This window comes from Pleurodeles waltl, chromosome 6 (assembly GCF_031143425.1).
Source record: "Pleurodeles waltl isolate 20211129_DDA chromosome 6, aPleWal1.hap1.20221129, whole genome shotgun sequence".
Taxonomy (NCBI): domain Eukaryota; kingdom Metazoa; phylum Chordata; class Amphibia; order Caudata; family Salamandridae; genus Pleurodeles; species Pleurodeles waltl.
Genome location: NC_090445.1, coordinates 681510750 through 681582838, shown reverse-complemented (window position 1 = coordinate 681582838; position 72089 = coordinate 681510750). Strand labels below are relative to the sequence as shown.

Here is a 72089-nt window from a genome sequence, read left to right as displayed (position 1 = left end):
TGGCTCAAGAAGGGACTCCCTACTTGCTATAGGTAGAAAATAACTGACCAGATTCTCCTTCATCAAAACCTGAAGAAACTGACCAGCTGACCACTGTCCAGTGGTCATTTGTGTATTTGAGCCAGGTGCATTCTCGGAGTTGGAGTCCTAACCATAAAGGAGCAACTCAGAGCTTCTGGAACCGCGGTTTGAGCTGTGGACCGCTGAAGGACCCTCAGAGACCTTCTGGAAGAAGATCCAGAATTTTGGAGAAGATTAGAGTACTTCTGAAAAAAAGATCCATAAAGGGACCGACCCAATGTTGTGAGTCAAGTCGGCTTACATCGACTGCGACCTCCCTGACTTACAGGTTCATCCTGCTGAAAGGTTCTGGAGCCACAGACTTCCAGGATTTCACAGGGCGCTCCTGGAAAGGCAATCTGACTACATCCACTTGAAATCGGCTTGCTGTGGAGCATCGTCTAACATCAGAGAGAAAAAGCTCAAAAAAAGTCTGAATGTAAAAACTTGACCACGGTTTCCCGCGCAGTGTATCCGAGAAGGGCTCCAGGGACGTAGGATCCAAATTCAAGTTTGGCTGAGATAAAGATTTCTGTTACGAAAAATTAACTAAGTCCGAAGGTAGAATTCTTCACTGAGGCCTCTTCCATCGCCTATAGGGCCCTGAATAGGGCTTCAGGGATGTCGGATCCAATCTGCGACAACAGAGGAGCACGTCCTGAAAAAAAGACTAAGGTCCTCATTCTGACATTGGCGGGTGGCGGAGGCAGCCCGCCAATCTCAAACCGCAGGTAGACCATCATTGCGGTCTGAACACTGCCCGCCCTATTATGAGTTCACCATAGGGCATTTCCACCCGCCGGCCCTGCAGAGAACAGGGCCTTAACACTGACATTAACAATGTGGCGGTGCGGCGAGTGCAGCAGCACCCGTCGTGCTTTCCACTGCCCATAATTCGGACAGTGGAAAGCGTAACAGGCTGTCCATGGAGGCCCCCGGCACTCCCTTTCCGTCAGCCTTTTTCAATGGAGGGGCTATTGCCATGCAACGGCTGGTGGAAAGGGGGACTCATCATCCCCAGGGCAGCACTGCAAACAGCGCTTCCCGGGGGGATTGAGAAGCCGGAGACCACCAGGCTGCTGTCTGGCGGTGTCAGTGGTCCAACCGTGGCGGCTCCACCACAGTCGTAATGTCACAGTACGACCGCCACTTTGGCGGCGGTCCAACCGCAACCATGACCCTGGCGGTCTTGTGACTGCCAGGCCCATAATGAGGCCCTAAGCCAGAAGGTAAAACTTTGACCCAGGCCTCCCATTCACTGTAGCCTATTTTTTATTAATTGGAGTTGGATTTTTATTGTGTTTTATGTTTTACTTATGTACTGTTTTGTGATTTTTAAATGGTTTACATGCCTGTCTCCTAAGATAAGCCTAATTGATTGTGTCAAGCTACCAAGGGTAGTCTGCTATTAATTTATTGAGACCTGATTGGACCTAGTGGGGGTTAGTGGCATATTGCAAAGTGTAGGTACTTACCTTACCTGCAAACCCCAGTAGGATACATCTTGGGACTCGACTTCAGCCGAGTCCCACAAAAAAAGTGAAAAAAATAAAAGGGGCCAGAGTAGGGTCACCCTGATCCCCCAGTCTTGATCTAGGTGTCCCCTATGGACATCACCAAGGCTAAACAGCAACCACAGATCTGCCCTTTTTTTTAATTTTGCCCCCGGGTGGGCCAGGTCCTGGGGGCATTGGGAGCTTTAAAAAGGAGGGGGTCACGTGGGTCCCCTGTCCTAGGGCTTTTATTAGCCCTGGGGCCACCACCTTCCTGGGGTAATCAGACATAAAAATGAGAAAGGGTCACATGCACCCCCAGCACCGGCACCGCCACCTCCCCGGGGCAAATATTGAATGAAATGTGGAGAGGCCGTACAGCCCTCCTGAAGCCTCGGGAAATGCTACCTCCTGGGGAAGTATTGAATGGAATGTGGGGGAAATGTGGCTTCCCTACAGCACTGGGGACCCCCATCTCCCTAGGGCAAATATTGAATGAAATGCAGGTCGGGTGAAAAACTTCCCTTCAGCCCGAGGGGCCAACAACTCCCTGGGGCTCAAATAAAAGAATGAAGGGTGTCCATACTGGACCCCCAACCCCGGGGACTGCCACCTCCTTGGGGCAAATATTAAATGAAATGTGGGCAGCTGCTGGCCCCCCCTGCAGAAGAAGGGACCACCACCTCACCAGGGCTAAAATAAAAGAATGGAGGGAGTCTGTTGGGGACCTTCAGCCCTGGGGACCACCACCTTCCCAGGGCAAATATAACACTGGAGGCAGTGAAGCCATACAGGGCTGGCTCCTGCTATGTCCCAGGGTGCCCACCCCTGAGATGTAGCTGTTTGCTTTTGGTTGGAGGGAGAGTACAGCTCCCACCAAGCAAAAGTAAACATAACTCCGCTTTCTTCATGTGGGAGCTGTCAAACATCTCCTGCTTGCAAAATTGGAGTTTTCATTAGTTTCCCTTCCCACATTCAGATGAAAACCTTGCTCCTGTAAGTAGGGAGCTGCTATTTTTAAGCATCTCCCTGCTTGTGGGAGCATTGCAGGCTCTCGCAGAATGCGAGGAGCTGACTAGGACTGCGGTGATTTCCAGGCTTCCCCCACGTTCTTCTGTTTTCAGCAAGCATCTTGCTTGTGTGCCACTTTGAAGTTATTATATGGAAAGACCATTGCAATAGCAGTAGTCTCTCCATTACAGTTACTTGAAATAACTCTAACAATAACTGCTGAATTTCTAAGGTTTTGTGCAAGTAAGTTCAGAACCTAAATAGAACGCCCCTGTAACGTTTGGTTTTTTAAGTGAATTTCTGTGGTTTTTTAAATTCTATTTCCTAACTATAACGTCCCTGTAACCATAGTTGTTTTCAGTGAATTCTCATTGCACTCTGTGAATTCTTGCATTTTTTACTGCTAAACAAACGGCTCTGGGTTTGAGCATCGCAGGACAGTATCAGGATTTTGGCCTAGCGGGAGCTCTTTCCATGGTAAGTCCGTGTATGGGTTAATTGAATTGCTGTTACTTTGCCGAAACGCCATATATATAATTAACAGAAGTTACACAGTAACAAACAAACTTAGTATCACTGTGGCGGCGACCTCTTTTCAATGATTGGCACAATACTTAAAATTGCAACTGAGAAGAAATACTGTCGGATTTTAATGTTACTTTTCGACCAATGGAAGCTAGAAAGGCTAAACCAGCAGTGAAAGCAGCAACGCTTTTGACAGAGAAAAGTAAGGAGCGCAAAACACTGCCTCAGTCGACCCAAAGGGGACGGAGTGAAAGCACAAGTGTCTCCTTGAAATACTAATTTATGCAATTGGAAAAAATGTACACGAAGAAAATAAATAGAAACTGGGAAGTAATCTCATTGGAGAAGTATATAGAAGTGAACAGAGTACACATTTTTACAATACAAACACTTCCTGATATAAGACCAGAATTTTTCCAGGAATGAGGAGAAAATAACATGAAGTGGTCTTTAAATATGATGAGAATCCCTGGAAGACTTGCTAAATTAAACCTCAAGGAACTACATGAGACAATTAAGGAAACTGAAGAGAAATTGAAAAATCATCAAAATAAAAATGAACAATTAACTGTGAGAAAAGATATGGAAAGTCGTTTGGACAAATATGAAGATGAAAAACAGGGGCTCAAAAAGAGAAACTTTTTAAGGTATGAAAGAGACTATGAACAAGGGAGAAATTTGACTTTTGCCAAAAGATTTGATAACCTTAAAAAATATTTTATCTTGAATAAGGCAAATCCAGTTCCCACTCCTTAAACACTTTCAGTGAATCCTATGCAGATCTCAGTGATGGGAAGGGATCATCCCAATTTGAATCCACTACTAAGGTAACTTTTGTAGAGGAGATGAAACTTATGTACCTGGATCAAAAATCAATAGGAGGAAGAGGGAGAAGCAGAGGCTGCACTCGCAGTCAGGGCAGAGGCCAATTGTTGGAACCGAGAGAAGAGCAAAAAGAAAAGGAAAAAAGGCAATATCCTCTCAGGAGTTTGGAGAACAATATGGTGTTGAATTTACTGGGAAATCTTTCTGATTATAATCTTACACCAGTGGACCAATGAGTGTTGAACAAAGGACTTTCCTTGTGTTCAGAAATTCATTTCAACTATGTGGATACACACATAGTTATGTACAAGTTCATAAGGAATCTTAATATGGCTAAATTGTATGCAAATCATACTCATGAGCCCAGTATTAATAATACTGAATCGAATCAAACTGGATTTATTGAGTTGTGTATTTATTGAATTTCACCCATAAAAACAATGTTTGACATATCACAATTTACAAGATGAAGATCTAACAGAGCAGAAGCTCTGAAAGAGTTGAGACATCAAGGCAAAAGAGAGAATTTAACTTTAGATGAACATCAGGCATTAACAAATTTGGCAGGAAATGACAAAATGGTTATTGAACCAGCTGATAAAGGAGGCAACATGGTGATCTTTAACACACAAGACTACATGAAAGAAGCTTATAGACAATTGAATGTTGAATGAAATTACAGGAAATTACAAAAAATCCAATTAACCAAATGATTCATTCAGTAAACTCCAGGTTGACGGATTGGCATCAAGAGTTCCTTTTAAGTGATGACAAATACAAATTCTTGAAAATTGAAAATCCAACAATCCTAATGATATACTTTTTACCTAAAATATATAAATCAATGATCAATCCTCCGGGTAGGCCAATTGTTTCAGCATGTGAGTCGTTCTTTGAAAGAATTTCAGATTATGTAGGCTACTACTGAGCTCCTATTGTTAAGACATTGAGGTCCTATAATAAAGAATCAGGAGATGTCCTAAGAATTTTGGCTAATACTAACTGGAATTACGAGTACCTCCTGCCAACTATCGATGTACTATCTTTGTACACATCAATAAACCATGAAGGAGATTAGCAGCATGTGAATATTTTTTGAGACAATGGAGTATTGGTGAATTGGAGCATACCAAAACTCTGCTATCCATGGTAGAACTCTGGTGGTCATTACAACCATGGCGGTCGGTGTTAAAGTGTTGCTAAAACCGTAACAGGCTGGCAGTAAAAAAAATGGAATCCCGACCGTGGCGGAAACCCCCAACATAGACAGCCACTTTAACACTCCGACCGCCACAGCAGTACAAACAAACACTGCTGCGGTAACCGCCAACAGACAGGCGGAAGACAAGGTTCCGCCCACTGTATTACAACAGGCCAATCCGCCACCTTTTCTGGGGCGGATTCACCGCGAACAAAAACACGGCGGAAATAGGACTTGGAAGGGAAAACGCTCACCTCTAAACACCCCACGAGGAACTAGGATGCCATGGAACCCGAACTCCAGATTCTCCCAGCCTTTATATTCCTGCTCCTCTACCAGGAACTACTAAGACGGAGGCGAAGACCACGGTGAGTACTGCACCTACAACACAGGGGAGGGGGGAGGGAAAAAAGAGTGACACACACATGCAACATGCAGCACTCCCATCCCCACCCTCACCCACTACAACACACACACAAGTACATGTAGATACATTACATTTACAACCCCCAACCCCACCTGGAAGAATGCAAGGACAAAAGTTAATGAGTCGAACATTTGTAATCTTTTCAAATACAGTAATCAAAAATATATATATACATATTTACACTATAAACAAATATATACAACAAGAATACAAGTCCAAGGTATTCCACCATCATTGTCCGTGGACCACTGGGCCCAAAATGCATGGGCGAGGCCAACACTCAATACCCGATCAAAATGGAAAGAACACTGCTGGGGCATCAGATCGAAATAAAACAGGCACCTCAGGGGGAAGGGAATGGGGGGCACCTCAGCCGGATGAGTGCACAATGCCAGATCCACGAGGGGGCTCCATGCCCACTGCTGTATCTTGGGGACTGCAAAGCCACAGTCTCACAAGTCTTTACAGTGGGTAGGTTGCCCACTGCTGTATCCTGGGGAGTGCAAAACCACAGTCTCTCAAGTGGATAACAGTCTCCACTGGTTCTGGAGGGGGCCTTGTGCCCAGAGTGCTTCATCCTGCCAAGGACTGAGGTAGTGGATGTCTTTCTCCACTGGCTCTGGAGGGGGCTTTGTGCCCAGAGTAATTCATCCTGCCAAGGACAGAGGTAGTGGATGTCTTTCTCCACTGGTTCTGGAGGGGACTTTGTGCCCAGAGTGCTTCATCCTGCCAAGGACAGAGGTAGTGGATGTTAATCTCCACTGGTTCTGGAGGGGGCCTTGTGTCCAGAATGATTCATCCTGCCAAGGACTGAGGTAGTGGATGTCTCTCTCCACTGGTTCTGGAGGGGGCTTTGTGCCCAGATTGCTTCATCCTGCGAAGGACAGAGGTAGTGGATGTCTTTCTCCACTGGTTCTGGAGGGGGCTTTGTGCCCAGAGTGCTTCATCCTGCCAAGGACAGAGGTAGTGGATGTTAATCTCCACTGGTTCTGGAGGAGGCCTTGTGCCCAGAGTGCTTCATCCTGCCAAGGACAGAGGTAGTGGATGTCTTTCTCCACTGGTTCTGGAGGGGGCCTTGTGCCCAGAGTGATTGATCCTGCTCATGGCGGCCTCAGTATCATCTGAAGTTTTGGCACTCATTGGCCTGCGGTGCTGGTGGCGGCGGTGTCCTGTTCAGCGGTGCTTGTGGCGGCAGTGTCCTTGGCAGCGGTGCTTGGGGTGGAGGTGTCCTGTTCAGTGGTGCTTGTGGCGGCGCTGTCCTGTTCAGTGGTGCTTGTGGCGGCGCTGTCCTATTCAGCAGTGCTTGTGGCGGCACTGTCCTGTTCAGCGGTGCTTGTGGCGGCGGTGCCCTGTTCAGCGGTGCTGGTGGTGGTCTTGTCCGCCGTGCAGGTTTTCACCGACTTTCCTGCCTTTCTGTGCCCCATCCCCACCTTGGATGGTGGTGCAGCTGTCTTCCCACTCCCAACTGTACCCCTGGGAGAGGCTTTGTGGTAGATGTTTTGCCTCTCTCCCGCCGGGCACTGGCCAACTTTTTGTGCTTTTGAGGTGGGGGACTGTCCGTGGTCTGGCTCCTTGGCACACTGGCTGCCCTGCTGTTTGGCGCACTTCAGAAGCCGGTTACTACTGGCACCACTGTTCCTGCAGATGTTGTGGTTGAGGTGCTGGGTTGGGACCTTGAAAGGCGGGCCCAACGGACTGAAGGGGTGGGGGAGGTGAGGGGAAGATGTCAAGGTTGGACAGGAAAAGATTTTGGGACACACTGGGACAGGTAGATGGAGGGGGGTTGGGAGTGGAGGAAGAGGTAGTGGTTGTAGGAGGTGTACCTTTGCTGACTTTGGGTGAAGGTGCATGGGCTGGAGGCTGTCGTGAGGTGGATGGCTATTGGGTGGGTGTGTGGCTGCGTTTGTGTACCTCGGGAGGTGGGCTCACAGACACACTGGGAGAGGACACAGGGGATGGTAGTGGGGGTGGTGATTGCACGTGAGCGGGGTGTGGTAGTGGGTGTGCTGGTGATGGAGGTGGTGGCTGAAGATGTAGTGCATGCAGGTGTGAGTGGAGACGAGACTGGGAGGGAGGAGGGAGATGAGGAGGAGGGGGACACAGTGAAGGCAGTGGATGCTGGTATGTCTGCATGTGTATGATGCTTGCGTGAGTGCCTGTGGGATGTGTGGTGCTTATGTTTGCCTGAGCCTGACTAGGTGTAGTTGGCTCTGAACACAGGTGAGGTGGGGTGCCACAGGGCCTGCCTTAAGAATGGACCTTGCCTACTAAAATCGCACTGGCCTAGGGGAACCCACAGCCCACCTCCCCCACCCAGACACCTCCACTGTGCGCTGAATCAGCAGAATGAGAGTGTACTCACCCCCTTGTGGCTGCTGTGATGCCCTCAAGCACCCATCCAACTCCGGATACGCCACTGCCAGGATATGGAACATCAGGGGGGTCATGGTGCGACGGGCACCTCTCCCACATTTGGAGGCCATCCCCAGCTGGGCCTCCGCCGTCTTCTTGCTCCAACGGCGAATGTCCTCCCATCTTTTCCGGCAGTGGGTGCTCCGTCTGTGGTGGACCCCCAGGGTCCTGGCTTCCTTGGCGATGGCAAGCCAAATATCCTTCTTCTGGTGGGCGCTGACCTACAGGAATAGTACAGGGGAAAAGGAGAAGATATAACCGTCCGCACCGTCACAGTCATTGGCCCGCATCCCTACCCTTGCCATGACGCACATGCACTCACCTTCGTATCATGCACGCCTCATTCTCCCCCCCTATCTTTCATCAACACCACTCCACACAGGTATTGCCCATTCGGCATGCTCACAGTGTACTTACCTGTTTGTCTGGAGGACCGTAGAGTAGCGTGTACTGGGGGAGGACCCCGTCCACTAGTTTCTCCAACTCCTCCGTGCTGAAGGCAGGTGCCCTTTCCCCAGACACACGAGCCATTGTCTCTTCCAGACTGAGGTCACAGCAGCACTTGCAGTATAGGTCCTCTCCTGTCGAAGATCAGGTATCAAGTGACTGAACAGAGAGAAAATGGCGGTGACGTCTGCGGCGGTGCGTACCGTCACCGCCGGCGTACATCGTCATTGGCTCCTGGGACCCATATAGGGTCCAATGTTATCCAATGCAGGATTGCGCCACGGTCTTCGACCGCCTACCGCGCCGGTGTACAACGCCAGCGCAGTTACCGCATATCCCCTTGTCCCACATTACAGGTCAGGGGGCCACATGGCATTAATTTTGACTGCATCACACATATCTAGGCCTTGCTTAAACACTAATACAGCCATATATCGATTTTCACACATTTTGCTATAAAGTTGTGTTAACGTACCTCAGTGTTGGTTGACTCGCTGTTCTCCTCTATAGAGCACGTCCGCTGGGGCAGGTGATGAGATGGCGGCATCCTCCGGTGTACAGACCGCTGGTGGACCTGTCGACAATAGAGGAGCGACATGTAATTGTCACATACAGACTTGATCGTACCACAATCCTGAAACTGTGTGCCCAGTTGGAGCCAGACCTGATGTCAGCTATCCGCCATCCCACAGGAATCTCCCCCCTCTAGTGCAGGACCTGTCAGTACTCCATTTCCTGGCAAGTGAGTCTTTCAAACAACAGTGGCCATTGCATCAGGAATGTCCCAGCCTATGTTCTCCAACGTGTTGTCTAGAGTGTTGTCTGCCCTGCTGAAACACATGCGCAGATACATCGTGTTCCCTCAGGTGGAGGATTTACCTACAGTGAAAGGTGACTTCTATGCCCTGGGACATATCCCCAACATGATAGGTGCCATTGATGGGACACATGTGGCCTTGCTCCCCCCCCCGCAGGAGTGAACAGGTGTACAGAAACCGGAAGAGTTACCATTCTATGAATGTGCAGATGGTGTGTTCGGCCGACCAGTACATCTCCCATGCGAACACAAAGTTTCCTGGCTCAGTACACGATGCTTACATTCTGCGCAATAGCAGCTTCCCTTATTTGATAGGCCAACTCCAGAGGCACCGTGTGTGGCTATTAGGTGAGGACATGGACCCAATATAGTGTGACTAGGTGTCTGGGTCTGGGGATGTCCCTAAGAATTTGTGTGGGTCTAACAGTTGTCCCTCGCCATTTGCAGGTGACTCTGGCTACCCCAACCTGTCATGGCTACTGACCCCATTGAGGAATCCCAGGACAAGGGCAGAGGAACGCTACAATGAGGCACATGGGCGAAATAGGAGGATTATAGAGAGGACCTTCGGCCTCCTGATCCCAGGTTCCGGTGACTCCATATGACAGGTGGTTCCCTATTCTAGTCACCAAAGAAGGTGTGCCAGATCATCGTGGCCTGCTGTATGCTTCACACCTTGGCTTTGCGACAACAGGTGTCTTTTCTGCAGGAGGATAGTCCAGATAGAGGTGTTGTGGCAGCTGTGGAGCCTGTGGACAGTGAAGACGAGGAAGCAGAAGAAGAGGACATAAACAACAGGAACACAGTGATCCAGCAATACTTCCAGTGAGACACAGGTAAGAAGACATCACTGCCTCCTACATCTGATAAAATTGTTCGACCTCTCATCTGTCTGTCACTTTCACCCAGTGTATGGACCCTGATTTGTTACTTTCCCTTTCAATTTCACAGATGTGGGTCCCACTATGTGACATCTGCTTTGTTTCCTCATGGACTAGAGCTGTGTGAGATAGGTATGTTGACATTACATTGGATATAGCATTTTTCCACAGTTATTGCAAATGCACATTTTCAAAAGCACAGACTGACTCCAGATTGTGTTGTGATTTAAGGGTGTTTATTTAAGTGCAAAATAGTGGAGGGGGTTGTAAAATGGTCAGGGGTGATGGTGGAGAAATGTCCATGGCAGAGTCCAGTCTATTAGTCTCACAGGTGCATTGTCTAAAGGGGCATATGAAGTGGAGCTAGGGAAGTTTAAGTATGTACAGGGTGACAAAGTAGGACAGAAGGATGACAATCAGGGTGGTCTCATTTCTTGGCGGGGGTTTTGGCATTGTTCTCTGTCTTTGTCCTGGATCCCAGGGACCGCTTACGGGGTGGTTCTCCATCTGCAGGGGGTGGGGTGCTGGTGTCGTGGTCCTGTGGCGGTGCCTCCTGTCCACTAGCGCCGGCGGAGGTGGTGGGCAGTTCACCGTCCAGGTTAGTGTCAGGGGCCCCTTGTTGTGCCACAGTGCCCCTCCTGGTGTTGACGAGTTCCTTCAGCACCTCTACAATGGTGCCCAGGGTGGAATTGATAGATTTGAGTTCCTCCCTGAACCCCAAATACTGTTCCTCCTGCAGCCGCTGGTTCTCCTGAAACTTGGCCAGAACCGTTGCCATCATCTCCTGGGAATGGTGGTAGGCTCCTACGATGTTGGAGAGGGCCTTGTGGAGAGTGAGTTCCCTGGACCTGTCCTCCCCATGTCGCACAGCAGCCCTCCCAGTTCCCCTGTGTTCCTGGGCCTCTGTCCCCTGAACCATGTGCCCACTGCCACTGCCCCCAGGTCCCTGGTGTTGTTGGGTTGGTGGTTTAGCCTGGGTTCCCTGTAGTGGTGGACACACTGCTGCTTGACGTATCCTGGGGACAGAGGTATGGGTCCGCTGGGTGGGTGCTGTGCTGGTGTTTCCAGAGGGGTGATGCTCTGTAGTGGCCTGTGCCAGTGTGAGGGGAACCGACTGTCCCGAGTTCCCGGATGGGCTGGGCTGGTCATCTAGATCCAGTTAGACAGAGCTGCTGTCATCACTTTGGACCTCTTCTGTGGGTGGAGTGGACATGTCTGGACCCTCCTGTCCGGTGACGTTGGGTAGGAGTCCTGCACGGGTGTAAAGGCATGATTATTGCATCTGTGTGTGCCATGGTGTGCAATGGGTGGGTGACCCTGTACCCCAGTGCTTGCATTCTTCTGTGGGACCTTGTGTGATAATAGTTTAGGGGGGTGTATGGGCATGTGCAGTGGACATGCTTGGTGATGGGTGTCCATGCTTTGGTGTTGCATGCAGGGCTTGGGTTTGGGATGTGTGGTTTGTGATAGGGGACATGTGTGAGGAATTGGAGTGATGGGGGTGAGGGCAAGGGTGGGGGTATGTGTTAGCATGCAGGTAGGGTGGGGGATATGGTAGTTGAAGGTTTGACTTATCAGAGTCCATTCCTCCAGGTACTCCTGCAAGGCCCTCAGGATGCAGTACAGCCAAGACCTGCTCCTCCCATGTTGTTAGTTCTGGTGGAAGAGGTTGGGGTCCGTCGCCAGTCCTCTGAACCTCAATCTGGTGTCTTGAGACCACGGAACACACCTTCCCCCGTAGGTCGTTCCACCTCTTCCTGATGTCATCCCGTGTTCTTGGGTGCTGTCCCACGGCGTTGACCCTGTCCACGATTCTGCGCCATAGCTCCATCTTCCTAGCTATGGTGGTGTGCTGCACCTGTGATCCGAATAGCTGTGGCTCTACCCGGATGATTTCTTCCACCATGACCCTGAGCTCCTCCTCAGAAAACCTGGGGTGTCTTTGCGGTGCCATGGGGTGGTGTGGGTGATGTGTGGGGTGGTGTGTGTTGTGATGTGTGGGGTGATATTTAGAGGTGTGTTGTGTGAGGTGCGTGGATGTTGTGTGAGTGATGATGTTGAGTGCCTCTGTATGCTGGTGTTGTCTTTGCTGTGCTGTCTCCCTGGCCTTCGTCAAAATCTTTGGTCGTAGGGGTTTGTGGGTGATGTGGGTGTGTGTTTTATATTGGATTGGGTGTGTGGGAGTGGGTTGTGTATGTGTATCAGGTGTGTGTATTTTGAATTGTCCAATGTGGTAGTGTTTTGTAAATGTGTGTGTATTTTGAGCGCAGCGGTGTGTACCGCCAATGGAATACTGGGGTTGAAAGACCGCCGCGTGGATTCATGGGTCGTGATTGTGTGGGCGTATTCCTGCTGGCGTGACGGTGGAGGTTTTGTTATCGCCAGTTTATCTCTGACCTTTGGTGTGGCAGACTTGTGTGGGTGTCTAGATTTGGGTGGATTCCGAGCTGTGGGTAATAATAGCTGTGGTGGAATTCCTCTGCCGCGGCGGTGTGTTGGCGGTCTTCTGCACGGCTGTAGGCAGCTTTTACCGCTAATGTTGTAATGACCCCCTCTGTGTCTTAAAAAATATTTTTATTTTTAACCCCAAAAGCTTTCATGAAGTGTGTGGTGCAGCCCTGGGCATTTCTCTATCTCCAAACTATGTTAATTTAGTAATGGGCTGGTGGGAGAAGGAGATAGCATTGGGCCAAGAGAATGATACTTACCTAGCTAGAAAAAATTGCATTATGGGTAAGATACATAGATGACCTGTTCATAAAATGGCATGGCACAAAAGATGAATGTATGACATACTTTTCCATTCTCAATTCTAATAATTTAGGAGTACAATTCACGTATGAAGTAAGCCATGAGAGAATAAACTTTCTGGATCTCGAAGTCTACATTCAAAATGGCCAGATAGAGACTATAGTCTATCGGAAGGAAACAGCTACAAATAAAATACTGTATGGAGATAGTTTTCACCCGAGAGCATTATTAACCCGTTACCATATGGAGAGTTGATAAGAATGCGTAGGGATTTTTCAAATGATGGAGATGTACAAATTAAATATGATGAAACTATGTAAAGGTTCAAGGCGAGAGGGTACAAACAGAGCATTCTCAACAAAAGTATGGAAAGAATAAGGACCAAAAGCCGTAATGATGTGTTAATCCCAAAAGTGGAGAAGAAGAGAAAATATTATGAGAATTCTTTGAGGGTAATTACAACTTATAGTAAAGAAAGTGAGACAATAGAGAAGATTCTACAAAAACACTGGAGTTTGATTTATAAAGATCCTGATATTGGCCCCAAAGTTAGAAATACATCATCATTAACATATCGTAAAGTGCCTTCTTTAAAGGATATTGGTCAGAAGCCACTTCTCACAGAAACCAGTGAATAACTGGCTTTTTGAACAACAGAAGGGTTTTATAAAATGTAACCATTGCAAAGCTTGTAAAACTGGACGAACAACTAAATCATTTATGGCAGGCAGTAATACTGAAATTTTTATCTACTATAGAATAACTTGTGAGACCAAATTTACAGTATATGTTATTGAATGCCATTGTGATCTCAGATATATAGGAAGAACCCCATGCATGCTTAGGAAGAGGATCTTGGAGTACATCAGGGCAATCACACATAATGACCAGAGTGGCTAAACATTTATGAAACATGATATGAGTATTTGGAGAGTTGTTACTGTGCTGTTTGGAAATGCATTGGTGTGTGTGTTATAATGTGCGAGGGTGGGGGCGTTGCGTGTGTGTCCCTCTGACTTTTGCCTCCCCTATGTCGTAGGTGCAGTACTCACTGTTGTCTTCGCCGCCGCCGGCGCTAGTGTTCGTAGATGAGTAGGAAGACAAGGGCAGGGAGGATTTGTAATTCCGGCTCCATGGTGGCCTCCTTCCTCATGGGATGTGTAGAGGTGAGCGTTTTCCCAATGCAAAAGCTGTTTCCTCCGTTTTTTTCAACGGTGAATCCGCCCCGGAAAAGGTGGCGGATTGGCGGGTTGTGATACTGTGGGCGGTACATTGTCTTCCGCCTGTCTGTTGGCGGTGAGCGCCGCGCTGCTTGTCTGTTCCGCTGTGGCGGGCGGAGTGTTAAAGTGGCTGTCTATGTTGGCGGTTTCCACCATGGTCATAATTCCCTTTTTTTGTGCGCCGGCCTGTTTGTGGTATTACCGCACCTTTAACACAGTCCGCCAGGGTTATAATGACCACCTGTATTTGATAATCTTGGTGAGTGGGGCCATGTAGATGTTGAAAAGTGCTGGGCTGAGTGATGATCCTTGGGGGACTAAGCAACACGTTTCTTTGGGTTCTGATGTAAACAGTGGTAGTCTGACACTCGGAGTCCTTCCGGTGAGGAAGGATCTGGTCCACTCCAGTGCTTCATTGCAGATGTCGTTGTCATGGAGTCTGGTACAGAGGATGGAGTGGGAGATGGTGTTGAATGCGGCAGAAAGGTCGAGGAGGATGAGTGGGTCCATGTCTCTGTGTCTAGTATAAAGCGTATGTCATCGGTGGCTGCTAGGAATGCTGTTTGGGTGCTGTGGTTGCTTCTGAATCCAGATTGGGATGGGTCTATAATCTGGTGTGCCTCGGGGAATTCATGGAGTTGCTGGTTGATGGCCTTTTCTGTTACTTTGGCTGGGAAAGGAAGCAGAGAGATGGGTCTGTAGTTCTTCTGCTCCATTGGGTCAGCAGTGGGTTTCTGGAGTAGCGAATTGATCTCAGCGTGCTTACAAACGGATGGGAAGGTGGGGATCTCGAAGGATCGGTTGATAGTCCGGCAGTGTTCTCACCCCCTTGTGTCTGCTGTGATGCCCTCAAGCGCCCATCCAACTCCGGGTAGGCCACCGCCAGGATCCGGAACATCAGGGGGGTCATGGTGCGACGGGCACCCCTTCCACATTAGGAGGCCATCCCCAGCTGAGCCTCCGCCGTCTTCTTGCTCCAGCGGCGAATGTCCTCCCATCTTTTCCGGCAGTGGGTGCCCCGTCTCTTGTGGACTCCCAGGGTCCGGACTTCCTTGGCAATGGCACGCCAAATGTCCTTCTTCTGGTGGGCGCTGACCTACATGACATGCACAGGGGAAGAAGAGAAGTCATTAGCAACTGCACCGTCGATGTGAGTGGCCCCCATCCCTACCCTTGCCATGTGGCACATGCATTCACACTCCTTCATGTTCCCTGAACTCTGCCCCCTTCCCTCTTACAACCAGCCCTCTCCACCCAGCCATAACCCATACAACGTGCTCCCTGTGTACTTACCTGTTGGTCTGGAGGACCGTAGAGTAGCGTGTACTGGGGGAGGACCCCCTCTACTAGCTTCTCCAACTCCTGAGCAGTGAAGGCAGGGGCCCTTTCCCCAGACGCAGCAGCCATTGTGTCTTCCAGACCAAGGTCACAGCAGCACTTGCAGTGCAGGTCCTCTCCTGTCGAAGATCAGGTATCGAGTGATTGAACAGATAGAAAATGGCGGTCACGTCCGCGGCGGTGCGTATAATCACCGCCGGCGCACTTCGTCATTGGCTCCTGGGACCCATAGGGTCCAATGTTAACCAATGCAGCATTGCGCTGCGGTCTACTACCGCGTACCGCGACTGTGTACAACGCCAGCTCAGATACCTCACATTCCCATTGTCCCAGTTTAGAGGTCAGGCAACCGCCATTTCAGGGGCCCACATGGCGTCACACATAGCTAGGCCTACACTCAACACACATACAGGAAGAGTTTTGTGTTTGGTGTCGTGTTCTGTGCATGTGTGGGTACATACCTGGAAATTTGTTAACTCTGTGGTCGCTGTTGTCCTTCCAAGGCACCGTCAGCTGGGACATTTGAGAAGATGGCGGAATCCTCCGCTGTACCGACCGCTGGTGGACCTGTTGACAATGGAGGAGCGACATTTAATCATCACCTACAGGTCTGACCGTGCCACTATCCAGGAACTATGTACCCAGTTGGAGCCAGACTTGATGTCACCAATCCGCCATCCCACTGGAATCCCCCCTGACGTGCAGGTGCTGTCAGTGCTCATTTCCTTGCTAGTGGGTCTTTTCAGACAACAGTGGCCATGGCATCAGGGACGTCCCAGCCTATGTTTTCCAACGTGTTGTCCAGAGTGTTGGCTGCCCTGCTGAAACACTTAAGGAGATACATCGCTTTCCCTGAGGTGGAGGATTTGCCCACAGTGAAAGGTAACATCTATGCCCTTGGACATATCCCCAACATCATAGGTGCTATTAATGGGACCATGTAGCTCTGGTCCCCCCCCACAGGAGTGAACAGGTATACAGGAACCGGAAGAGTTATCATTCGATGAATGTACAGATGGTATGTTTGGCAGACCAGTACATCTCCCAGGTAAATGCTATGTTCCCTGGCTCAGTGCATGACGCCTACATCCTGCAGAACAGCAGCATCCCTTATATGATGGGTCAACTCCAGAGGCACTGTGTGTGGCTATTGGGGGACTCTGGTTACCCCAACCTTTCCTGGCTATTGACCCCAGTGAGGAATCCCAGGACCAGGGCAGAGGAACGCTAAAGTGAGGCCCATGGGCGGACTAGGAGGGTGATCGAACGCACCTTTGGCCTCGTGAAGGCCATTCAGGTGCCTCCATATGACAGGTGGTTCCCTATTCTACTCACCCAAGAAGGTGTGCCAGATCATCATCGCCTGCTCAATGCTTCACAATCTTGCTTTGCGACGCCTGGTGCCTTTTCTGCAGGAGGATGGTCCAGATGGCGGTGTTGCGGCAGCTGTGGAGCCTGTGGACAGTGATAAGGAGGAAGCTGAGGAAGAAGACATAGACAACAGGGAGTCAGTCATACAGCAATATTTCCAGTGACACACAGGTGAGAACATTTTTTTTTCACATTACATTCACTTTCACATTTCTACCTCTATCCTGTCTGTAATTTATTAGCAGTAGTTGGTCACTGAGTTGTACCTTTCCATTACGGTTTCACAGGTGTGGTTACCAATGTGTGTCATCTGCTTGCATCCTTCAAGGACTTGTGATGTGTGACATAGGTATGTTGGCTTTACAATTGGGAACGCATTTTGACACTGTCATTGATAATACAAATTTACCAAATCACAGACTGACTCCAGATTGTTGTGTGGTTCAAGGGTGTTTATTTAAGTGCTCAAAAATGGAGGGGGTTTGGAGAATGGTGATGGGGGACGGTGGAGGAATGTCCATGGCAGAGTCCAGTCTATTGGTCACACAGGTGCACTGCCCATATGGGCATAGGAAGTGGAGCTGGGGCAGTTTAAGTATGGACTGGGTAACAAAGTGGGACAGTGGGAGGACAATCAGGGTGGTCTCATTTCCTGGCGGGGGTCTTGCCATCTTGCTCTGTCCTGTTCCTGGCTCTCAGGGACCACTTGCGTGGTGGTTGTCCATCTGCAGGGGGTGGGGTGCTGGTGTGGTGGTCCTGTGGCGGGGCGTCCTGTCCACAAGCGCCGGCAGTTCATCGTCCAGGCTAGTGTCAGGGGCCCCTTGGATTGCCACGGTGTCCCCCATGGTTTTTTGTATGTCCTTCAGCACCCCTACGATGGTGCCCAGGGCGGAGCTGATGGTCCTGAGCTCCTCCCTGAACCCCAAATACTGCTCTTCCTGCAGGCGCTGGGTCTCCTGAAACTTGGCCAGGACCGTCGCCATCGTCTCCTGGGAGTGGTCGTATGCTCCCATGATGGAGGATAGGGCCTCGTGGAGAGTGGGTTCCCTTGGCCTGTCCGCCCCCTGTCGCACAGCAGCTCTCCCAGTTCCCCTGTGTTCCTGTGCCTCCGTCCCCTGGACCGTGTGCCCACTACCACTGCCCCCAGGTCCCTGTTGTTGTTGGGGTAGTGGGTTCTCCTGGGTTCCCTGTAGTGGTGGACACACCGCTGATTGACGTGTCCTGGGTACGGAGGTATGGGCCCGCTGGGTGGGTGCTGTGCTGGTGTAACCAGAGGGTGGAAGGTCAGTGTTGGGCTGTGCCTGTGCAAGGGGAACCGACTGTCCCGAGGCCCACGATGGTCCGGGCTGGTCATCAGGATTCAGTAGGGCAGAGCTGCTGTCGTCACTGTGGGCCTCTTCTGTGGGTGGAGTGGAGATGTCCGGACCCTCCTGTGTGGTGACGTTCCGTCGTGGTCATGCAGGGATATAAGAGCATGATTATTGCATGTGTGTGTGTAATGGTGTGCAATGGGTGGGTGTTTGTGTACCCCAGTGCAATCATTCCTGTGTGTGGGTTTGTGTGATGATGGTTAGGGGGTTGTTATGGGTATGTGCAGTGAGCATGCTTTGGTGAGGGGTGACCATGCTTAGTTGTGTCATGCAGGGCTTGGTGTTGGGATGTGTGGTTTGTGTTATTAGTACATTAGTGAGGAGTTGGAGTGATAGGGGAGGGGGTGAGGGTGGGGGGTGTGTGATGGCATGCAGGTAGGGTGGGGGATATGATAGTTAAGATTTGACTTACCAGTGTCCATTCCTCCACCGACTCCTCCGAGGCCCTCTGGATGCATGATGGTCAAGACTTTCTCCTCCCATGTTGTGAGTTGTGGGGGAGGAGGTGGGGGTCCGCTGCCAGTCCGCTGAACCGCAATGTTGTGCCTGGAGACCACTGAACGCACCTTCCCCCCTAGGTCGTTCCACCTCTTCCTGATGTCCTCCCGATTTCTTGGATGCTGTCCCACTGCGTTGACCCTGTCGACTATTCTGCGCCATAGCTCCATCTTCCTGGCTATGGATGTGTGCTGGACCTGTGAGCCAAATAGCTGTGGCTCTACCCGTAGGATTTCCTCCACCATGACCCGGAGCTCCTCCTCCGAAAACCGGGGGTGTCTTTGGCGTGACATGGGGTGGTTTGGGTAATGTGTGGGGTGGTGTCAGTGTTGATGTGTGTGGTAATGTGTAGTGGTGTGTGGTGTATTGTGCGTGTAATGTTGTATGGGTGATGGTGTTGTGTGCCTCTGTGTGGAGGGGTTCTCAGTTGCTGTGCTCTCTGTCTCTGTGGCCTTCGGTCGTGACTTGTGGTCGTAGGGGTTTGTGGGTGTGTGTTTTATATTGTAATGGGTGTGTGGGAGTGGTGTGGGTATGTGTATCAGGTGTGTGTATTTTGAATTGTCCAATGTGGCGGTGTTTTGGAGATGTGCGTGTATTTTGAGCGCGGCGGTGTATACCGCCAATGGAATACTGCGGTTGAAAGTCCGCCGTGTGGATTCGTGGGTCGTGATAGCATGGGCGTGTTTCTGTTGGCGTGACGGTGGAGGATTTGTTTTTGCCAGTTTTACACTGACCTTTGGTGTGGCGGACTTCTGTGGGTGTCTGAGTTTCGGCGGATTCCGAGATGTGTGTCATAATAGCGGTGGCGGAATTCCGCGGCCGCGGCGGTGTGTTGGCAGTCTTCTGCATGGCGGTAAGCGGCTTTTACCGCCAATGTTGTAATGACCCCCACAGTCTAAACACTGTCTCCAATGCCGACGATACCCAACTGATCCACTCCCTGACCGACAACCCAGTAAAGGCCAAGAGAAATTTCCACAATGGGATGAGAGTAGTCGCCATCTGGATGTAAGCCCCCTGACTCAAACTCAACTCGGACAAGACGGAGATCCTCGCAATCGCTTCCAACCCCTCTACCTGAAATGACTCCTGGTGGCCTGCCGCACTGGAAAACGCCCCTGTTCCCACCCACCACGCATGCAATCTGGGCATCATCCCGGACTCTTCTCTGTCCATGACCCACCAAGGCAACGCTGTCTCATCATCATGCTTCCACTCCCTTCTACTCCTTCAAAAGATCTTCAAGTGGATCCCCACCGAGACAAGGACAGTCACCCATGCACTCGTCAGTAGCAAACTGGACTACGGCAAAGCACTCTTGGCATCACCAAGAAACTGCAATCAAGACTACAAAGAATCCAGAATGCAGCAGCCAGGCTCATCCTGGCATCCCCTGACACAGCCACATCTCCTCCCACTTCAATTACCTACACTGGCTCAAGTTAACAAGAGCATCACCTATGAACTTCTCATACACACCTACAAGGCAACACACAACACAGGACCGGCCTACCTCAACCACCGCCTCACCTTCTACGTACCCAACAGACAACTCCGTTCTTCCCAGCTCGCCCTCACAGCCATTCCCAAGTTCAGAAAAAAGCACAGAAGGAGCAAGATCCTTCTCCTACCTCGCAACCCGGACATGGAACACACTGCCTCTCAAACTCAGACAGACTGCATCATTAAAGCAGTTCAGGAATGACCTCAAGACCTGGCTATCCGATTGAACATCACACTCACAAACAGCACCTTAAGACCCCATGGGTGATTAGTCATGCTATAGGAGTACTGATTGATTGGTTGATTGATTGAGTGATAATTCTGTGTGCAGGTGACACACACCAACTCACACACCCACACATCCACACACACACTCACACACCAACTCATACACTCACACACCCACTTACACAACCACACAACCACACACCCCCAGTCACACACCTATACAGCCACTCACACACCCACTCAGAGACCCACAGCATGAGGTTGGCTGCAATCAGGGAGATGGCCACTGGGCCTGGCCATCGGGCCTGGCCTGCGGCCAAGCCCCTGCCACACACGTCTGAAGGCTGTGCACGGCAGCGGTTGTGTTAACATGTGATAATTAAATGAATATTAATTAACTTTTTTTTTTAAACTAGAGAAAAAAACAAAGGTTACAGGGACGTTGTAGCTAGGAAAAAATAATTTTAAAAAACCTTAGAAATTCAATAAAGAACCAAAGCTTACAGAGATGTTATAGCTAGGTTCAGATTTTACACACAAAGCCATAGCAATTCAGCAGTTATAGTTATACTTATTTCAAGAAACTATAACTCGTGCCCTAGGGTAACTATAACTCTCATCCTCACCCTACACTGCTAATTGCCCCACATATGATATCAGTCATGACATCTTCTATGACATCATTGATAATATCACTGCAGGATTTGTAATACAAATATTGGTGAGAAAACTGTGTATAGTGGCGACACTAGTTATAGTTACCTTGGGGCACGGTGGTGTTCTTCTCCCTGCCTGCTCTGTCTGGGCAGGGGGCTGCATCTGGTGGTGGCTGTCCCCCTCTCCACAGATGTGGGTAAGGGGAGCGGGGACATGACCACCATCATGGGGGGGGGGAGCACAATGGTCTCTCCCTTCCTTTTTTATTGCTGGGGTCTGAGGGATGGGGTTGCAAGCTCCTTTCCTCCACTGTGGAGGCACTACAGGACCCCCCTTCCACTATTTTCAGTTGGGGCCAGGGATGTACTCTGTCCCAGGGATGGGGTAGCCAGGCCTGACAAAGTTCTGGGGAAGGGACCACACACACATCTCGAGCATTATTAATTTATATGCCTTGTATCGATCCCCGGGCACTGACTCACCTCAGGGTATTCTTCAAAGACACAGCTGAGCCCCCCGTGCTACGTTTCTCAAAGGGAGGGGACAAAGATCAACATTTTTAAATTTGAATATCTCTAGTCCCTTTGGGCCAATTTTAATGACCTTAGGCTCATTATACTCCGGGTGTTGAGCTCTAGCCACAAGAAGCACTTTGAGGAGGCCTCCTGGCCTACAAAAGGGGCACACTGAGGGGAGCTGGCTACACATGCTCCCTACACCAGCCTTCTCCTCTGCTGTGCCCTCCACAGACCCCATGGCCTCCTGGTCATCTTGCAGTGGATCTTGAGGCAGTGGAGGCCAAGTCCATCCCCAACTGGTCCTCATGGGGTGTAAGGTAGCCAGCCTCACTGGTCCTGGACAGACCCACTGATCCTGGGTTCAGCTGTGGGCAGAGTCATTAGTCCATCAGGGGGCTTGTCCTTCCAGCTCTCCATGGTGGTGTAGCTGTCGCCCAATTCCATTGTCCAACTTACTTTCTTTTCCTTACACAAGAGTTTTTGAATGTTCTAGAAACCAGGCACCCCTGGCCAATCATAGTGTGGCATCTCACCCCCCCAAACCCTTTCCCAACCCTCCCACACAACATGCTGGGACACTTCACCATGTTGATGCCAAGTGGTCACTGTTCAATTCTCCTCTGAGGACACATACTCTGCCCCTTGCTGACATCATCGCCATAAACGTTCCTACCAAATCTTCCATGGGAGCATCCCTCTTGTGTTGGCTCCAGAGTTGTGGGCTTCTCCTTTGTTCATTGGGCCTGGAGTGTCCCAACCTTGGTACAATGTGACAGTTAATTAACAGATGATGATTTTCGTCTCCATTTCTTTCTTCTCAGGCACACAGTGTAGCTCTGTAACTACTCTTTTTGCATGGGGAGGCCTTTGTTCCCTCTGCTAGGGATGAGTATAATTAGCTTAGCCCAGCAGAGGCACAAAAGCCTGGAATCTGCTCCTGAGCTAAGCCAGAGAAATATGACAATTCTAGATGACCCATAAAGTGTACATATTGGATCTTGGGAGCTGCATATTCAAACTTGGTGCACATGTTTCACCCAACTTTGCTACATTACTTAACTTTGCCAGCCTAAGGGAAGTGAAACTTCACTCTAAGGCAGTCATTCCTCCTATGAGCACAATTCACCAAGAGCTTCCCCAACCCTGGAGGAGGCTCCGCATTCAGGGCAGAATCTATGCACTGCACTTTCTCACGATTGTGAAGACTCTTTGTGAAACGGGTCCTATGTGTTTAGTACACCGATATTGCAGCTAAACCAGTAAACCCTACTGACCTTACCTATGAATGCCCCCTAAAATTATGTGGCCTATCCTAGGCCTCTGCCCCAGACTACCGGGGCGAAGTTACAGGGCTACTGTGATGGTAGTCTCACACATGCAGCCAGTAATTGTCACGACTTATGTGCTGCTTTACCCTGGAGGCCGCAGAGCGAGTGGAGTGGATCCTGTTCTTCAATGTTCGGCCTTGGCCGAAGTAGGGGCGACTCTTTCTGGTAGCCACGGTGCTGCAGGCAATGGGTACGCCAAGAGCAGGCCGTGTCCCTCAGAAGTAGTGCCAGAGGGAAAAAACCCCTGAAAGGGGAAAAAACCTCCAAAAAGATAGGTTCCTGCAACAGGAACAGAAAGAAGAGGTAACAGCAGGAGCAAATACAGGAAAATACACTGGAACTGACGAGAACCAGCACAGGAATACAAGGAAGCAGGAGCGAAGACACCATCCAAACAGAAAGTGTTGCAGCGCAAGGAGAGAAAGAATCACAGCCCTTAAATACCAACAAACAGGAAACGACCAACGGGAAGTAAAAGGACACCATCTTAGATAGGGAAAAGCACATAGAACAGAATGTACTAGGAACCATAGAGAGCAGGGAACAAGGAATGCTGGGAAGAGAAGGGTAATATGGGAAGGGGGGAAAACATAAAGGAAGGCACAACCAGATGTCCAGAGAAAAGAAGAAAAGAAAAGAACAGGTGAGTGGGGGGTCAGACCTGCCTAGACACGCAGTGCGCATCAAAAAGAACGAGGCCTCCATGCCCAATTAGGGGCCTCGTAAGGTACAGAGCAGGCTGGGGGCGTGGCGCCTCTGAAGACCGCATGCTGCGGCCCAAGACGAATGTTCGGCTTGTGCGAGGCGCAGCGGCGCGACAATAGGTCCCTTCCCCCGAAGGCCCAGGTTTGTGCGGAAACAAGCGGTGAAAATGACGAATCAGAAGAGGTGCGTGAACAGAAGATGCATCTTTCCAAGAGCATTCACTGAGAGGATAACCCTTCCAATGAATCAAATACTGAAGACGTTTGTGAAAGATACAAGAGTCACAAATCTCCTGGACCTCATATTCAGGTACATCACCCACAAACATAGGAGAAGGACAGGGAAACTGACGAGAGTAAGGATACATAGGGTTTGAGCTGAGAAACATGAAAGACCGGGTGAATCCTCCAGGTACGAGGCAAGTGAAGACAGACAGTGACAGGATTAATCAGCTGAAGGATACGGAAAGGACCATAGTAACGAGATGTGAACTTATTCTGAGAAAGGCGTAAAGGTAAAAATTGTGACGAAATCCAGACTTTATCCTGAAGGTGATATTCTGGAGCATCCCTCCGCTTCTTGTCTGCTATTCTCTTTATGTATCTCTTGGTGTTCAACAAGTTAGCTCGAATCAATCTATGGATCTGTAAAAGTCGTCTGGAGAATGAAGTAACAGCAGGAAGAGAAGAGGTAGACTGAGGAGTAGTAGGAAAAGAGATAGGATGATAGCCATAAGAACAGAAAAAAGGAGTGACCTTGGAGGCACTATGGACAGTGTTATTGTAAGAGAATTCAGCGATAGGGAGGTAAGTGTTCCAGTTGCTCTGAGTAGAATTACAAAAGCAGCGAAGGTACTGCTCCAATCCTTGGTTGAGACGCTCAGTCCGTCCATTGGTTTGAGGATGGAAACCCGATGATAGTGCTATGCTGATATTCAGTGTCCTACAAAAATGTTTCCAAAACCGGGAGATGTACGGAGGTCCCCTGTCAGATACAATGCTGTGTGGAAGTCCATGGAGACGGAAAATATGATGGATAAATATTTGACTTAGTTCTTGGGAATTAGGTAGTTTTTTCAGGGCAGTGAAGTGAGCCATTTTAGTAAAGATCTATGGTGACCATGATAACCCGGTTTCCTGCTGATGGAGGTAATGAACACATAAAATCAGTAGAAATGGTGTGCCAGGGTGCCGGTGGAACAGGTAATGGTTGTAGTAATCCTGCAGGTCTGGTACGGGGGATCTTTACTTGAGCACATATGGGACAAGCCTGAAAGTTTGCGAGAGTAATTCTTGTGTGGCCTTAATGCCTCTATGACCAGCGACCGGCGAATCATGGCACATTTGTAGTGCCTTTTCTGTGACTCCATTAGTAGGGAGAAACAACAAGTTCTTAAAATAATAATACCCTTGCATTTTACATAAGTTCAGTTTCTTTACTTCTTGATCAGTCAGGTTGGAATATTCCAGTTGTACCTCAGACAGGAAAGACTGAGCTACTCCGATAATTTTACTGGGCTCAAGTAAATACTGTGATGGGGTAGAAGTACAATCTGGATAACGGCGAGACAGAGCATCAGCCAGAATGTTTTGGGATCCAGGAATATAGGAGACATAAAAGTCATACTGAATGAAGAAAAAGGCCCAACGAGCCGGACGACTGTCCTGGCATAAAAAGTTCTGTAAACATTGTAGATTATGATGGTTTGTTCTCACCTCGAAGGGCTCTTTGGGACCCATAAGAAACTGTCTCCACACTAGGCAGGCTGTTTTCAGGGCTAAAAACTCCCTTTCAAGTACTGAGTAATGTTGTTCCGACGCAGAGGGTACATGGGACAAATAGAACACAGGATGTTCAAGACCGTCCTCTTCTTGTTGTTGGAGTAAGGAAGCTCCAATGGCTCTTTCGGAAGAATCAGTAACAACAATAAATTGTTTGTTGGCATCTGGGTGTCTCAATATCGGTGCTTGAGTGAAGGCCTTTTTTAGACTCTGAAAAGCTTGTTCAGCCGCCCTACTCCAGTCAAAGCCTTTCTTTAGATTTTCCTTTTTTAATGTTTGAGTTATGTGGCTGGTTTATTCTGCAAAGTCTAAAATGAACTGCTGATAAAAGTTAGCCAATCCTAGAAAACATTGCGTTTCCTTAATAGAGGAAGGGGAAGGCCAGTCTAGGATGGCTTGTACCTTTTCCTGGTCCATTGCTATTCCAGTGGGACTAAGGTGATATCCCAAATATTTGACTTCGGTCTTGTCAAACTCACACTTTTCCATTTTACAGGACAGTTGATGTTCCCGGAGTCTTTGGAGGACTTGTTTCACGTGAGAGGAATGAAGTTCAGGATGTCTAGAATAAATAAGGTTATTGTCTAAATAGATGACGACCGTATGGTTCAAGAGATCAGAGAATACAGAGTCCATAAATCTTTGGAAAATGGAGGGGGCATTAGTGAGACCAAAAGGCATAACTCTGTACTCATAATGACCAAATGGGGTCCGGAAAGCAGTCTTCCACTCGTCTCCTTCTTTAATACGCAAAAGGTAGTAGGCTCCACGAAGATCCAGTTTGGTAAATCGTTTAGCCCCTCTGACTGCCTCTAGTATATCCTTGATAAGGGGCAAAGGATAACGTTTTTTTATAGGTATTTTATTTAGACTGCGAAAATCCAGGCAGGGACGAAGATCCTTCGTCTTCTTGTGCACAAAAAAGAGAGGAGCTCCTGCCGGAGAGGATGATGGTACAATAAGAACGCTATGTACGTTTTCTTGCAGATATTCCTTTAGAACTTCTCTTTCAGGTTCTGTGAGTAAATACATCCTCCCAAAGGGAACAATAGCTCCGGGTTCCAAGGGAATAGCACAATCATAATCTCGATGTGGGGTTAACACAGGTCTGGTTTGTTTTTGGAACACATCTTGAAATTCTAGATAGTGATCGGGGACTCCTTGAACTGTATTGATGGAACATCCAGTAATAATTTCAGTAGGCATCAACCTCTTGGATGACCAATAAGTGTCTGAAGCAAAGCAGTTCCATGACAAAACTGTGAGGACAAGGAAATAGTCTGGGTTTCCCAATTTACATAAGGGTTATGTCTCATGAACCACGGAATTCCCAAAATGATAGTATGATTGGGGGATGATATTAGATCAAAGGCGATGTGTTCTTGGTGGTTTCCGAATTGTAAACTTAGTGTCATGGTGGTGGTATCAACTGGACCAGAGGATATTAAGGACCCATCCACTGTGTGAACTAGTTCTGGGATTTCTTTGGGTCATGTTGGTATTTGTTGAGTCGCGGTCCAAGTCTTATCCATATATATGCCACTGGCACCACAATCAAGTAAAGCCATTGTTCTCTCTTGACGGCCGTCCGGTAAATGTAACGACACAGGTAACATAAACATAGTCGTGGTATTGTCCTTGAATGAACTGATGGAAGGTATAGCTGATGATCCCGTCCCCTCCCTTCTTACAGAGCATGGGAAGTGGCGTTTCCCGATGGCCTGTGAGGACGAACGGGGCAGGTACGAAGCATGTGGCCGGCAGCACCACAATACAGGCATAATCCTCTCCTACGTCTGTCTTCCCACTCGCTAACGGAAAGTGGGCCTCGAGTGGTATCCACCTCCATAGGTTCGCCTTCAGTGTCTCTGGCAGGAGGACGAGGTTCCTCAGGACGATGCATAAAGACACGTGAAGTGCTTGGCTGAGAAGATCCTCTACTCTTTCTCTTCTCCATACGTCGTTCTTGAAGACGGTATTCGATGGAAAGAGCCTGATCCATCACACCACGAAGATCTTCAACTCGGGTGGAGTGTACTAACTTGTCTTTAATTTCTTCTTTAAGTCCTCTATGGAATAAAGTCACCAGAGTTTCTTCCACCCAAGTGGTCGCAGCCGTTAGCTGTCAAAAGCGGGTAATATATTAGAGGACATCTTGTGAGCCTTGTTGGATGTCACATAAGGCTTCTTCCGCAGAGGCCTCCAATCCTGGACCACTGAACATCTGTTTAAACCGATTCACGAAGGCGGGATAGTCCGATAATACTGGGTCATTGGAGGATACCATCGGGGTTGCCCAGGCCAAGGCAGGACCGGATAATGCACTGATAAGATATCCCAACTTTGTCTTGTCGTGGGAGAATTGGGTAGGTCGGAAGGGGAAATACACAGTTAATGCATCGAGGAACTCTCGCAGCTTAGTTGGTTCACCGGAGAAACGAGGAGTAGAGGTTCAGACGGCCGGAACATCCGTACTGCGAAAGGCCAAAGCTTGTCGTTAAGCAGCATTCTCATTGCATAATTATTGCAGTTCCTGAGCCTGTTGCTGAATCATCCATGATGTTAGACGACGTCGGGAGTATTTGGCGCTGCAATCTGTCACGACTTACGTGCTGCTTTACCCTGGAGGCCGCAGAGCGAGTGGCGTGGATCCTGTTCTTGAATGTTCGGCCTTGGCCCAAGTAGGGGCGACTCTTTCTGGTAGCCACTGTGCTGCAGGCAATGGGTACGCCAAGACCAGGCCGTGTCCCTCAGAAGTAGTGCCAGAGGGAAAAAAACCCTGAAAGGGGAAAAAACCTCCAAAAAGATAGGTTCCTGCAACAGGAACAAAAAGAAGAGGTAACAGCAGGAGCAAATGCTGGAAAATACACTGGAACCGACGAGAACCAGCACAGGAATACAAGGAAGCAGGAGCGAAGACACCATCCTAACTGAAAGTGTTGCAGCGCAAGGAGAGAAAGAATCACAGCCCTTAAATACCAACAAACAGGAAACGACAAACAGGAAGTAAAAGGACACCATCTTAGATAGGGAAAAGCAAATAGAACAGAATGGACTAGGAACCATAGAGAGCAGGGAACAAGGAATGCTGGGAAGAGAAGGGTAATATGGGAAGCGGGAAAAACATAAAGGAAGGCACAACCAGATGTCCAGAGAAATGAAGAAAAGAAAAGAACAGGTGAGTGGGGGGGGGGGGTCAGACCTGCTTAGACACGCGGTGTGCGAAAAAAGAACGAGGCCCCATGCCCAATTTGGGGCCTCGTAAGGTACAGAGCAGACCGCGTGCTGCGGCCCGAGCCAAATGTTCGGCTCGTGCCGCGCGCAGCAGCGTGACAGTAATGTGTATGTAGGTGTGTGCACACGTGTTCACGTGTAACTAGCCAAGTGCCCCTTACTCTAGCTGTGTCGCAGGCTGAAACTTGTGGTAAACATGCACAGACAATTTACCATGTGATTACTGTGGGTGAGACACAAGTAGTGAGAATCATCCTCAGTAAAAAGTCCAAAAAACGGTAATCAAAAAGCAAACAAAAGTGAGCGTACTAAATGGGCAGAACCCATTTACAACATATATTAGTTAAGTGCCCTTCTTTTTGAAAAATTGTTGTATTTGCTCATTCATACCTTTTAAGTGATGCCATTGAATGGTGCTACGCAGCACAACTTGCCTATGTTCTCCTTGAATAAAGGTTCCCCTGCACTTCTATAAAGTTTGTCAAACTGAATGCCGCAATCCTGGCAACTCTTCGTAATCTTCTCATTGAATGAAAGAGCCTGTGCACTCAAATAAGGTGCCCCTAAGAATTGACGTTCCTTTGTATCCCCTTAAATAACACTTCATAAGCACTTAATCCATTTCTAAATACTCTAAATAACCAATATTATAATTACTTAATTTATGGTACCCAGTTTACTGTCCTCAGAAGGATGAACTAATTAGTCTGCTTACGTAGCTTCAGACTCATGACTTTCAGATCACTGAATTTGTCAATGCGGGTGTCCCTCAGATGATTGTATTGCATTAAGGGGCTGAGTCTCTATATGCCTATGAGATGTTGGGGGTTTGGGAAACAAGAATAGGCTTACTAACCAACATGGTTCTCCTGTTTGATTTCTGCTGAACTCTTGCCCGATCTGCAACTGGGTGATAGGAACCTTGCACTGTGCCAATGCGGAGCAAGACTTCATTAGTGGGTCAGAGAGAGTGTCCACCCCTCTTCTTTTATGTAGTTCTGGCTACCATCTGTTGCTTCACAGGGACCTTTGCCAGTAAGAATCCATACAAATGTAGGTTAAATGATTATTATACCCCTTACTCTATTAACTTCCTAAAAACTGAATTTTTCAGGTCTCGCCCGCTAGACAGTACATGTGCCTCCTGTTGTCAGATCATTACAGCGCCCATACACTGGTCACTTGTTCAGGCAATTCCTTTTTCTTTAAGCGCTCTGCAAGGGCACATGTGTTTTTTAGCTGTCTCCATACTGTGCTTCTCTCCCGCTTTCATTCATTACCATTCGCCCATGTGCTTCTTTCCAGTCACCCACTTTAATGCCATTTTCCTCATGTGTGTCCCTCTACTGTGGTCCTTTCTTAACTGTGTGATTCTACCCACTCCCAGCTTTAAATGTTTTCTCTCTCTAATCTGTTTGCTTTTCTTCCTCTCCCTCCATGTTGATTCCCTACACCAGCACCCTTCATGTTGCTTCCATACCCCAGGGTTGCTTCTGTCCACCTCCTGTGTTGTTTCCCTATCCGCTATGCCCCTGTGTTGCATACACACCCCTCACCTGTGTTGCTTCCCCCCCACACCCACTTTCTGAAATAAAAAACGTTCATACATTATTTTTTTTTGGGGCAATCCGTGATGAATGGGCAAATAAAAAGAAATAAAAAGTGGTCACGTCATTTTGTGCATTGTGCTCACTTCTACAAAATGAGGAAATTGTCTTTGTTTTTTTAAATTATCCAAGCTGCACAGTATTGGGAATGATGTACACACAGCTAAAAACCATTAACAAAGCCAATATGCCCCTAAGGCGAGGCCTATTGGCTTTACCAATGCCTGTTCCTTTATTGTAAACATCGTCACTGTTACTATACATGTATCTCCCTGTTCTGTGTTCATTGAAAGGGTGGTCACTGTGCAGGTCTCAGCATTTTCAGTGACTCTTATTGCACTAGATCCATTTCAAGCTGAGTTCAGACATCGGAGAAGAACAAAGTTAATGTTAGTTGTGTTTGCGAACATTCTGGGAAAGGTTGTAGATGTTTGTGCTGTTGGAGCTCTTGACCTTGCTGGATCTTTTCCCTTATTTCAAATCTGTCAATCATACTATCTTGTTATTCAAGCTTTCTCAAATGGTAATTCCAGGTATTCTTTTTATTCAGAGCTTCTGTTTTCTGGCAAACTTTGCCAGATGGTATTGTTCCTTAATTTTTCTTATACTTTCTTTTCTTTTCTTTCTTTGACCCCTACAACTCTCTCGACTCCTTTCTTTCTGTTGGTTTGTTTAACATCTACATGCACCCACTTCATGAGTTACCATAATTACAAGGTCATATGTATGGGGTCAACCTAGTTCCACACACTTACCTTGCAGTGTCTCTACTGGCTTTCAAAGCAGCACCTCCTGCGTCTGTTCCTGCAGGTGGGCAACTTTATATCCATCAATATTTTGATATTTGTTAAAAGGTAATGGGTGATGAAATGTATATCTAGCAGTACCCTTGAATTGTTGTATGGCGTGAAGAGAGGCAAATATATGGGCACATGAGTTCCTGCCACTACTAGCTTCTTTCAGAGGAGTAGACAAATATGGCAAGGAACTGGTGTGCTACTTTTGGGCCTCTGCTCTTCAGCATTATACTCAAAAGGGTCATGCACGTGAACATTAGCAGCCAGGGGCTTTCACAGTTAGTTTTTTGGTCATAGTCTGACCGGAGATGAGCCATGAGATGAAGCTCTGGATCCCACACTGCCATAAATATTGCATAAAAATGCAAAGCTCAGATTTCATACAGGAACCCCAGGGATCCCACACTCACAAGGCTGAGGGTCCTAGGATCCTGCCATGATTTCAACCTGAGAAGCAAGATGTACAGTCCTTAGGATTACGCCATATTGAGAACAAAGCCACGTCTCTGCCTTGCTCAGATCTGAAGTTAACTACCAAACCATCCATAGCCATAAGCAAAACAGATTCGGACAATCAGCCACTGTAGCCTACTTGTATCCCTCGGAGGACTTATAGTCAGCAGCTGGGTGGTCAGCACAGGCTGACTTAAATTCTTGATTGATAACGGAGCAGTAGATATAAACTTTAGCTGCATCTGAATCCTGAATAGAGCTTTCAGGGTCTTTCAAAATAGGGAAAAGATATCAAACAAGACTACACAGCTGCATTATCGGCATGGATAATGTGTTTTGCACACTTCAAATAACACACTACAAATAGTCTAAAAATTTACGGAAAAAACTTAATGGGATGCAAGCTCCAATAAGATCACAAAGAGGAATGGCAAAACCCAACAGACCAGGGTAAATTGTGCATCCTTCGAAAGAGCAGAATGTTTCTACAGAGATGCTGAACAGGTGAAACACAAAGACAAGCCCAAAGACCAAAGAAGCCTAAAAGAGGTGGGCAGTTCGGGTACCCAAAGAATAACTAAAGATCATATCCAAGATCAGTCACAGGGTGTAGTGAAGGCCATGAAAAGCATTGCCACCAACCTCCCAGTCCAGTGTAACACACTTGAGTATTAATTTAGTCGGTTTTAAACGGCTATTTCAGAAGTGCAGCATGTTACATACAACATAAATATTACAGAAACATTTTTCAAATACAAAAATATACATTAAGCCAAGCTAAGGACAAAATGTATATGGTATCTAAAATCTATGCATTTAATAACAATTTCAAACAATCAACATTTCATACAGATAGCAACTTATGGAATTTCATGGCTGGCAAACATATTTGTATGCTCAGGAAAGTGACCAATTTGTAAATAAAAAACATGCCGGTGCCCAAAGCTCCTCTATGACACGCGGCTGCTGCAATTAAATGTGTGAGAACTGAAAGATGAGGCAGCGTAATCCTCGGGCCTCTTTAATTCATTCACAGCCACTCCACACCCCTTCAGCTCACTCTTGCAGCGTTCTGCTTTTTTCCCTTTATGACACTTTTTCGATCTTCTCTTTCTCCGCCCTTCCCATATGATTCTTTCGCTCGCAGTAAATGCTTGAGGAGAAAAATAAATTCAGGCCCTCAAAAATAGGTACCGGTGCCTCGCACAGGAAACCACCGGCTCAAATTAAGCACTGGTTCAGGAAGGTGTCAAAAGCGGTTTATTCCTTAGAAATTGGACTCTTAGAATGCAAATGTTATTACAAAACTGTAGATTCATCTTTTTACAAACACAGAAAGCCTCCTTTCTGCACCTCACTTTATATGATATGCAATTTGTACATACTGGTTTGGGCGAAAGTATAAGAACGTCTCCCCCGTCATCTGTTTACTACAAGCGTAGTTAATAGTCTAGAGGGATGTGAGGCATGAGCAAGGCCTGTACGCCACAGGGCTCACTGGCAAGTTTTTTTTTGTTTTAAAAAAGCATAGCCATAGACTAGACTCTACCGCAGGATTAATGAAAAAGAGCTACAACAGGGTGAACAATAAAATTGAGAAACAAAATGAAAAAGTAGAAGTTAACAAGATACTACGAGCCACTTGAAACAGGTCGTTGGTCCTGATCCACGGAGTAGATGAGTGGGGAAAAAATTGGAACAGTTAAAAATTGTGTGCAAATAGAGCACTGAGTGCATCACAGAGACAGATGATGTCACTTAGTGAAGGCATTGTGCCACTCAAAGGCCAACATTCAAAGGATTAAGAATAAAATATAATAAAGATTTTCACGACTTTTAGCACTGTAGACAGAAGGAAGCTGCCAAAAACGAAATGCCCCTGAATTATAGATAATAAGCACATAATATTAGGGTTAATTGGCAGAAATAAAAAAACACTAACAACATGCGAAAGGAGGAAAAAGAAGACAGATAGTTTGAAGACTAAAGACATTGAGGCAAATCAAACCAGCCAAACGTGACTAGAAATAGAAATGAAAAGAATGTCAGCGGATGCTGTTGAAGTGTATGGGAAGGCTTTTTATGTGTTTTTAATATCAATGCAATACAGGCCAGGGTGCATGCAACACATCTTTGCACTAAGAAAGCAGGGTGACTTGTTTTATGTTTGAAGCTAATACATGTGTGTTTGGATTGTTGTGTTTTTCTAACTTATGCTAACAAGACACAGAAGGAGAAGTTCATCATTGGTGCAGACGTTGTGGATGCAGACTCGGAAGAGATAGCTGCATAGCTACGAGGCAGATAACCTTCTGCCTTCCATCCTATAGAAAGAAGAAAGGAGAGTAACAGTAAGTCTTTGTATGCACATTTTGAACCAGAAACATTGTTTAGATATCTTGTACAGTGATAATGGAGAAGAGCATGAGTAGACCCTCCTCACTCCACTGAACACCATGCACAGAAGAAATATATGAAGCATTGGTAAAGGGTTGGGGTTAGACACATAGGGCCTGATTACGGCCCGACCGGCATCAATCTGGTGGCTGGATCGCCGTATTGCGAGTCACCAATGTGACAGTGGCGGTCCAACCACCTTGTATCAGAAGGCGGAAATAGGCAGTATAAACAGAGACACTCACCTGCAGGCAGACTTACATGTCAGGTGCCACCATGGAGCCCTTTACAAACATCAGGCCACTGCTCTGCTCATCCAAAGACAACAAAATTCACACTACCAGGGATGCCAACAACAGTAAGTACACACACATAACTGTATCATTAACTTTTGAAAAAGCATGTTGCACCTGCTTACACATCATGGGGGACACACCATGGGCAGCAGGTACACGTTTCAACCCACACCACCCACAAACATACATCAACACGGACATGCACACAGTCACTATACGCCCCCTTTGGGCAGCACACACAAACTGCACCTCAACACTATACAAATACACACTACCACAAAGTCTGCTCAACATTGTCACACCACTGGCCAGTGACTGTTCACACATACAACACACATATATATTGAAGTGGCATGGAACACAAACAACACCACCATGAAACAACTTTGCAATGGACACACACATCACAGCACAATGGATGAGCAATGGCATTCACTAAACACTGAGAGACAAATAGACAAAGAAAACATTACAACTATACCTGCACAAATGGGTCGGGGGCATCTTGTATACCCATGGGAAGGGGCTGCCCTGGGACATACATCACCTCAAACAGGTCCCTCAAACATCATGTACACAGGAAATGGCCCTACATGGGTCCCAAGGACAAACAATGCTAAACCCAATTGTCATGCACATCTGCACAATGGGGAAGGGCAAGTCATCCAAGCACATACAACTCCTATTGCATGAGACATACCCCTACAGGAACTAGCCACAAGGGACACACTCCTAAATGGACACATATGCAGGCAAATTCAAACACAGCAAGCACAACATAACACACTCCATGTCTGCACAAACAAAACTCAAGTTGACACACATCAGATACATACAGAAGCCATATCAGGGGGACAAGTCTAACAGTATATATGCCCACATTGCACAAAAATAAATACTTACCATACCAAATAGTACACAATGTCATGACATCAACATTGCATTTACACACACACACCTATACACATAACATATACCCTTCTCTCGGGGGACAACAGCACTGTCCACAAACTCACATACCGCAAACAGCAGCACATGAAGCAGCAAGCAGGCTCAAACACACAACTGCAGGCACACAATACAAATTTTTCAGGAACAACATAATGGTGTTAAAGTAATGTAGGACAAGTGTGTACTGAAAAAACAAGTAGGTTGGGTTTATTAAGTTGGAAACATTTTGAATTTCAAAGGCCATTGGCCAGTCCAAAATTGTTCAGATTCAGCACAATGTTGTGCCTAAACCTGACTCCCAACTGCCATGGATATTCCACAGGAAGGGGCATCAAGGGGGTAGGCAGGCACCTCATGGATTTTCCGGGAGGGAGGGATCAGATTTAGGAGGGGGAGTTTGTGCTTGGAAAGGGGGTCTTCTTGTGAGGAGTGGGCTTCTTCTTGGGAAGGGTGGGCTTCTTCTTGATGGAGGAGGGTTATGGGTGCTTTCAGGGTGGGCAGGGAAGGTCTTGGAGGTGGAAGGGATGACATTGGAGCTTGGTGGGGTCCTTCTGGGGGGAGAACGAGGGTAAGGTCAAGCTCACAGAGGAACAGTTTCTTGGTCACATGAGGACGGTCATCAGAAGGGGGTATGTATTTGGTGGTTGAGGGAGTGGTTGTCTGATGTGTAGGTGTTGGTGTTGTGGGTGCGAGATTATGGCATAGATGCTTGTGTGTGTCTGTTGGATGGGTGAGTAAGGGTATTTATGTATCTTGGGCCTAGGGAGCTGGAGGTGCTGGGGGATGCCATGGTGAGTGGGTGGGTGTCTGTTGCGGTAGTGACTGCAGGTTGGTGGATGTGGTGGGCGTATGAGTGTAGCTGTGGTGCCAATGGGTCGGGATGTCTGTGGGTCTGCTGGGGTGGTATCTGCAGGTAGAATGGGTGTGATGACTGTCAGTGAGTGTTGTGGTGGTGTCTGTAGGTATGCTTGATGTCATGTGTGTGATTCTGGGGTGGTGAGGGTGTCAGGGGAAGTTGTGACTGTTGTGTCTGTATTTGGATGTTGTTTGTGTGTGTGGCAGTGTGTCTTGTGGTGCTTGTGTGCGCTCCGTTTGTCTGTTGAGGTGGATGTTTACAGATCTGTTTGTGTGCTTTGGGTAGGTAGGAGAATGGGGGATTTGGAGTGGGAAGAGGGAGGTGGAGGAGGACGGGAGGTGGAGTGTGACTGGCTGCCATCCTTGTGGAGGCCAGAGCCTTAAAAGATCTCTGTAGGCCATCAACTGAACCATGAATACCTTCCAGGAATGCGTTTCTTTGTTGCAGTTGGGTTGCCAGTCACAAAGACTGACTGACCCCCACAGAGTTACTTCTCAGGAGGTCAATGGCCTCCTCACTGAGGGCAGCAGGGGTAACAGAGGCTGGGGTGGAGGTGCCTGCGGTGAAGGAGATGCCCACCCTCTTGGGTGAGTGGGCATGGACATCTGGGTGGGCAGCAACAGGCAGATTGGTGATAGAATGCAGTGGCAGACAAAGATGGTGCTGGGGAATGCCCTGATGGGTCCGCCACAACTAGGGAGTGGCCACTGGGGGAGGAATCCGAGGAAATGATGATGATGATGATGATGATGCAGATTTGGTCTCCCCCATGGCACTCTCCTCACCCTCCGGGCTACTGGGTTCCTCCATGTCAGTTGTCTCTTGACCCGAGGTCCTATGGCGAGATGCATCCCCACTTGGCTCAGCCCTGTCTCCTCTGCATGTCTGTGCTGATGCTGCAAGGTCAGACAGGTATAATCACATGTCCATTATAACACCTGAACCACAACTCAAACTGACTAACAATACTATCATTTCTACTATGCCCCAGCAAAACTACTCATCTAAGTGGTGCATACATGTGCCATGACATATGCATGCATGCCATTTGGATTTACTACAGTGGTCCAGAGTAAAATCAGGCCCTCAGACAACTACAATTACATGGGTGAAGTCTTGGAACAACACTAACCATACAACAACTAGGAGTCCTCTTCATCCTCAAAGCTGTCCCACATGTAGCAGACATGAGTCAACTAATGGCAAACAACATGTTCCCATTGTAAATTCCATTCCCACATATCCCACACAAAGTCATCCACACATCTATTTGGGACATACATAATGAACCAACAATTAGAAAGGAGGCCCTGAAATCCTGCTATATGGATCCCAAAAGTTCTATATCCTGGAGTATGTGACATGGAAATAGCCATGTTACACAGGAAACATTTCAACATTTCAACAATGTACACTTCACTAAGTGACATCTGTCACAATAGATTGAAGGAGGTAGTATCAAAGTAGCTCAGATAGGCCTCATATGTGGCATCTAAAGGAACACTGTTGACGTCAGGTTCAATTTTGTCATAGAGAGATGTCCCCAGAATAAACAAAACAACAAATTAGCAAAACCCAGGATGGCCACCACTAATGCCCGACACGCATTACAATGTAGACATCTATCCTTTGCATGCTAGAGAGACACAGAACTTTAAAAGAATATTAGAAGGCCCTCATCCTGTTGCCCAATGAGCACCAACATCACTAACCACATATTGGACATCCCAATTCTGGTGTCTCTCATTGATGAACACAAAGTGGTTCCACAGTCTGGGCCTAGCTGTCATCTCCCTCATAGCTGCTGCAGTTCTACATGCCAAACGACATACTGTGACGCATGAAGGTATATGTCAAACAATGAACAATGGTGACCCACTCCTGTCTGTGGCACCATATGAAACGGACACCCATTGTAGATTTATTATACCACTAACAGTTTCCTATGTACATATATGTGTGAAAATACAGACATCATCCCATCAACATAGGTAGAACATGCATGAACTACAGCATAGAAATGTTTCCTAAAGAGAAAGGGACACATGATGACATATAGGCACAAGGAATGTTGGCAACAGTGATGGCACAACATTCATGTCAATAGACACTCCATACTTGCCAAGGGAAAGTAGTGTGCTACAGCTGCAAACAAATAGCTATGTAAGCCATGTCACATGTATGATGGACACCTATACATCACACACTGCAGTGAGGCACCAGCACGCATCATACGCTGAAGATAACTAGCTCCTGGGTGACTGATGTCTACATACACATATACCCAGACAAATGGCAGAGTACAGTAATCCACAACCTACTTACCTTTGGCCTGTAACGTATAGTAAGAGACATCTGGTGGATAGAAGTTACACCCACTGGAACAACAATCAGTAAATGAATGATCACTGTACACTACCATTTATGGTCCCTGCTGAGTAAATGGTCTGAGGATTCCCCTCAGTTCCAAAAGGCAAGGCACACCAGTTTGGTACATGTGACATGTCAACAAAATCTCTTATCTACTATGTGGAACATGGCTTGTCCCTCATTGTCAGGGGGAGCAGTTAGTATCTCACTCAATCACCTGGCGATGTGACAGGCAAGAATTTGCTATGTACTCCCTCTCTTGTGGCTGCTGTGCTGCCCTCAAATGCCTATCCAGCTCTGGGTAGGCCACAGCCAGAATGTGGGCCATTAGAGAGGTCATGGTCCGATGGGCACACTGCCCACATTGGGAGCACAGACCCAGCTGGGCCTCCGTGATCTTCTGGGCCCAGCGTCTCAGGTACTCCCACCTTTTGCGGCAATGGGCACTCCGACAGCTGTGGACCGCCAGGGTCCACACCTTCTTGGCTATGGCTTTCCAAATCCCTTTCTTATGATAGCCGTTGACCTGCATGGATACAAAACACAAGATAAGTTATGTTATCAAGTCCCATAAAAAATGGCTGAGTCACATACATGTCAGTATACCAAAATGAGAACAACCCAAGTGTGGCACATAAAAGTAATTGAATACAGGGCGATGACTACAAAAATGTCCCAATATGGAGCCCTAACCACCACCCAGCTCAGGCCCTGCACTGACTAGGTAAGTCAACTGAAATATTGTGGGACATGATCTAGCAATCTGACAGGGTTTTGAAACACTATGAGACACATCACACCTATGTGGCTTCTGGAAGGTTAAACCCTCAGCCATGAATGCATCCAAAGACTCAAAATCTGTGAGAATGATCCTTCACATGCAGCCCCTACAGGCTACTGCCAGGGTACAAACTCTAACATCACACATTGGTAACAATAGGCTAGCCTCTGTAGGCACAGACAGAGGCTAGCCTATCCATATGTGGACATGTGCAAATACAGATGCAGACTCATGCCACTTCAGGTTGTGGGGTTCTGTGTGTCTCATTATCAACACAGAACACACTTTTTGACATATGTGTCCATAATACATAGATTACCTTCAGAATAACATAGACATGAATTACACACTTTATGCAATTTGACCAGACAACTGAGTCACATATCATGGGTTATCATTAAACAACACACAGTTTGCACTATGCAATGTCAAAATGCAAAGAGCCTACACAGGACACATGTGACCTGTATGAAAGTGACAACAGGGCTGTGGGATAAAGGGGCCTGTCAAGGCTCTGAAACACACATTCACAGAAATGCCTAGTTCACAACAGTCACAAGTCATTAGCTCTTCCCTAATACCATGTGCATTCTTATCAGAGGATAGCACCTCAATACACATTAGCACTGAGGCAAGATTTGGCCTCATGACATGATATGCTGGGATACAGAGAGTGGGCACAGTGCTACAGTTATATAGCAAAAGTGATTCAACACAAGTCCAGACTTGGACAAATACAGTGAGATACCTTGACAGGCCCCAGTCTCTGCAGGCTGAGCAGACAGACCTATATAAAACCCCATTCCCAACACTTCCATGCTTGACAGTACATCATGTAGCCAACAGACAATTGGCATGTGGTGTTTTTGTGCCAACCTGAGGGGCAGAGTAAGTCAATATATGCCTTCGAAACAGCAATTTCGCAAGGGCTGATGTGGTTTGAAATGTCTGTGGCACCATATACATAGATCACATTACACACAACTGACACATACAACATGTATGCTCTGATCATGCTGGCATTCAAATACATGTTCCCTCACATTGATGACATCCATGAGGTAATGTCTGGGGATATCTGTTATGTCACCTCACCTAGTTATGAGCCTCCAACACAAGATGGATCAGGGTGCACTCAATACACACGCCTCACAATGTATCAGAACTCATCCCCTGGCACTATACACAAATACATGCACATTGACTCTTCTACCGATGCATACTGACTGCACCTACATTGTTTTGAGTTTGCATTCTGCAACACATGGACACACTCTAGCTTGTGAGGAGGGAATATATGTCAAAGTGCAGAGAAAACTGTGCACATGAGACACTTACCTGCTCCTCTGGTGCGCCATAGACCTGTTCATACAGGGTAGTACCTCAGACACCAACTTATCCAACTCCTCTGATGAGAAGCCTGGGGCCCTATCACCTTCTGGAAGTGGCATTATTGCTCCCAGAGGTGGTACACAGCAGCTCAGGAAGTGGAGGTCTTGCGGGTAGCAGTGTCAAAAGTCAAGTGAGAGATTTTGCAGAACATGTCGGTCAAATCTGCCATGTATGCGGTCGTCACCACAGGCAGACACAGCCATTGGCCTGCAACCCCCATTGACAGCAATGTCGGCCTATGGCTGTGTCCGTCGCGGTTACAACCTCCTACCGCCATGACAACTTCAGCCTGTGGTCGCATGTGGTTCCCAATCTCCTGTGGAGTAGGTCAGGTATCTGCCATTTTAGAGGCCTGAACTGTGTTATATGGCTCTGAAAAATGTGTCACACCTCTGAAATTGTTGGGTTTTTCATCATTAACTGCTTGTCTGTTCCTGTCATATAGCTCCTACTACTCAGACACCATTATTGTACATTGGTAGGCATATGTGTGATTTGCATTGGGGCACAGCCCTCCCCGAAAAAGGTCATTTTAATGCTTTGGACATCAAGTCACATCGAGAGGCATGTTTTGTTGCACAATTTTTGATGGCCAGTTACATGATGTGAGAAAACCAGGTGGAGAGGAGGTTCTTGGGCTGAGTCTGTCTTCCTTATAGCCTATATAGCATTACTAAAAAAAGACGCAGCCAAAAAAATGCCAGAGGATGGACAGGAAAAGGAAGATTTTTCTGTTGGAAAAACCCTCACACACCAGGGTTACCCCTTGGTGGCATGCTTCATCATTGGGGTTCTTCCCATGCCGCTACGGAGCAGGGCGTGCTACGACTGACAAGATATGTGGGAGCATTGTTGTAGTCTCATCAATGTAAATCATAAGAGGGATGGGCGCGATGGGATCTCGGTGAATTAAAAGTACCTGCCTCCTGCTGATTCCAATTATTTAATAGATCTCACGGTGATTGTATGATTAAAAAAGGGGTGTCGGAAGTGGGGTATGCTATGGACCAGGAAGGGTACATAAAAAATTTAATGATGCTTTGATCATGTGGAGGCAATTTTGCCTAGAGGACGAACATGCAAGATTAGACCATTACATCGAAAAGGCTTTGCCTCTCATAAGTCATCTGTATCGTGTTCTTCCAGAACAACAGGTGCAGGGTACACCAAATGTGAATTGAGGCACAAAACTAAGCCGGTAAGTTAGTGCTGAGAATTGGTCCAACGCACATGAATGGGATCTGGATAAACTTATTGCAGAAATAGTCTGAAGACAGGGATAAACGCCATATAACAATGTGATTAACATCGATACACTGATGTAGGACAAAGTAGGAGGAAGAGAGCTACGGATAACAATTAAATCCTATCTAATGAAGCATGTAGATGTGGATTTCTTCTCCCTTCAATGGTTGAAAGCTTGATAATAGTGATGGGTTTTGCTAAACTGTTGCTATTAATATATGTATTGCACAAGATATTTGCATTTGTTTCTACAGTTACCTACTCTAAGCGTTTTTTTTTTAATTAAAGCTACGTTTGACATTTTGCAGATAAAAAGGAAGATGGACAACTACACAGATGTTATCTATTTTCTGCTGTTGGGATTTCCCATTGGCGCTAAGCTTCAGATGTTCTTCTTCTTTGTATTCCTGTCCATCTTCGTTCTCACGCTGACAGCCAACATCGCCATCATCACCCTTGTAAAGCTAGATCAACATCTTCACACACCAATGTACCTACTTCTCTCCCACCTGTCCTTCCTGGAGATTTTTTACACCTCAGCCATTGTACCAAAGTTGTTGTTTATTTTCCTCCAATACAACAGCATCTCTTTACCTGGCTGCTTAGCTCAATCATATTTCTACTTTTCTTTGGGTTGCACTGAGTTCTTTCTTCTGGGGGTGATGGCTGTTGACCGCTACATTGCCATTTGTAACCCACTGCGCTACACTGCAATCATGAATGGGAGGGTTTGCCTCCAGGCTACTGCTACCTGCTGGTTGGTTGGTTTCCTTTCTATCTTAGTTATGGAAATTTTGGTATCTCAGCTCCACTTTTGTGGTCCCTTTGTAGTCAATCATTTTTTCTGTGATTTTTCACCAGTATTAAAACTCTCATGCAGTGACACCCGCAAGTTGGAGAGTGCAGTCTTCATCATTGCTTGCTTCATAGTTCTCCCTTCCTTACTAGTGACTATAGTATCCTATGTCTTTATTGTCCTCACCATCCTGAGGATTCCATCACAGAAAGGGAGACAGAAAGCCTTCTCCACCTGTTCTTCTCACTTTACTGTAGTAGTGATTTTGTATGGTACAGTGATCGTCATCTACGTAAGGCCAACTCATGCATACCCTGCAGAGATCAACAAATTCATTGGTGTCTTCAATACTGTTATCACCCCTCTTCTAAATCCATTAATTTATTGCCTAAGAAATAAAGAAGTGAAAGTAGCTGTGAGAAATCAATTAAGAAGGAAAGTGTTAAGAAACAAAAAGTCACTTTGAATTCAATGCTTTCTAGTGCTCCTGTTGGTGGGGAAGCCCATCAACTGACCGGGATCTTTTCTCTCCTTAAAAATCATACTATCGTCATAATTATTTTCCTAGTGTGCTGAATATATTGTAATATGCGCAATATTAATCTTTCATTGGTGTTTCTTCTATTATTAAAACAGTCAAAATTCCAAAGTACAACTTAAGACTCAGGCACAGGGTACTTGGTAACATATGTTTATTGACAATCTTTTTTTATAATTTATGTATGATGAGTTCAACCAGAAAGCTGAAATTTTACATTCTCTGTTCTACTACACATATTTTAGCAGCCCAGTTACCAGTACACTTGCTTTTGATAGCTTGGAGTGTATGGTTTCACTTAGGCACTCTGATATTGAGTTATTGGTGTGCTTTCTGAGTGTGAGACAAGGTATGACATGGAACTGCATTCGTCAAGCATTAGAGACAGTGAGTTACTCCCAGTGAAAGGCTACGTGATTATGGAAGTGGTGTATGCAGAACTGAGTACCATATCCTTGGATTTCAACTACATGAATTTAGTGAAGACTCCTCTCCTCAAGGTGAACCAAGAGGTTTGTGTAAAAGAGTAAACGCTTGATCATAGCTCTTCCATGCTCTGGGACGTACTTGCCTTCCAGAAATGAAATCACACAATTACTTGGCCTCCCTACCTGGCTTTTAGTGTGTGAAGCAGCAGAATCCCGCTATTACACTGTTCATTCCAGTTTGTAAAACAGAGGTTTAAAAACGTATATTGTAATGATACGTACAACCACACGCTGAAGGACATTCATTGAAATGTTTGTTGGATACATGAACTTGATGTGTCTTTTTATATAAGCACAAAAAGAAACAGCTGCATTTTATTGATAGTCACCTCAAATGTAATTACTGTGGTATTCTTAAGAAATAAATCGGTCCGTCGCTATATACAAGGTGGACTCGTCTACAGCAGCTGTCCTGCTGTTATGCAGTTTAAATATATTTTTAACATATTAATAGGGAAGCATCTCAAAAAGAATCATGTGATCATAACTTCTGAAAAGAAATAAAAACACAATCTTGGCTCTTCTTCATATTGTCACTATTTGTTTTTATGTTTTATGTATTTTTTTTATATAATATGAAATTCTAGATACACTGTGTATTCTTTGACATCCGATGACGTGTTTCATGGAAAACGCTTTATCAAGACTGAAAAAAGTCACTCTAATAGAATTCCATTAAATTTGCAAGCAATATTGATTCGTATATTACACTAGCTTCACAAATAATGAAAATTAAAAAAAAAAATCTTGTCTTCACTTACACCCATTTACGCTACTACGTTCTGTTCTTTTTTCTTTACTCATTCCATTTTAAACAGCAGATCATAGAGTAACATTAAAATAAATGGGTCTCAACAACCCTTACTTCGTGATTCTTATTCTTCCATAGTAGTACCACCTCGAAGTGTCTGGTCAATGATATAGTTAATACAAAATATCATCATTTAAAAACTATTCACGATATCACGACATCATAACTGCTTGATATTGTCTTTTAACTCGTTCTTTATACAGCTCTACCTAGTGCCAGATAACGCATATTTAATAGTCAAATATTATCATTTAGAGATATTTTCTATCATCACATTTTGTATCATTGGACCCAACAAGAAATATCAAGAGATCATAATGTATCATCAGTCTATATTTTTAATGTCAAATAAAATTGTTAATCCAGCCCTTAATTTTTATTCCAGCCTGCATATCTTTTAGCTGAAGCTCAGATTATTTGCTGCTGAATATTTTCAGCATCACACAAACAGCCTAAATAAACTCATGCGCAAACTATCTTCCAATGATTAAGTTATATGCTCCCTTAAATTATCGAACAAAGTCCCAAAGGACATACTATATATATGCAGGAAGGTAGCCTCTTTATAGCCTTGTTACCCCCACTTTTGGCCTGTTTGTGAGTATATATCAGTGTGTTTTTACTGTCTCACTGGGATCCTGCTAGCCAGGATGCCAGTGCTCATAGTGGTAACCCTATTTGTCAGTGTGTTTTATATGTCTCACTGGGACCCTGCTGCCAGGACCCCAGTGCTCATAGTTTGTGGCCTGAATGTGTTCCCTGTGTGGTGCCTAACTGTGTCACTGAGGCTCTGCTAACCAGAACCTCAGTGCTTATGCTCTCTCTGTCTTTAAAATTGTCACTGCAGGCTAGTGACCATTTTTACTAATTCTGATTGGCACACTGGAACACCCTTATAATTCCCTAGTATATGGTACCTAGGAACCCAGGATATTGGGGTTCCAGGAGATCCCTATGGGCTGCAGCATTTCTTTTGCCACCCATAGGGAGCTCAGACAATTTGTACACAGGACAGCCACTGCAGCCTGAGTGAAATAACGTCCACGTATTATCACAGCCATTTTTACACTGTACTTAAGTAACTTATAAGCCACCTATATGTCTAACCCTCACTTAGTGAAGGTTAGGTGCAAAGTTACTAAGTGTGAGGGCACCCTGGCACTAGCCAGGGCAATTTCCCCAGACTTTGTGAGTGCAGGGACACGATTACACGCGTGCACTACATATAGGTCAATACCTATATGTAGCTTCACAATGGTAACTCCGAATGTGGCCATGTAACATGTTTAAGATCATGGAATTATCCCCCCATGCCAAATCTGGTATTGGGGTGCCAATCCCATGCATCCTCGAGGCTCCAGCATGGACCCCGGTTACTGTCAAACTAGCTCTCCAGGGTTTTCTCTGCAGCTACCGCTGCTGCCAACCCTCAGACAGGTTTCTGCCCTCCTGGGGTCTGGGCAGCCCAGTTCCAGGAAGGCAGAACAAAGGATTTCCCCTGAGAGAGGGTGTTACACCCTCTCCCTTTGGAAATAGGTGTTAAGGGCCTGAGAGGAGTAGCCTCTCCTGGCCTCTGGAAATGCTTTGAAGGGAACAGATGGTGCACTCCTTGCATAAACCAGTCTACACCAGTTCAGGGATCCCCCAGCCCCTGCTCTGGTGATGAAGTGGACAAAGGAAAGGGGAGTGACCACTCCCCTGTCCATCACCACCCCAGGGGTGGTGCCCAGAGCTCCTCCAGTGTGTTCCAGACCTCTGCCATCTTGAATGCAGAGGTGTGAGGGCACAATGGAAGCCTCTGAGTGGCCAGTGCCAGCAGGTGATGTCAGAGACACCTCCTGATAGGTTCTTACCTGGTTAGGAAGCCAATTCTTCTCTGAGGGCTATTTAGGGTCTCTCCTGTGGGTTTCTCTTCAGATAACGAATGCAAGAGCTCACCAGAGTTCCTCTGCATCTCCCTCTTCAACTTCTGCCAAGGATCGACCGCTGACTGCTCCAGGACTCCTGCAAAACCGCAACAAAGTAGCAAGAAGACTACCAGCAACATTGTAGCGCCTAATCCTGCCGGCTTTCTCAACTGTTTCCTGGTGGTGCATGCTCTGCGGGCTGTCTGCTTTCACCCTGCAGTGGAAGCCAAAAAGAAATCTCCTGTGGGTCGATAGAATCTTCCCCCTGCTAACGCAGGCACCAAACTTCTGCATCACCGGTTCTCTGGGTCCCCTCTTATCTTGACAAGCATGGTCCCTGGAACACAGGAGCTGGATCCAAGTGACCCAGACAGTCTAGTGGTCCCTCTGTCCAAGTTTGGTGGAGGTAAGTCCTTGCCTCCCCACGCAAGACAGTAATCCTGTGTATGAACTGCAACTGCTAGGCTTCTGTGCACTTTTGCAAGGAATCCTTTGTGCACAGCACAGCCCAGGTCCCCAGCACTCCGTCCTGCATTGCTCAACTCGCTGAGTTGACCACCAACTTCGTGGGACCCTCTTTTGTTGTATTGGGATGACCGCCATGCTCAGATTTCTTGAATGCCTGTTCAAGTACTTCTGCGGGTGTTGCCTGCTTCTGCATGGGCTCTTTGTGCTGCTGAGTGCCCCCTCTGTCTCCTCCTCCATGGGGCGACCTCCTGGTCCTTCCTGGGCCCAGGCAGCACCCATTATCTTCAACCACGACTCTTGCAGCTAGCAAGGCTTATTTGTGGTCTTTCTGCATGGAAACAACTCTGCATCCTCCAGCATGCCGTGGGACATCTTCTGACCAAAGGAGAAGTTCCTGGCACCTTCCGTTGTTGCAGAATCTTCGGCTTCTTCTACCCAGATGCAGCCCTTTTGCACCTTCATCCGGGGTTTAGTGGGCTCATGCCCCCCCTGGACACTTGCGTGACTCTTGGACTTGGTCCCCTTCCTTTTCAGGTCCTCAGGTCCAGGAATCCGTCTTCAGTGCTTTTCAGTCAGTTGTTGCCTCTGCAAGATCGCCTATCTCGACTTTACTGTCTTTCTGGAGCAGTAGGGTAACTTTACTCCTACTTTTTGGGGTCTTGGGGTGGGGTATCTTGGACACCCTTCGTGTTTTCTTACACTCCCTGCGACCCTCTACACACTACACTAGGTCGGGGGTCCATTCGTGGTTTGCATTCCACTTTTGGAGTACATGGTTTGTGTTGCCCCTAGGCCTATTGCATCCTAGTGTATTCTACAGCGTTTGTACTACTTCTCTAACTGTTTACTTACCTTATTTATTTGTGTGTATATTTTGTGTATATTACTTACCTCCTAAGGGAGTATATCCTCTGAGATACTTTTGGCATAATGTCACTAAACTAAAGTACCTTTATTTTTAGTAACTCTGAGTATTGTGTTTCTTATGATATAGTGCTATATGATATAAGTGGTATAGTAGGAGCTTTGCATGTTTCCTAGTTCAGCCTAAGCTGCTCTGCTATAGCTACCTCTATCGGCCTAAGCTGCTAGAACACTACTAATCTACTAATAAGGGATAACTGGACCTGGCACAAGGTGTAAGTAACACCAGGTACCCACTAGAAGCCAGGCCAGCCTCCTACAATATATTATATATATGACACTCTCCTAATACATGAATAGTGTCCCCAAAAATATTTAAAGTCTGACATATCAATATCGATATATGTTTTTGGAAGAAGCTGAATGCCTGTCTACTTCCTAGAATCTAGCCTAACTGCTCATGGAGGGACGGAGAGTGCACACCCATGTGAACACAACTCAGAGACTGCAACCATTGGATCTCGGCCTGGAGGCTGTATCTAACAAGATGGGTGGCTTTCAAGCAGGCCTGACGTGCTTCTCCTTCCCATGGCTTGTGAAACTACAGCTGAGTTCCTGTGTCAGCAGAGATGCTGCTGAGAGTGCCAGCCAGTTGAACGCTCCCAAGCTCTGGTCGACTGCAACAGGGCCTCTCATTAAAGACAGAGCTAGCTAGAAGCGGAGACTTTGCTCTACAGAGAGAACAGTGACTCTTTCCTAAATATTCAACTGAACTGCGAGTTGCCTTGAGTAAGTGGAGACCTACCAGTTTTGCTAACATTTTGCAATGGGTTTGCATCACTAGGTAACGCAAACCAGCACACATTTTTTTTTGTTTTTACCTTCAAGTGCAAATCTTGTTTTGCACTGTAAATTAGTCTGAAAAGTAACCAAACCAGCGTGAAGCACTGCTTTGCGTTACTTAGCATGAAGGAGGCATTCCAAGAGTGGTACATGGGCGTTCCAATGCAACCGACCATAGGTTTTGACGCAAAACCCTATCTACTAACAATAGTAGATAGGATTTTGCATCACAAATTAACACCATTTGAACCCTTCCAGTACAAAACATATGCTAGACTCACATGCACACCCTTGCAGCATGGCGCAAAGGTTTGAGCATGGTGCTCAGCAGCAAGGTTCTGTGTTGCAGAAAAGTCCTCCTTTTTGCCCAGGTCACCCCCAAACGTTTGGACAGATGCTGGTGGTTACTGACCCTTGGCTGTGCCCTGGATAGCAGTCCCAGGGCCAGTGCTCTGTGTAAAGTGGATATGCAAATCAGGTTTATTATAATTGGCAGAATCAACCTACCTATAAGTCTGTAGTATATGGTAGGGCATGTAGGTTTAGGGGCCCCAGCATAGGTTGTGCTCCCGTAGAGGCACTACTGGGGTGTCCAGTGTTATTTCAAAGGCAGGCCTTCCTTGCAGGCTGCTTTTAAACTAAAGTTATATGCAAATTCGAATTTTGGAATTAAAAGTACTTCTAAAGTCTTAAACTACCTTATTTTTACATATAAGTCACACCTAATTGCTCGTAGGACTGGGTGCTATGCAACTTTAAGCAGGGACTTGGGGTAAAATAGCTAAATTTGTTTTTCCCTCACTGTAGATAATGGGCTCCATAGGCTAACATGGGGAGACTTTATTTAAATTAATAAAGTCCCTATATGGGATGGATATTTCAAGTTTAGTATCAAACTGATTGTTATAATAAATACAACAACTTGCTGTTTTGGAATTTTATATAACTATTTCAGGGAAAGCGTTTTAGAACTGTAGTGCCCTTCTCTGCTTGGCCAGCCTCTGGCAGCCTGGCCAAGCTCCCTTGATGAGGTGTGAAGTGGCCTGGGTTGAAGACAAAGAATGTGCCTGGGGGAGATTTGCCTCAGCAGATGGTGAAACAGGATGGGGAGAGAGCAGCCAAACTGGTTTTCACAGGAGGGAAGGACATTTGGAGCAGCTCAGGATCTCCCCTATTTCCCGCAAACCCAGACAACCAGGCACCCTCTTGATTAAATTAGGAGAGGGCAGGAAATGGGTGTGTTAAGGATTTGTAGCCACACCAGTGGGTGGACTCAGCCAGACCTAACCTCTAAAATTCAGTTTCAACCATTTTGGATTTTTAAAGAATGTTGCTTTCTGGGATAGATTTTTGCTACATTTCCCAGCAAGTGGCCATCTAGGAGGGTGGTGGCCAGCCTGCAATTGGACAGTCAACCCTCCTTTCTTTTCACCTCAGGAGCAAGGCTAAATTTGGCAGAGCTGTACCCATACATCAAATCCCTACAAGGAACAACCTCAGAAGAAGAAGGTCTACCCTGCTGGACCCCTGACATGCACCTGGACACTGCACTCTGAAAGACTGCACCAGCTGCACACTTGGGCTTCACCACAAAAAGGACTTTGCCTGGCTTCAACATGTTCAAGAAGGGACTTCCTATTTGCTACTGGTGAAAAATAGCTAACCAGAGTCCCCTGCATCAAATTCTGAAGGCACTGACCAGCTAGCAACCGTCCAGTGGTCATTTTGGAGTTTGAGACAGTTGCATTCTGGGAGTTGGAGTCCTGGCCCTGAAGGAGCAGCTCAGGTCTTCTGGAACCTTGTGGTGTGCTGAGAACTCCTAAAGAACCTTCAAAGACCTTCTGGAAGAAGATCCAGAAGTTTGGAGAACTTTTGGCAAAAAGCTCCATAAATGGACCGACCCTCCATGGTACGTCAAGCCAGCTTACCTCAAACGTGACGTGGCCTGACTTCCAGGTTTATCCCGCTGAAAAGCTCCGGAGGCCCAGACTTCCAGGATTTCACTGGGGGCTCCGGGAAAGGTGATCCGATGGCACTGCATCAAAATCGGCTTGCTGTGGAGGGTTGACCCCGGTCAGAAGGAAAAAACTCCCAAAAAGTGACAAAGTCCGAACATAAAAAGTTGACTTGGACTTCCCACGCAGAGTATCTGAGGAAGGCTCCAGGGTCGTTGGATCAAGATTCAGCTTTGATCCGGACGAAGATTTCCATCCTGAAAAATCATTTAAGTCTCAAGGTAGAATTCTTCACCGAGGTCTCCTGTGACACATATCCGAAGAGGGCTTCAGAGAGGCCGGATCAGATTGGTGACTTCATCCCGCTGAAGAAAATCTTCAAGAAAACAACTAAGTTCGAAAGTAAACTTTTGACTGAGGCCTCCGCTTGCTGTAGCCAAGCAGGGCTCCATCACGGTTGACCTTAAACTTTGACTTTGCCCTGGTTGAGGTGCAGCCAGATATCCCGAGTGGTACGTTTAGTTTCTATGCGCTAAAAAACATTAATCCCTTAAAAATTCTCCCTTGTCTGATTTTATTGGTCTTGGTGTCAAATTAATGCTAAAAATATTTCCTATTTTCACAAATTGGTTTTGGATTTTTAAACTGTTTCCTGTGTTTTATTTTATCACTTTTTTTGATATTTGAATGCTTTACATGCTTTGTCCCCTAAGTTAAGTCTTGTTGCTTGTTGCCAAGCTACCAAGGGTTGAGCTGGGGTTAATTTATTGAGACCTAACTGGACCTAGTAGGGGTTAGTGGCCTATTGCTAAGTGTAGGTACTGACGTAGCCTTACCAATAATCCGCTTTCCAACATGTGCTGGCACTATGGAGAGGTGAGGAGAGTGCTATATATCTGTAGATATGACTGTCTCCCGCTCTCTCCCTGTCACTCTACACAGCACAACATTTTTAGCTGTTGTGCTGCCTTGGGTGACATTTTGGTAAATGTAGCCCCTAGTGAGCAGCACCTGTGCCTAGTCTATGCCTACGAGTAGAGTAGAGTAGAAGATCTATAGACACAATAACAACTTCTAAAATAGGGAGCAGGTGCTCTTGTGGTAGGTCATTTATCTAGGCAACACACATTGGATTTTGGACCTTGCAGCTGAGCCTCAAAGAATTGTGTTGTATCAAGTTTTGCTGTAAGCATAAAGTACTTTCTTTCTAAAAAGATAAGCCCTGGGCATTTTTTGTGTCTGCTGCTTGACTTTTGAGTTTTGTCCATCTACTGCTTCTCTTGAAAGCCTTTAACTGATTACTGTTGCTACCCCTGAGAATAAAGTGAGGAAGGGTTGAACTTGGACCAGTTTGAACAACCATAGCTGGACTGCCCCAGCAACCAGTGGCAAACAGTCTCAATCGGCATGTTTGAGGCCCCATACCTCTCTCCTCACTGCACTCCGCTAAGAAAGTCTGCAACCATTTCATTTTGCCCTTATTAAATTATCCTGGCTAGCCAGTGAGTAGAAAACAACGATTTGATTATCATATGTCCTTGCCCATGGCAAACGTATCTATGTTTGAAGCATAACTAAAAGAAATGATTTAGGGGGTGATTCTGACCCCGGCGGTCTTAGACCGCCGGGGCCAGGGTCGGCGGGAGCACCGCCGACAGGCCGGCGGTGCCCCGCAGGGCATTCTGACCGCAGTGCTTTGGCCGCGGTCAGTGCAGGAAAACCGGCGGTCTCCCGCCGGTTTTCCGCTGCCCCTAAGAATCCTCCAAGCCGAGGGGATTCTGACCCCCCCTACCGCCATCCTGTTCATGGCGGGAAAGCCGCCATGAACAGGATGGCGGTAGGGGGGGTCGCGGGGCCCCTGGGGGCCCCTGCCGTGCCCATGCCAATGGCATGGGCACGGCAGGGGCCCCCGTAAGAGGGCCCCGCAAAGTATTTCAGTGTCTGCCTTGCAGACACTGAAATACGCGACGGGTGCCACTGCACCCGTCGCACCTTCCCACTCCGCCGGCTCGATTACGAGCCGGCATCCTCGTGGGAAGGGAGTTTTTCCCTGGGCTGGCGCGCGGTCTTTTGGAGACCGCCCGCCAGCCCAGGGAAAAACTCATAATACCCTCCGCTGTCTTCTGACCGCGGAGCGGTATAATGGAGGGCGGAATTCTGGCGGGCGGCCTCCGCCGCCCGCCAGAATCAGAATCACCCCCTTATTGTCTTAAAAAATGGGTAGCACATTTCAACTGAACAGTGAACTGTGTAGAGTGAGTAGGGACCAATCAGTTTTACTAACAGTTTGATCTGGGTCTGTGTCACAAAGTGATGCAAACCAGCCCGAACTGTTTTGGTTTAGTAATTTACTTTCCAATGCCAATCTTGTTTTGCACTGGAATGTAGTCTGAAAGTAACACAAACCACCATGAAGCACTGCTTTGCATTACTTAGTGTCAAAGGGGTGTTTCATGGGTGGTACATAGGGGTTCCCATGCAGCCGCCCATAGTTTCTCATGCAAAACCCTAACTACTATTAATAGTAGCCAGGAGTTTGCGTCCAAAATTAACATCACTTAAACCCTTCCAGTACAAAACCTGCGCTAGACTTTTGGTTGCTGTGCTGCATTGGGTAACTGCTAAATCTGGCCCCCAGTGAGCAGTACCTGTGTGTATTCTGTGCATATTCTGTGCCTATGAGGACAGTAGAGTAAAAGATCTGCAGACACAATAACAGCTCCTAGAACAGGGACAGGGTGCTATTGTTGGTTTGTCATTTAACTAGGCAACACACTTGGATTTTTGACCTTGGAGCTGAGCCTCAAAGAATTGTTATGTACTAGGTTTTGCTGTGAGAATAAAGTACTTTCTTTCTAATAAGATTAGCCCTGGGCTGGGCAACACATTTATTGAGTTTGCTTGGGCTCTTGTCCACACACTGCTTCCCTAGGAAGAGCTTAACTGATTGCTCTTGTTACCCTGTGAAGGGAAACAGCCTTAACAATGCGGCTCGAACCAGGCTGTGCCTTTACAACCCGGCCCGAACCATAAATGCGTCTTTACGTCTTTACAACGCATTCCTTTACCACACAAGTCATTACAATGACTTGCCTTAGGGAAAGCGTTGTTGGACTTGAAGTCCAACACTTTCCCTACTGTGGAGCAGACTAGAGTTGGAATAGTAAATTATACTATTCCAAAGTCCAGCGCTTTCCCCAAGGCAAGTCGTTGTGATGTCTTGCGTGGTAAAGGAATGCATTGAAAAGACGCATTTGTGGTTAGGGCCATGTTCTTACGACAGGCGTGCTAAATGCCTGCGTTGTTCCGACATGCAACCCCCTGTGAAACAAGTGAGGAAAGGGTGAACTTTGCCCAGTTTGCACAGCTACAGCAGGACGGACCCAGCCACCAGTGTCATATTGGAGGCCTAGTAGCCCCTCTCCTCCCTGCACTGGTAAACCAGTAACTGGAAAACAACCATTTAACTTTCTTAAGTCCTTGCCCATGACATACATTTACATGCCTGAAGCATAACTGAAAGAAATGATTTATTTTCTTCAAAATTACATGAAGTAAGGTGCTCTTTGCCCCATCGTCATTGTCTCATGTGAGGCATTGAAACCACAACAACAGGCGTTCCTTAGGTGTCTCTTCTAAAGTCTTCAAACAACTAAAGCCATCCTTTTATAAGTATACCAAATAGCTGATAAATACTCCTCCTACTACTTAATACTTGTTTTCTGAACCATCATGCGACTTTTAGTGAAGCCAGATCTTACAGCGGCAAAATCCAACTATCATCACATATGTTATACACTAGTGACTAGAGAAGCACATAATTAACGTACCATGTTCTCATTCTTCAATATTTGTTTTGCTCCAGTACGTGAGCCCTTCTTTTCTTTTTATAGTTGTTCAATTACTGTTGGTTGTAATTAGACCCTCATACCTGCTTATAAGTATATCTCTTACATACCTTCAGGTTAGCTCAGAAGAATGACCACTAACAACTTAACAGTGTGCAATAACTATTGTTTGAATTATCTCATTATAGATCAGTGTGTAATTCTCAGTATGTTTTGAGTCCAATGTCCACTGTTCTCAAGACATATATCCACATAGTTTAATTTCTCAAGAGTTTCCTCTCTGTTCCCATTTCGTCTATGACCAACTATGTGGTCAATATTAATGCACCTAACGTCGTTAATTGAAACATTACTCTGAGTGATCTGAAATGGGAAATAAGCTGGTATGTAACATCACACTTCTTAAGTGGTCTCAAATGCTCTTTCCATCTATCTTTAAGAATCCGCTTGTAACTACAAACATAATAATCATTATTACACGTACTAAAATCTACTTATGCATACTACAGGTGAAGAAGGGTCTTATTTAATGTGTTTAGTCATGCTTATAGTTTCTGTATTATTTACATTTTGTCTGTGACATATTTGCAGTAAATTAATATTTGAAACCTGTAACACTCATTGACCTTAGTTGTCAGCCAATTGTCAATTTGAGATTTTTATTTTTAAATATTTATACATCAGTAAAGCAGAGCAATTGAGTCTCAGATCTGTTGGAAGCTATTACTGATTTTGGTGGAATAAAATATCGTACTTCTTTGTCACTATTCAATATTTTCAATTTTTTGCAAAGACTGTTATAAAAAATCTTATTCTGCAACCTATGCCGACTAAAGAACCTGATCTTGTTGTCTGTGTTATTATTGTTATTTTTAGTTGGGTTGTCTTTTAACAATTTTAGTTTATCAGTATTGTAAATTTAGATCATGTAGCTACTTTTGGGGAAGGTGTTGATATGTTTTTCAATCAGAAGTATAGTTCCAATATGTTAGATTCTTTTTGTACAGAAAATTACGAGACCCTTATTTTTCATATCTGTTCTAAACTTTTGCCCCCAAATGGAGGACCTTTAGTTTGCATACCTCCCAGACCTGATAAAAGATTTTAACGCAGTAGTCGAATAATTGCCCCATTAAATCATTGTTTGATTAGTTCCTGATGTGGCTTTTCCATGGGGGTGAAACCTCCACGGAAAGGCTGGCAGAAAGTGAAGTCGTGATCAGCATGGCACTGCTGCCATGGGCACCGCTGTGGCTGACCACAACTTTGACCGCCGCTCGCCTTCAGAATCCATTATCCCGGCGGTAGCAATGATCTCCTGAGGGTACGTCCTCCAGGGCTGTAATCCGGCGGTCGTACCGCCAGGAGTGCAGCAGTCCGAACTCCACCACAAGTTGGCAGTCTCAAGACAGCCAAACTCATAATGAGGCCCTAAATCATTGCTTTGTTAGTATCAGTATCAGGTGACAGAGTTTGGGAGACTGATTTTTCAAGATAAACACAGCAAATATTTCTTATATTTAAGTTGTTTTGGGAAACAAAGAAGATCACTTTTAGTTAATGATTGATGAATTTTATATTCAGGAGCATTTCTGTCGAGCACAGATTTCTGATAGTCTGCTAGAGGCTTTTGTGAAAGAGCTGTAATGTCCTCTATTTATTAAATAGTCTGGTCTACATACTCTCTCCTGGAGCATTTTCCCCACACTATTATTGTTTGACCTCCTCTTGTTTCTCTTTTTTGTTTCCTTAGTTACTTACTTGTTTCCTTACTTTGGGCGAATTCCCATCTTTTTGAGAGTTCTTCATTGTCAGTATTGCAATCTTTGTTTCTACCAGCATCCAAGCTACTACTGCAAAAGTTCTTATTAAGACATCTTTTTTTAATATATATTTGACTTTTTTCTCTAAGTGTGCTGTCATTTCACTGTAACTGGAACATATATATGCTCTACACATCTTGCAGTCTCTCTCATCTCTAATTTAAATTTTTATTTTGTTTTCCAGTTAAAGAAACTTGTTTTGACTTTTCCCTATACTTTACTATAGAGAGAAAACACATTTTGGTGGAAATTTCTCAACGGCAAAGTATAGTAAAGTATTGGACAAATAAAAAATATATATATATGTAAATCTTTACAATTTATTAGTGAAAATATATATGATATATATATATATATATATATATATATATATATGTATATTTATATATGTTATATATATATATAATGTTACATACTGATGTAAACTAATTGTATACATTTGTTTGAAATGTAGAACAAAATATAAAATGCTACTGCACTATCAAATGATTTAAGTGTAATAAATTAAATAAAAAATCTGAAATTTAAATTAAAACATATATTCCTAGCCAGAGCATTATTTTCATTATGCATTATTAATAATTAGCAATGATATACATTAGAATTGATTTAAAGTAATTATATTCAATTACAATGAACCCATTTAGTGAGTGGCCGACACCCACACTACTTCCATGGTGCTGGTCACGACCAGTGGGCAACACCGGAGATGGGGATAAAAAATTGCACCAGAGGATTTATTTTTTTTCATTCTAGGAGACGCGGAACATCTTCCCCCCTCTCGCCCCTCTGTGACATCACATTTTTCCCCTCCAGATCAGTGGAGGAGCAGGTACGCGTCCTCTCCCTCCTCCAAAACAGCCTCCCCAGGTGCCACGGAGGCATAGATTCAAAAGGGGAGATTCCTTCCTGGCACCGTTGTGCTGCGATCCATGGCCAGGAAATGCCCCTAGGCCCCAGGGATCTTCGTTGGGGGGGTTGGCCCTCGTGTAAATGGGCCGGACCCCCTTGTGGGGGCACAAATAAAAATAAAATAGGTTGGGGTTCTTTTGGGGGGCGATCACACCCCCCAAATTAAAAGCGACCCCTGGGGCTACAAATTATTGCCATTTTCCAGGGGGGCGATCGGGCCCTATGGGGCCATTTTGTTTTATGCAAGGGAAAGCACACATGTATGAAAAAAAAAGTGATGTAGAGAGTCAGTCTCTCTTTATATATATATATATATATATGAGACAAATCTATATAGATATGTGTCATATGTGTCTGTGTATATATATATATATATATATATATATATATATATATATCAACTCCAAAAGGTCCAAAAGAGGCGTGCTCACTTTGTGTCGGTGCATGCACCAGGGAAGGACCTAATCCCAACAATATTCTTCATACCAGTTTGACAATAATGTCACAGATGCGGCACTCACAGGATTACATCAATCTTCTTTTATTACATGAAAACAAAAACCAAACAACTGACACCAACGCGTTTCGACCTTCCCGGTCTTGATCACGGTAATTATACAGTCCATTAAGTGCACTATTTATACTGATCCTCTAAGCCATGCCCTTATGTGGCATTCTGGGATGTGTAGTCTTAATAATATGTGCTTGTATTCACATCAATCCCATAACCTCACACCCCCCAGTGTATCCAAATAATACAGAAAACCAGCAAACAACTCCGAAAGCAAAATATTAGAACAAAATAAATTCAAATAAGATGACTTAAAATAAACATAACAACACATATTCTTCCCATCATTTCAACTTGTTATAATATCACACTGTCCTCATTATTTTATTACCACCCTTACAAAATCTCAACTCAATTTTAAACACATTTTATACATCTACCTATAGGGTCTAAAACCCCAATTATTCTAAATATTAACTATTCCCTTCTTCTAGTTAATATACTCCATTAATTTTTTCATCGACAGTACGATCTAGTTCCTATTGTACCACCATACTCACAGATGACAGTATAATTCTTCATCATAATTAATCCCAAATGGCATCTTGGTCTTTAATCTAATGATATATGTGGACTCCAAACGCCTCAATCTCTGCACCCTATCACCTCCCCGTTCATGTTTTTGAATTGTCGCAATGCCATAGTATTTCATGGACAATCAATCCAGTTCTGAGTGAGTTTTCAAATGTTTGGTCATGGCATATGTGTTGTCCTCATTGTGCACCGCCCTTATATGTTCTAAAATACGCTTCTTCAGGGGGCATATAGGACTCCCTACGTATCTAAGACCACATCGACATTCCAACACATATACCACAAAAGATGTTTCACATGTGATTCTTTCTCTGATCATAATTTCTCTTCCTCTAAAGTCTGTTATTTTGCATGCTTTACATTTTCTACAGCAAAAGAAACCTTTGTTACCCTCCGATAGCCAATTAGGAATTTTGGACATCTCTAAGTGACATATCTTCAAAGATGGTACTTTCCGATGTGTAATTGATGGGCGAGTGCCCACTCTTTGTCCAATGTCACTACCTTTTTGAATCAGGTGCCAATAGTTATTCAATATTTTCACAATTTGTTGATTCTCTTTACTATAATCTAGGATCAATCTAATCTCATTCATTTCCATACTTGATTGTTCTAATACATTTCTATTCTTAACCAGCACCTGTTCTCGTGTCTTTTCTCTTGCTTTCATCTCACCATATTTTATTGATTTCAAATTATATCCCCTATTCATGAATCTCTGTCTAGTCTCATGAAGTTTCTCATACATATCTCGTTCATTAGAACAATTTCTTTTGATACAAATAAATTCCCCATAAGGAATACTTTTAATCAATGACCTGGGATGAAAACTAGTACCATGAAGGATACTATTGGTTGCTGTAGGTTTCCTATGTAATGTATTTTGTAATTCTCCTGCTTCAATGTACACTAATACATCTAAGAATTCAATCGAACTCTTACTGGTCTTGTGGGTAAATTGTAATCCAACATCATTTCTACTGAACCTGTTGAAAAATTCCTTAAATTCTTCCTTAGTTCCATGCCGGATCAAAAACAAATCATCTATATACCGCAACCACATCACCACTTTGTCCATGAATTTATCATTTTCTTGACCCCAAGCTATGCATCTCTCCCACCACCCCATCATGAGATTTGCATAGCTTGGAAAATAGGACACTCCCATCACTGTCCCACACATTTGTTTATAAATCTGATGGTTAAACATGAAAATATTATTATTTGCACAGAGGTGTCAGCCACCACCAGGGAGCTTCCATCGGAGGAGGTGTCGCTGTCCAAACTGTCCCCTCCTGCCTCCGCCGTGTTGCTCCCCTCACCCTCCGTCCCACTGGTGCCCTCACCGTTGGTGGATTCGGCCTCCTGGGCATGAAGGATGCAGCTCCCCACAGTCGCCGGTACCTCTGCTCCTCCGCCAGATGATGCTAATGCACACAAGGCTAGGGTGACAAAACAAAAAGGGGGGGAAGAGACAAAGGACACACTGAGTCAATGCCAGCAACAACACCACTCTTGGCGTACACAACACACAGGGAACAGCCCTATGCACTAAGCTATGCACTACCAGTTACAATGCTAGGCTATGGGGTACAATGCCTAACGCCAATTGCAGCACACCTGAAACCCACAGGACCCTGCCCAGTAGTAGATACCCACTAGCCTATTTGGGTTTGGCATGCATCTGAGCCTGCCCATCATAGAACCTACCCTGCCATGGTCGTCCTGGCCTAGGGCATCCACAGACCCACATCACCCACCCAGATAACACCTCAACTCGCACAATTTCTAGATTCTGAAACTGCACTCACCCCCTTGTGGCTGCTGTGATGCCTTCAAGCGCCCATCCAACTCCGGATATGCCACCACCAGGACACGGAACATCAGGGGGGGGCAGGGTACGACCAGAACCCCTTCCTCGTTGGGAGGCCATCCCCAGCTGGGCATCTGCTGTCTTCCTCTACCACCCCCCCACACGAGGCTTACACACGCAGGACTCCATACATTCATGTCCCATGCATCGTGCACACAGTGTACTCACCTGTTGGTCTGGAGGACCATAAAGTAAACAGTACTGGGGTAGGACCCCATCCACTAGTCTCTCCAACTCCTTGGAAGTGAAGGCAGGGGCTCTTTACCCAGACACTCGAGCCATGGTCGCTTCAGACATAGGTGACAGCAGCAATTGCAATGTAGGTCCACTCCTGTTGAGGATCAGGTGGCAAGTGAGTGAACAGATAGAAAATGGCGGTCACGTCCGTGGCGGTACGTACCGTCACCCTCGGCGTGCATCACCATTGGCTCCTGGAACCCGCAGGCCCCAATGATCACCAATGAGGTGTTGCAACGGCATACAACGTCAGCGGAATTACCTCATTTCCACTTGTCCCTTCTCACAGGTCAGGTAGGCCGCCATTTCAGGGGGGAATAGGCCATGGCACCTAACTGCGTCACAGCAGACATAGGCACATCAACAGACCTACACGTTCACATACTGTTTCTGTAACAAAAAGCAAGGCATTTTACTCTGAGGCTATTTTTGAATATGACCATCTGCTAACCGTTTTTCACCCTAGAGTTCAACCGCTGAGGATAAATAGGAGATGGAGACATACCCCAGTGTACAGACCCCTGGTGGACCTGGCGACAATGGAGGACAGGCACATTATCCTTACCAACAGACTTGATAGGGCCACAGTCCAAGAGCTGTGTGCCCAATTGGAGCTAGACCTGATCTCAGCTATCCGCCACCCCACAGGTATACCCCCTCTTGTGCAGGTCCTGTCAGTGCTCTCTTGGCAAGTTGGTCCTTTCATGTGATAGTGGCCATGGCAGCAGGGATGTCGCAGCCTATGTTCTCAAACTTGCTGACCAGAGTGTTGTCAGCCCTGATGAAACACATGCGCAGCTACATCGTTTTTCCCCAGGTGGAGGATTTTCCCACAGTGAAGGCTGACTTCTATGCACTGGGACACATCCCCAACATCATTGGTGCTATTGATGGTACACATATTGCCTTTGTTCCCCCTTCCCCCGGAGAAATGAACTGGTGTTCAGAAATCGGAAGAGCTTTCACTCTCTGAATGTGCAGATAATGTGCCTGTCTGACCAGTACATCTCCCATGTCAATGCAAAGTATCCTGGGTCTGTGCATGATGCCTTTATCTTGAGGAATAGCAGCATTCCATATGTGATGTCACAACTCCAGAGACATAGGGTGTGTCTAATACGTGAGCCCATGGTCCCCACCCAGTGTCTGTTGGTATATGGTTGTGGGCTTGGCCCTAAGGGTGAGGGTCTGGCTAACAGGTATCCCTTGATATTTACAGGTGACTCTGGTTACCCCAACCTCTCATGGCTACTGACCCCAGTGAGGAATGCCAGGAAAGGGGCAGAGGAACGTTACAATGAGGCACATGGGCGAATAAGGAGGATCGTTGAGCGCACCTTTGACTTCCTGAAGGCCAGATTCCGGGTGGATCCCTGTGCTACTCACCCAAGAAGGTCTGCCAGATCATCATTGCATGTTGCATGTTGCACAACCTGGGCTTGAGACGCCAGGTGCCTTTTCTGCAGGAGGATGAGGCTGGAGATGGTCGTGTGGCAGCAGTGGAGCCTGTGGACAGTGACGATGAGGAGGCAGAGGAAGAAGATGAGGACAACAGAACAACTATTATTCAACAGTACTTCCAGTGACACACAGGTAAGACACTGTAACTTCACCTTCCATTGCAGTTTTGTGTTGGACATTGTACATGGCAGCCTGATTTTCCATTTTCTATGGCCACTTACTGTACCCTTTGGCATCTCTATTTTCAGATATCTGTGCCCCACTCTGGCTCCTGGTGTGTGAACTGCTGCCCATTACAAGTAATACCTATGTATACATAACTGTACAGTTGAATTGCAATGTTTACAGCTTGTTAAACAAATGCATATCTCAATCAATTGACAGACTCCATACTTGTATTTGTTCCAAGGGTGTTTATGTATGTGCTAATAAGTGGAGGGGGTATTGCAATGGGCTGGGTTGCTGAAGGAGGAATGTCCAGGATAGAGTCCAGTCTATTGGTATCACAGGTGCATTGTTCAAGGGGGCATAGGAAGGGGAGCAATGGCAGTTCAAGGTGGACAGGTTGACAGAGTGGGACACAAGGGGAGTCTTATTTCCTGGTGGGGATCTTGGCAATGTTCTCTGGCTTCTGCCTGGATCACAGGGACCTTTTGTGTGGTGGTTCTCCTTCTGCAGGGGGAGGGCTGCTGGTGGCCTGCTGTTCATGTGGTGGGGTCTCCTGTCCACTAGCGTCAGCGGAGGTGGAGGGCTGTTCATCGGTGTGGCTAGTGTCAGGGGCCCGCTGGTGTGCCACTGCCTCCCTCATGTTGTTTCGTCATGTCTGCCAGCACCCCTGCAATGGTGACCAGGGTGGTGTGGATGTCCCTCAGGTCCTCCCTGATCCCCAGGTATTGTCCCTACTGCAGCCGCTGGGTCTCCTGCAACTTGGCCAGTATCAGGCCCATCATCCCCTGGGAAATGGTGGTATGCTCCCAGGATGGTGGTGAGTGCCTCGTGGAGAGTGGGTTCTCTGGGCCTGTCCTCCCCCTGTCGCACAGCAGTCCTCCCAGCTTCACTATTGTCCTGTGTTTGTGTCCCTTGAACCGTGTGCCCACTGCCACTGACCCCAGGTCCCTGATCATCCTGTGTTTGTGAGGTTGCCTGGGGTCCCTCTAGTGGTGGACACACTGCTGATTGACATGTCCTGGGGACAGAGGGATGGGCCCACTGGGTGGGTGCTGTGGTGGTGATTCCTGAGGGGGTGTCTCTATGTTGGGATGGGACTGTGCCTGGGTCACCGACTGTCCAAAGGTCCCTGATGGGCCAGGTTGGTAATCCTGATCCAGGCGTGAAGAGCTGCTGTCATCACTGTGGGCCTTTTCTGGGGGGGACTGGATGTTGCTGGCACCTCTTCTCCAGTGATGTTGTGTGGGGGTCCTGTGGGTATGTGAAAGCAGTGTTATTGCTACTGTGTGTGACATCTTGTGCATGGGTGTGTTTCCCCCTATGGTTGTTATTACCTAGACAGCTTTGGCTTTTGTCGGTTGTGATTTGGTTGGCTAAGTGATCGTCACTAGTGTGCATGCTGTGGTGATGGGTGTCCATGTAGGGCTGTGAGTGTTGTCCATGCATTTTTGGTGCATGCAGTGCTGGTTACTGGGATGTGTGGGTTGTGATGGTGGGGTACATGTGAGGTGGTGGGGTGATGGGACGCGGGTAGGGGTGAGGGTATATGATGGCATGCAGGTAGGGGGGTGAAAGTAGTAAAGAATTGACTTACCAGAGTCCAGTCCTCCTTCTACTCCTGCCAGGCCCTGAGGATGCATGATTGCCAAGACTTGGTCCTTCCATGATGATAGTTGTGGAGGAGGAGGGAGGGGTCCACCGCCAGTCCTCCGTACTGCTATCTGGTGTCTTGCTACCACGGAATGCACCCTCCCCGCAGGTCGTTCCACCCCTTGTTCTGGGGTGCTGTCCCACGCCGTTGACCCTGTCCACGACTCTCCGACATAGCTCCATCTTCCTAGCAATTGACGTCTGCTACACCTGTGATCCGAATATCTGTGGCTATACCCGGATGATTTCCTCCACCATGACCCTTAGCTCCTCGTCTGAGAACCTGGGGTGTCTTTGTGGTGCCATGGGTGTAGTGTGAGTGGTGTGTGTGAGTGTGTGTGGGGTGATGTGTTGGGGTGTGTGCTTGTGAGGTATGTGGATGGTGTATGGGTGATGGTGTTCTGGGGCTCTGGTTCTGTTGGTGCTTGTGGCGTGTCTCTCTCTCTGTTGTAAATTGTTAATTGTGGTAAAGGGTTGTGGGTAGTGTGGGTGTGTGTTTTATAGTGGTGTGGGTGTGGGGTTGTGGTGTGTTTATGTGTGAAAGGTGTATGTAGTTAGAAATGCCCAATGTGGTGGTGTTTTGAATGTGTGTTTGTATTTTGAGCGCAGCGGTATGTACCACCAATGGTTTACTGCGGTTGAAAATCCACTGCAGTGATTCGTGGGTCATAATGCTGTGGGCGTATTTCTGTTGGTGTAATGGTGTGGGTTTTGTTACCTCTAGTTTATCACTGACCTTTCGGCTGGCGGACTTGTGTGTGTGGCTGTATAGTGGTGGATTTCTATGTGTGGGTCATAATACTCATCGCGGTATACCGCTGCGGTCGCGGTATGTTGGCGGCAGTCAGCAAGGCGGTAAGCAGCACTTACCACTTATGTCATAATGAGGGCCTTAGGCGGGGCAGACCTGACCCACTCACAGGGGTATGGGTTTATTGAATAGAGACCTGAGCTAAATGCTCCTGTTTTTAACATCTGGCACAGCACATCCCCAGCAGGCCAACACATCACCCTCGGATGGCCATGCTGTCATGGCCAAACAAGGTTTCCCTCTTATAACACTATGAACTGTATCAAGACAGAAATGCTGCAGTGGTTTCACCCTAACTTTGACTGAGAAAAGAGAGGGAGTCGCATTAACAGTCTTGAGAAGACTTGATCAATGACGCATCAGGAATCCTTGGAAAGCACCAATAATATAAGGACAAACAGCCTGAAAATGGAAGGGAAAATTAAAATGTTGTACTAGATAGATGTTGGCATACATTTTTCTTCAAGTATAAAGGTATAATGTAGAGACGTGGCAGGCCCTCTCCATTTAAGACACAAATAAACCATGCATGCCATAATTATCATGGGTCTTCCCTTCTAGGTATTCCTCTTTTTAGATAACATATGCTAATCATTTAGGTATAAATGCTAAATATAGAATGCATATTTGTTTAATGTCACTTTGTTGCAGCGTGATAGTCAAGACTGCTGGAATATAGTCCCTGTTTTGATTCTGAGCTGGATTCTGTGTTCTAAATAATTGTGAGTTGTAAATAAAGTTTCATGGAAGAAGATAATTTAATTTCTCATTTCTCTTTATAATCCAAAGAGCACAGTTTCAAAGAATAAAAATAAGTAAAAGGACTGTTTCTGCTAATTGTTTATAGTGACAGTTTTAACAATGACCAGATAATGGTATATACATTAGAAACAGAATGTGATAGCTAGAGAGGAACTTCGTGCCAGAAGGCAGATATGAGACAATTATGTGAAATTACTTTAACAATGTTTGTTGAAGGCTAACAGAAGATTCATTTAGCCTTCACCTGCTAGGGGTTTATCAGCCTTCCTTCCACAGCAGATGAGTATAGCAGGCTATGCTATTATACTGAATAATTACTTCAAACCATGTATGAGAAAGTATACCATCTTTGAAATGTGAATTAGGCTTAACATTTGGGGGCATATTTATACTCTGTTTGCACCGGATTTGCGTCGCTTTTTTTTACGCAAATCCGACGCAAAGCTAACTCCATATTTATACTTTGGCGTTAGACCCGTCTAGCGCCAAAGATCTTGGAGTTTGCGTCATTTTTTAGCGTGGACACCTACCTTGCGTTGATTATATGCAAGGTAGGCGTTCCTTCTAAAAAATGACTCTAAGGCATGTGCGCCTTATTTAAACTCCCGTGCAAAAATGACGCACGGGAGTGGGCGGGCCTTAAAAAATTACATCCAGCCACGTTTGCAGCATTTTTTAACGCCTGGTCAGGGCAGGCGTTAAGGGACCTGTGGGCTCGGAAGGAGCCCAGAGGTGCCCTCCCATGCCCCCAGGGACACCCCCTGCCACCCTTGCCCACCCCAGGAGGACACCCAAGGATGGAGGGACCCAGGGTAAGTTCAGGTAAGTATTTTTTTCGTTATTTTTTTGTGGCATGGGGGGCCTGATTTGTGCCCCCCTACATGCCACTATGCCCAATGACCATGCCCAGGGGACATAAGTCCCCTGGGCATGGCCATTGGGCAAGGGGGCATGACTCCTGTCTTTGCTAAGACAGGAGTCATTTCAATGGGGGTTGGGCATCAAAAAAAAAATGGCGCAAATCGGGTTGAGGCAAGAATTTTGCCTCAGACCTGACTTGCCCCATTTTTTGACGCCCAAGCTCCATTTTCCCCTACCTCGGCGCTGCCTGGTTTGAGTTTTTTTTTTTACGCACACCAGTCAGCTGCGCCGGCTAACGTCATTCAATAAATAAGGCGCCCGCATGGCGCTTTGGAATGGCGTTAGCCGGCGTTAACATTTTTGACGCACAACTGCGTTGGCGCAGTTGTGTGTCAAAAAGTATAAATATGGCCCTTGGTGTTTAGTTTAGCATAGTAAGCAAAAGATCAAATCAAATCAGGGTTTATAGAGCACAACTACTCGCCCGTAAGAGTCTCAAGGTGATGAGGGGGTATGTCCTCTGAGCTTTAGTTGAAGAGTCAGGTTTTAAGGTCCTTCCTGAATTGAGCAGGCAATGGTGACTGCCTGAGGTGCAAGGTGTTCCAGCTCTTTGCCACGAGGTAGGTGGAGGATCTTCCACCAGCCAGTGCTTAATTTGTGCTTGTTGTTTCCGGTGCTGAGCACCAGCACTTATTTTTGAGGGCTGGGGCTTATTCTTCTGCCTCAAGCATTTGCTGCGAGCAAAAGACACATATGGGAAAGACGAATGAAGGGAAAAACTAAAAAGCGTCACCAAGGGAGAAAGTAGAAAGCTGCAAGAGTGAGCTGAAGGGGCAGGGAGTAGCTTTAAATGGATTGAAGAGGCCTGAGATGGCTTCAGGATTAAGCCGCCTCGGTATTCCATGTTCACACATTTAATTGCAGTAGCCACGTGTTTAAGAGGAGGACTTTGGGCACTGGCACCTTTTTATTTACAAATTAAGCACTGCCACCAGCCGAGGTCTACCGTAGGCGGGGTACAGTGACTAGTGCTGTTTAAGTGGAGAGGTCTGGAGGGGGAGTACAAGGTGATGCGTGGTTGAGGTAGGCAGGTCCTAGGTCATGGAGGGCCTTGTATGCATGGACGAGGAGTTTGAAGTTAATTCTTTTCTCAGTAGGAAGCCAGTGGAGGTCTCTTAGGTGATTGGAGATGTGTTTGCAGCGAGGAATGTCCAGGATGTGTCTGGCAAATGCGTTTTAGATGTGCTGTAAAGTCTTCAGGTTCTTCTGGTTGGTGCCAGCGTAGAGGGCATTGTCATAGTCGAGTCTGCTGTTAACCAGGGCACGGGTTATGGATCTGCAGTAGTCCTTTGGGATCCAGTTGGTGTGACAGTTGGTTGATATAAAGCTAAACAGTCAATATGGTGGAATATTGTTCTGCTGTTCCCATTACTCATAAGTCTTGCAACTACTATTCTGTCTGTTCTTATAATAATGTCATAATATGTAATAATGTAATAATATTCTTATACATTTTGTGCATGAGAATAGGTTTTTATTTTAAATAAATCTTTAAAATATATCCATTGTTTTCTAGTTTTGTGTGTGTCTTTCTAATATGAAAGAGGCTTTGGGTTTTGCTAATTACCCCTGTGATACTTTATAAAACTGACTGTTCCCTGAAATCCATCTCATTCAAGTACTTCTCACTGGCTTGTGGTGTTAGTGCATGCAATCTGGCTTTCTTTCTCATGTTGGTACATTCACAAAATCCTGAGTGCCAGAGGGTCTACAAAGCCTATTCATGGACTGTGTTCTAGAGGACCTAAAAAATGTATCATGCAAACATCAGAGGTTTCAAACACTGACTTAATCCAGATAAGGGGTTAGTGGTTGTCAGTGAATTAGGAAATGACATTATCCATTTAATAATTAGCTGGATACTGAGTGTTGTCCTGAGTGGCCAGTGATAAATAATATGAGATAGAAAAAGGAAAGAACATATGATGTTGAAACCCAGTAACAGTTATAGCCTACTTCCTATTGCCAAGCTCCACACATACAACATTTTGTAGTAGAATGAATACACTGCAGGCTTGAGGTTTCTGTGTGTAGGAGATGCAGTGTGGATCATGCACACTGTATTGCAACTAAAGTAGGAAATGGGAACCTGCAGTAACTCGTGCCATCAGGTACCTATAACTCACAACCCCACCATGAACATTTGTTTCCTAATTTATTTTACTGCAAATATCAAATTGATGTTATAAAGGATGTTATCAAAGATGTCATGGGTGCCGTAATTCATGGGGTAATTAGCAGTGCATGTGAGGGTGCAAGTTATAGTTACCTTAGGGCAAGAGTTATAGTTACTTGAGATAATTCTAACTGTAACTGGTGAATTTATATGGTTTGGTGCATTTACAATGTGAGCCTAAGTATAGCGTCCCTGTAACCTTTGGCTTTGTTAAGTGAATTTCTGGTTTTTTTAAATTCTATTTTCTAACTATAACGTTCCTGTAACTTTTTGATTTTTCAGTGAATTTCAATGTTTTTTTTAATGTATAGCAGTTTACATTACTATACGTTAATCCAACCACAGAGGTGCATGGCCTTTGGCCCTCTGTAGCGACCGTTGGCCCTGAGGCCAACCCTCTATAAGCACCCAACCTTACACCATGCATGGCCTTCGCCCGTGCACAGCAGAGATTGTACTTAAGACCCGCCTGCAGCCGACCCTGCGACCAACCCCAATTAACCACCCAATCCCATGGTAGGCATGGCCATTTGGCTGTGCGAGACGGAATTTGGCCGCTGCCTCTCTGGGTATCAGAATAGGCGTGAGAGGGTGTATCTGCAGGTGCGAGTGACTGTGACAGTGTCTGTCTGGGTATGAGAGTGCGTACATCAGTGTTTTAGTGGGTGCATTAGTGTTTGCGTGGGTCTGTGAGTGGGTGTATGAGGCTGTGAGTAGGTCTGTGAGTAGGTGTATAAGGCGTATGAGGCTGTCAGTGGGTCTGTGAGTGGGTGTGTGAGAGTCTGAATTGGTCTGTGAGTGGGTGCGTAAGTGTCTGAGTGGGTTTGTGAGTGGGTACATGAGGGTCTGACTGGGGCTGCTATGTGTGCACAAGGCTCTGAGTCGGTCTGTAAGTGGCTACTTGAGTGCCTGAGTGGGTATGTGAGTGGGTTGCGTAATGTCATTGATTGAAAGAGAAACAGAGAGAGGGAGAAAGAAAGTGAGAGAAGGAGAGTCAGAGTTTTTTAGGCTTTGTTGTATGATATACGTATAATGAGATATTTCTGTACAATTTTAAAAAATGTACCTGTCATTTTTAAAAATTTAAATATTTTGCACTTAAAAAAAAGGAGATAAGCTAGTCCAGCTGGACTCGACGCCTAAGTGCAGTGTGTGAAGGTCTGAGACCTTCACACTGAGCTATTGCTTGCTTTTATTTATGGATTTTTTTAGCCCTGTTAGAAATGGGGTCTCTGGTTGGCAGTCAGATTGCACTCTGTCCAAGCAGGGACCCTCACTCTAGTCAGGGTAAGAGAGTTACACTCCTAAGACAGCCCCTGCTCACTGCCCTAGGTAGCTTGGCTCAAGCAGTCAGGCTTATCTCAAAGACAATGTGTAAAGTATTTGTACCAACACACACAGTAATACAAGCAAAGAACTCCAAAATGGACACCACACTCATTTAGAAAAATAGGCAATATTTATGTAAATCAAACAAGACCATAACAACAAAAATTCAACATACACAAGGCAAAATATGAATTTTTAAAATAAAAATAGTCTTACTCCGTAGAAAACAATGGAAATGTTGTTACACAAAGTACATGGTTTACATAAAAAATAAAGACGCCCGGGCGAGCGTGCGTCAAAAAAGTCCATGATGCGCCATTTTCTCACTCGCAAGTGAGGCCATGTGTCGTTTTTCCAGATGGAGCATCTCTGGTCCGCGCAGGTTTACGTTGAAATTGATGCCCAGAGATGATGCATGAAAAATCCAACCACACGGTGATGGAAAACTGCGCTGTGTGGGGTTTGTGTCATTTTCAGCAGCCGCAACTGGGTGTTGCATTGTTTTTCTAGCCACGATGCAGGTGATGCACCAATTTCCCAGCTGCGATGCATGCGGTGTGTTGATTTCAGCCATGAGGCGGGTGGAGTGTCGTTGTTACAGCGGCGTTGCAGGTAGTGCGTCAAAATTTGCCACGTGCGGCTTCCCATGCGTGGATTTCAGTCCTTGTTCTACCACCTTCACCGTTCAAGGGCACAGGGACTGGATAGAGCACCGCTTGGCAGGGCAGGAGTCTCAGCGGAGAGTCCAGGTGCTGGCAGAGGAAGTCTTTGATGGCCCTGAGAATTCAAAACAGGAGGCAAGCTCAGTCCAAGCCCTTGGATGTTCTTCACAAGCAGGAATATATCACAAAGTCCAGTCTTTGTCCTCTTTCAGGCAGAAGCAGCAACTGCAGGCCAACCCAGCAAAGCACAGTCACGGGAAAAGGGGCAGTACTCCTATCCAACTGTTTGGGCATTTTAGAAAGAAAATCAGCAATAATATTTTCTTTACCTGGTATTATTTCGACATCATAATTGAAATCCTGCAACCTAATAGGCAACCTAGCCACTCTAGAAGATGTATTGGTGGTACCTTCAGGTGTGAGAACTTTCATCAAAGGTTTATGGTCACATCGTTGGATGAAATGTGACTCCCACACAAATGATCTCAAATGGTCCACTGCCCAAACACATGCTAATGTTTCTTTTTCAATTACAGAATACTTTTCCTCTGTAGGTGATAACGACCTTGAAGCATACGCTATTATGTTTTCATTCCCACTCTTACTCATTTGAGTTGAAACTGCTCCCAACCCTTTGCAACTGGCATCCCTTGTTATAATACACTTTGATTTAGGACTGAAACTTTTCAATGAAGCTATAGTAGCAATACACTCCTTAATGTTAGAAAATTCAGCCTCACACTCCTAAGACCACTCAAATCTACTTTTGCTTTTCAAAAACCGTCTGATACAGTAAGCTCTTGCAGCTAAATAAGGTATATACTTAGAACAGAATTCCATTAACCCCATGAATGATCTCACTTATTCCTTATTGTTTGGAGGAGGTGCTTTATAGATCGCTTCCATCAGAGAAGTTTTAGGTTTAATACCATCTCCTGAGATCAAATGCCCAAGGTAAGTTACTTGATTTTCAGCAAAAGTGCATTTTGTATACTCAATAGTTAATCCATTAGATTGTAAAATATTCATAGCTTCTTCCAGTGTCTTGTCATGTTCTATTTTGGTTCTACCAAAAATAGGAATGTCGCCCTGAAAATTTTTTGTACCCTTAACTTTACTAAAAAACTGATGCATCAGGCATTGGAATGCAGCTGCCACTGATGCTAAACCAAATGGCATCCTTTTAAATTGATAACACCCCTGAGTAGTAATAAAAGCAGTGTATTGTCTACTATCTTTCACCAACGGTATCTGATGTTATGCGGCTGACAAATCAATTGTCGAGAACCAATTTGCAAAAAAGACAACACTTAATTTATCTTTGAAATTGGTACATTCCTAACTTTGTGTATTTTTGGCACAGCACCTAGTTTACGTCTTATTTGATGTTCAAAATCTCTTAATTTCCCAATTTATTTCTCAGACACAGAGGGATATTTGTTCAACATTTTATTACCAATGCTTTCCCCTCCATTCATTACCAAAACTTGTTCGTTGCTATTGGGATCAAGGATTATATGTACATTTTTCTGGTCTTTCCACCCCAAAACAGAGAGTCATTTTTTCAACGCATACAATTTCCCATATGCATGTCTATTTTTAAATTCAGATTTACTGAACGATAACCAATCATATCTATTTTATCTCCTCCATACCCTTCTGGTTCAATATCAGGCGTAAATAATTTGTCTCCAACTTTACTCACAAACTGCTTCTTCCAAACATCTTCATTTACAGTAGTGTAAGGTGAGCCTGAGTCCGCAAAGATTTTTATTCTTACAATCATCATCCAACACTCTGGTTTGTTCTGTAGTGAAAAACATCCATCTGTGATATTCAAAATGAGTTTAGTTTTCACATCCAGAAGATTGTCTGAACTATCACCTTCACTAGAGCTAAAACTGTTTTCGTTGCTCACGTCTACGTACTTTACAG

The 72089-nt window shown here is 46.0% G+C and overlaps 1 protein-coding gene across 1 annotated transcript; it reads left to right on the top strand.

Moving 5' to 3' along the window:
- Nucleotides 1–42060: 42060 nt before the first annotated feature.
- LOC138302023 (olfactory receptor 6F1-like) lies at nucleotides 42061–43231 on the top strand. The gene has a single exon (XM_069242441.1). It carries the CDS (start codon nucleotides 42067–42069, stop codon nucleotides 43006–43008), a length of 942 nt encoding a protein of 313 aa, XP_069098542.1. The 5' UTR covers nucleotides 42061–42066; the 3' UTR covers nucleotides 43009–43231.
- Nucleotides 43232–72089: the final 28858 nt, after the last annotated feature.

Bases quoted from the DNA above. Each gene is read 5' to 3' on its own strand.
- LOC138302023 (XM_069242441.1), top strand. From the start codon at position 42,067: ATGGACAACTACACAGATGTTATCTATTTTCTGCTGTTGGGATTTCCC.